Source organism: Diabrotica undecimpunctata, chromosome 6 (assembly GCF_040954645.1).
Source record: "Diabrotica undecimpunctata isolate CICGRU chromosome 6, icDiaUnde3, whole genome shotgun sequence".
Lineage (NCBI taxonomy): Eukaryota > Metazoa > Arthropoda > Insecta > Coleoptera > Chrysomelidae > Diabrotica > Diabrotica undecimpunctata.
Window position 1 is genome coordinate 43,476,429 of NC_092808.1, and position 72,089 is coordinate 43,548,517.

A 72,089-nucleotide genomic window follows, 5' to 3' on the forward strand; every position below is an offset into this window, starting at 1 on the left:
AAATTAAGATAAATAAAATACTTTTTCAGTGACCACATTTTTTTTTCTCAGCGTAGTCAATTTTACGATGGTTAGTGTAAATAAAGGTGAAAATAAGGTTAGTATTGTAGGGTTAAATATTCTATAATGTACTCGTTTTTTAGTATTTTTTCATTACTTTATTTTTTTGTGCTTCCTCAAGCTGTCTTATTTTTTATCACACTTTAATATTTCAATGCATTGATCTGTAGACCACTTCTATATCATCTTCTTAAACTTTCTTCTTCTTTCTCTTTGTAGTTCTTAGTATTTAAATTTGTTTCTCCTATTTCTCTAAACAATACTATTAATAATGTACAAATGTAGATTTATTGTACGTGCGATAGATTATTTCTCTAGTAGGAATGACTCTTCTATATTTCATAACACAACATTGTAAAACGGTTATAATAAACAATGGTAAAATAATTTTATATTGTTTCTACTAGTGACATTTTAATTTTGTTTTTAATAAAACATGAAACACATACACACAACTCTATTAACTACTAATTTGTAAAACATTCGCAATCAAATATTTTTATTACGTATTGTGCTGATGAAATATCAAAGAGCGAAATATGGAAAAACCTGATAATATTCAAATATCTGGTATAGTATTTCATTTACTGGTTATTATTTCCTGTTTCATTTACCAGAACTTACTTTGTATTATCGTTTATCAGTCGCGGTATCAGAATAGTTAATACAGCAAAATTTAAAGCTTTGCAAAATTTCGTCATAATTATCATATTTTAATATTTTACTAAAAAATTGTAATATTATAGTGAGGAGCTGTTTTAATTAAATTTAATGATAATTGTTTTTATTATATTTGTATAGAAACATATTGTTGATAATAGTATCAAAAATTTTTATAAAGTTTTGTTAAAAAGTATCGTACCTGTTACATTATCTAATTTATTTTGATTGTTTTTATTATGAAAATTATGACAATTTCAATGTTTACAGTAAAAATACTAGATAGCGCATATGAAATAGGTATTCTGGTAATTTCTGAATTGTTGCGACTAAAAATATGTCAGTTGGTTAAGAAACTAACTAATAATAAAACATATGCTTTATAAAAATACATTATATTCAGAATTTGCATATGCCAAGACCCGGAATTATTTTTTTCGTTTGTTTTTTAACTGCGGCAGACATTGCCAAGGACGATGCGGGAACAAGAAATTATCAGTTCTAGTAAATTTTGAATTCGATCATTGGCGGTGCGTAACAAAATATGTTTACTTACTAGTCAATTTACATTGTAACAATAAAATAATAAATATAAGGTTGAATGCTCGAATAAATGAACTTTGATCAGATAAAAGGCATATATCGAGCACAGTTTAATTAAATCTTGCCCAAGTACTTTCGATCCCTAGATCATCTTCAGGGGCATCTGGGGCACTGAGCACATCCATAGTAATTTTATAGTTATACCATTGACTGTGGGTTCAACTGAACTACTTGGATTACACCCCATTTATATATTTTGCTTTCCATTTTGATTTTCAATTATTAGTATTTTAATTACATAGTCAGATCTCTTCCTTTCTATATTACAGATAGTGCTTGGTAGACCATTTTATTGTAGTCAACCACCCACTGTTTAACATATTGTTTAGTCCGCTTCTTGCATTCTTACTTTTCGTCTATTTCAGTTGCTCTCAAACTAACACCTTAATTATTACAGACATGTTTGAGTGTGAGATCTGGATTATTCAATCTACTTAAAAATATTCTATATAATTTTATATTTCATCAGTGACCTCCTATAGTAGTGTCAGTTGGACTTTTGGTCAATACTTAGTTTCATAGAATTGTAAAAGGTGCAGATCACATATCTATGATTGTGACTGCTCATCCAAGTTGTCATTTGTCACATGTCACCCCAACATTTCCGTTAGATCAGGAGCCATTCTGTCTCCGGCTTCTTCAAGCAATGTAGCCTTCCTTAAATTATTTTAAAGTGTTTGTTTGTCTATTTGTAGTGTAGTGTAATGTACAATTATATGTTTATGACATCTTGTTCTTGCCGGATAGGCCACAATTGACGAAGTAAGTCTATAAACGTTAATCATATAAAAAACCTTTTTTCAACCATAAAACTTCGAGTTTTTATCGAAGTTAATCAATTTCTTTGGTTATAAAAAAACGTTTCTTGGCTTATTTCAGATGCCCCTGAAGATGATCTAGGGATCGAAAGTACTTGGGCAAGATTTAATTAAACTGTGCTCGATATATGCCTTTTATCTGATCAAAGTTTAATAAAATAATATATTTTTGCTTATAATAATAACAATATTATATTATATCCAGTTTATAAAATAAATTTTCATTCACATTAATAATGTGTCGACTGAGCGGATGAGCGAAAGTCAACTATATATATACCTAAAGATGTAAAATCCTCAAATTATTACATTCTTTTTATTTCAGGATATTTAATTATTTGGTCTGTCAATAGAAAGACTACAAGCAACCGCAGATGCATGTTTGGTCTATGTGTACATAATGTCTTCTAAAACATGCCAAAGCCTGTGTATTTGGAAGAATTTATGCATCCAGACATGTATTACATGAATCATATTTTTACTAAGACAATATTTCCCGCAAATTATTCTCTTAGTGGCAAAGTAGGTAATTCTCTTAAGTGGCAAATAACCGAGAAATGTACTTAATATTGGAGAGAATGACCTGATAGTATGTCAAAATGTAGTTACAAATAAAGATAACAGATCAATTAACAGCTGAATCAGCAGATTCCTGCAACTACACAACCAAGCAAATATTTTCATTTTATAAGCTTCAATAAAACACTAAAAATTCCGTCAAAGTAAAAACTGAAATACAAAGTGAACATTTTACTTGCATGGTATGAAACAAGTATAACAGCCCAACAAAATGAAAAAAAAAAATAGTTATAGAATAGTTTTTATTTTAATCGATTGTATAATTTTAACTTTGCTCGAAAAGATATACAGAGGTCACCTGGAAATCACCAGACCGATTTATAGGAAATATGATAGATCATGCTATTGTAGACTCAAAACACCAATCGAGTATAATAAACGTCCGCACCAGAAGAAGAGCATATGCGGACACTGATCACTACTGGTTTGAAAGTAGGGTAAGGGTCACTCAGAAAAGGATTCAAAACTACAAACAAAAATAAATAAAATTAACAAAATATAAACATCAAACTAGAAAATAGGCTAAAATATAAAAACATAAATAAAAGGTGTAAAGGATGCAGAAACATCATGAAAGAAGCAGCTGAATAATTACTAGGCATGGAACGTAAACAAAAAAGAACAAGAATCAATGACTTTTTTTACAAAGAATGTTAGATGATAGCATTTATATTATTTTTTTTTATTTATAATAACAATTATATATAAAGAAACAGCAGAGTATATTAACTAATGAAACAGGGACACAGAACCCTACAAGCAGAGGAGGAATACAGATAACTACGTAAAGAAGAAAAGAAAATGCACCTCAAAAAGAACAGAGAAAATATAAACAAAGAACTTCAAGAATTACAAAAAAGAAGTTAAACAAAGGAAGTGAAGAAATAATGAGTGTAACATATTGACAGAACTGCAAGAAAAACTAAGAAGACGAAATTCCTGAATGAGACCGAAAATGTTTTAGATTATATTGATATATTCAATGTTTGCTTGTAATACTCCATTTAACGTTTTTTATAAAAAAATATAACTTTCAATTATGTGTCCTTAATATCCATATAATATCCATGGAAGAGCTGGAAGAGCTGGAACAGTAATGGGAGACCAAGGACCGGGGGAACGTAACGATAGAGGCGATCGTCTAATACAATTCTGCCAAGAACAAAGTCTAATAATCACAAACACGTTCTTTAAATTACCAATGAGACGGTTATATACATGGCGCTCACCAGCAGATAAACCGGAAAAAGTTGTAAGAAACCAAATCGACTATAATGATTAAAGAGATATATCGTAACACCATTAAATCAGTTAAAACATATCCAGGAGCAGATGTCGCATCAGACCATAACCCACTAATCGCTAATGTCACGCTTAAGCTTAAACGTATTGGAAAACCACAAAGAACTCCAAAATTAGATGTTAGAAAACTGAAAGAAGTTGATATAAAAATCAAACTTCAACAGTAAGTATACGAAAAATGATAAATTAGATACTAACACTTACGATATAAACGAACAATGGGAAACATGAAAAAACTGCCTCCTTGCTCCATGCAAAGAGATATTAAAAGAACCGATACGAAAGAAAGACAATTGGATGACCGACGAGATACTCGGCATGATGGAACAACGAAGACAAGCCAAGAACAAAGACAGTCACAATTACAAAATCATTAACAACGAAATCAGAAAAAAGATAAGAGAGACAAAACAAACTTACTATGAGAAAAAATGTAAAGAGATAGAGGATCTTCAGAACAAATACGACCTATTCAACATACATAAAAAGGTTAAAGAAATGGCAGGACTGCAAAACAGAAACCACAACACAACTCTCTTAGATAAAAATGGAAATACTATGATAACGACTGACGAAAAACTAAAACGATGGGAAGAGTATATGGAAGAGCTCTTTGACGACGAAAGAGGAAACACACAAGACTTGTCTTTTGAGGACAGAAAAACAAGTGTAGAAATAACAAAGGAAGAAATACTGTATGCACTAAAGAACACCAGAAACGGAAAAAGCCCGGGGCCAGATCAACTGCCTATTGATATTCTAAAATAATAGAAAATGAGTGCATCGATGTCTTTTTAAAGCTTTTTAATAAAATTTATCAATCGGGTGACATACCCAACGAATGGTTGACCTCAACATTCATTTGTCTCCCAAAAAAGAAAAATGCTAGAGAATGCACCGACCACCGTACCATAAGCCTGATGTCTCACACACTTAAATTGTTTTTAAAGATCATTCATAAACGCATTTACAAAACACTTGATATGGATATTGAAGAAACCCAATTTGGATTCCGTAATGGCGTGGCTACCCGTGAAGCTCTATTTGCATTCAACTTACTAATCCAAAGATGCTTAGATGTGAACCAAGATATGCACGTCTGTTTCATAGACTACAACAAAGCTTTCGACAAAGTCCGCCACAAAGAGCTAATGGACATCCTCAAAGCAAAACAACTACAACACAATGACCTTCGAATTATAACAAATCTATATTATAAACAGCAGGCACACGTACGTATTAATGGACACATATCAGAAGAGTTCGAAGTTAAACGAGGAGTGCGACAGGGGTGTGTATTGTCACCACTACTATTCAATGCATACTCTGAAGAAATTATGAAAAGAGCTCTTGAGGGAGAAACAGCAGGAATCAAGGTCAATGGAACACCAATTAACAACATTAGATATGCGGACGATACTATCATAATAACAGACAACCTTCAAGACCTCCAAAAGCTAATGAACAAGATAGTTGAGTATGGAGAAGAATATGGATTATCAATAAACACCAAGAAAACCCAATTTATGAGGATACCAAAAACCCAAAATAATGGTGAAAGCCTGACAATTAACGGTAGTGCTTTAGAACAAGTTAAAAATTACCACTATCTTGGCACAATAATTAATCACACAAACGATTACTCCAAAGAAATAAAAGTTCGAATAGAGAAAGCACGTACAAACTTCAATAAAATGAGAAAAGTACTTTGTGCAAGAGAACTAAAATTGGACTTGAGAGTTAGGCTGGCAAGGTGTTATATTTTCTCGACTCTGCTTTATGGGATAGAAGCATGGACACTTAACGCGTCGACTGCTAAAAAGTTGGAAGCATTTGAAATGTGGGTGTATAGAAGAATCCTGAAGATATCATGGACCGAGCATGTAACAAACAACGAAGTCATGAGAAGAATCAACAAAAGAATGGAAGTATTGGAAACAATCAAGACACGAAAGCTGCAATACCTGGGGCATGTTATGCGTAATGAGAGATACAACCTACTTCAATTGATTATACAAGGGAAAATCCAGTGCAAGAGAAGTGTAGAAAGAAGAAGAATCTCACGGTTTCGTAACTTGAGGAAATGGTACGGATGCACATCAACTGAACTATTCAGAGCAGCAGCATCTAAGATCAAAATAGCCATGATGATCACCGATGTCAGTTGACGGAAGCTTCAACCAAACTACGATAGGTCAAAGCGTCTTAAAGTAATTTTACCTCTAGAAAATAGATCAATTAAGACCTAAACGCTGACAAGGAAAATTTAGTTGTACCTGCTGATAAAGAGAATTTATTTAACTTACTCAAAACCAATAGCTTAAGACCCCACTATTACTTCAATGTTCATTTTAAGGGATAGATTAGGGAAATCTTTATTTCAAAAACCAATGAACATGTGAGTACACGTTTAGGATCGTTGGATCCTCTTCAGGCTGGAGTTGAATGTGTTTTTGTGATGGACGAAAAAAAAAATAGACCGAAAAACACAACTGGGGTAGCGGTATTCTTCTAGTGGAAGATCTTGGAGGCTGTTGAGGTGGAGTCACTATTCGAATCAGAGGCGAGAGTCTTTTCTGGATGTGATGTTTTTTCCAGAAAGAAGTGTGTGTATTTTTGAGCTAGGTGCGATAGAGTCGTGTCTCTAGTTACTATTGTTTCTGTAGCCGTTTTAACGTCTAGAGTACACCCAACTTCAAAACTAGTGTATTGTACTAAAGTTTTGTTATTAGGTGTTTTCATTAACGGCCAGGCCTAGTCAGCTTTTAAGAGGCGACTTGTCGCAGGTAGTCCAGTGTAAATGTGTGTGTTAGCCTGACAGTGATGGACGCTACCATTTCGGTGTTCCTTTGGCTCCATCAGTCACTTAGACTACCCCGTCCGACCCCAGATCCCGTGTCAAGTAACGGGGCTCTATTGTCGGCCGAGGATCGCAGCGACGAGGATGCTTCGGTAGCAGAATGAGGACCTCTTTCACTGTCATGCTAGTGTGAGTATTGTGTGTGTGTGACTGTGTTTGAGTGTTAATGTTTGCGAGTCTGAATCGGCAAAGGCGAAAACCGTGTTCTCTAGTGACCCTTGTTCCTGCAAACCGTTTGTACGTCTGCGACCCACTTCAGAATTAGTGTATTGCACTAAAATTCGCGATGTTGATCGCTTGAGTTAACGGCCAGGCGTCGTCGGCGTTCGATAGACCGTTTCAGCAATCGCCAATTCAGGTGAGAAAATATTTTCTCAGGTATTATTGAGTAATGAGATTGGGAAACCGCAAAAAATCAATCTCTCCCTGTCCGGGGAAAGGAAAAAGGATTGGGTGATAGAAAGGTTTAGTAAGCTAGAGGTGTAGCTGCGAGGATGTCAGCGTATTCACCCGGAAGTCCGTCAATGCAAGCCTGCATTAGAACAGACGGAATGTGAAGTTTTTTTATTTTGGGCTTCCGGTTTTTTAAGAGTTTTGATTCTCTCGATGATTGTGATAACCTATGCGGTATTTTGGATTTCACGGGATGGGAAGTACCAGCGTTTTCTGCATACACTACGCAGAATTCTGCGCTCCGCAGCGGGCAGTTTTTTCTTTTGATGATTTCTAAGAAGGCAATATAAGTTGGACTTATACTCCAAAACGGGCCAAATGAATGTTTTGTAAGTGTGTACGAGAGTACTTGAATGTGTTTTTCAAGAAAACAGGTCTTTCCCTGTAAGTGGTATGAGAAGTCGAGCTCGGTTTTTGACCCTATCTATGTTGCCCTTAGTTGAGTGAGTGTCCTAGTGAATAGAATGTCCAAATAGGATGCTGTTGGGCTGATAACGAGCCTTTGTCCTATCAGATTCATAGGGAATTGGTCATTGCCGTAGCGATTGATTTTCATAGATGGTGCAGGGCTGCGGAACACAATTCTTTGTGTTTTTGCAGCGTTTACTGTGACTCTCCACTTATTACACCATTCATCGATACCGTTTAAAAGAGTTTGTGCTCTTCTAAAAGCTCTCCGGAAAATAACCGTTTGCTGTTGTGAGGAGGGTTTTGATGGGCAAATGTAGCAATATTTTCGAACTGCTAACCGATCTTTTTGAATAGAAGGAGGTTCAACCACGCACAGTATTCGCTTTATGTTTTCTCCTATTTCTGTCGGGATTCTGCTGTTATACATTCGTTGTTTCATGTGTGATTCAATTATTTCCTGTCTAAGGGTTTGGATTCTCTATAACACTAAGACATAACAAAAGCGTTAACTGTACTCATATCTAGTATTTTGTAAAATATAGCCATTGGACAACGTTGCGTTCTTCTGGACGAACTGTAAACCGTACATTTTTCATCCAAAGCATTAACGCCGCCTTTTGTCATATTATACAGACTAATTGTTTTTGGTTTTTGTGTTTTTTCAACTACGGCTATACTATGATGCATGGAGGATACTAGTATGACGGCTTTGTTTTTTTTTAGGAACATACGAAAGAATGGTAATGTCTTTTGTAAAACCGTATCTAACTAAACCAATCTCTCTATGCCTTTGAGAAAGAAACTCAGGAGGAATATGTCTTTTAACCTTTTTCATAGGTCCCACATATGTAAGGCCATTAGATTTCAACAACTGAACTAGTTCTATAGACGTGAACCAATTGTCAGCTGTCACATTACGATTACTGCCAAATAATGGCTTAGACAGCCGTAACACAGACTGAGTAGGTTTAGCAGGCTTTTTCTCAGTTACTGAAAGGCCCATTCCGTCGGAATCTTGGTCTGTATATACATACGCATTGTACACATAGTTGTTTCTTGCATTTGTTAATATCATAATTTTAAGTCTATATTTTCGTGGTTTGTTTGGAATATACATTCTAAAACGTGATCTACCCCGTAAACCAACTAACCTTTCATCAATGCATACATATTCATAAACAGAAAACTCCGTTTGACAGTTTTGAATAAAAGATTCAAATAGTTCTTGAATTGGTGCTAGTGGATTTACCGCTTTTCGTTGTTCTCTTGTGGAAGGGTCAGCAAAACGTAAACAAGTCAATAAAACTGCAAATCTCTTGGCACTCATTACGGACCGAAAAATTTCTCTGCCCATTCCATCTGTAGCAAATAGACATTCTATGTCTTCATGATTGGACTTAAATACTGAGGTGTAAATCAGTAAACCTAAAAATTCTTCCATTTCGACCTGGTCGACATTTTTTAATTCCTGTCTATTTTCACTTTTGTATTTGACCCTAACACTTGCTAATTTTACATTTGACCATTCGACTACAACATTTAACATTTGATTTGTAAATAAACAGTTCCAACTTTCCTTTGGAGGTGCCGAAAGACCAAGAGACCGAGTCCCGATAAATGTACAATAATATTATGCTTTTGAGTACGAATATTTTTTGGTGCACTAGCTGACCATTTAAATCTGTTTTTACCATAAAAGTAGTTGCTGCCAATCTTGACGCCAATATTATATCATCACTGGACGAGTCTAGGTTTAAGGTTTCTAGAATATTGTCTTCTGGATCAGATTCACTATCAGACTGCCCAGATGCCGACTCATGACTGCTTTATATTTCCGCATCACTGTCAATATCATCAATATCACTATGTTCAGAGTCCAAATCATTGAACCAATGTAACACTTTCTCTTCAAATTTCGGATCTGTAACAATAACCGATCGTGAGGTACTTGGTCGATGATCCATTATAGTTTATACGAAGAAATATAAAACGCTCGATAAAAAGTAACTAACGGTGACGTTAAATCTCGCTGACTTCAATAACGTCTGTTCTCGCAAACGGCTAAACGTAAACTAATCAAACAAAAACGCTTGGTTTATGAACTAATTTTAGAAAGGTACTTAGCTGCAGGCCATCCAGAGTCGTCCGCTTCAATATTTTAAACCGGTTTTTAATTTCGCAAGAGTCGCTCAGACTCCACGTCACCGGTTACGGTTTAAGTGTAACTACTGTTTTTGTGGTATCCTGTAGCATAACTCTTCTTTTTTCCACTAATTCTAAGGTTTCATCTGATATCCAATGTTTGCTTTATATTCCATTTCACGTTTTATTTATCTTATGATATTTGTGGTTTTTCTTTGTTTATCAGCTTCATCTGTAATCCTTCTATATTATTTGCCATTAGCTGTTTTTAGCAATTTATGATCTGATCCTCAGTATGTTCCAGGCAAAGATTTTACATTTAATACTAAGTTTTTCATCTTTTCCGCACAAGTGTGTAGTCGATTTGATTCTTATGTTCCTTATTTGGACTTATCTATGTTAAGAGCCTTTTTAGGTGGCTCTTACAAAGTGAATTTGTTACCACTAGATTGTTTTCAATGACAAACTGCAGGAGATGTTCTCCTCTATTATTTCTACACACTCCAACACACAAATTTAATAAACTTATATCTGTATTTTGGAAATAAATTACCTTTCTTAATAGGGCAAATTATTCCTATATACTCTTATTTTTACTAATTAAATAAGTCATTTCAAATTAATTAATTTCATAAATTTCAAAATCGACTTAAGTATTAGGTTTATTATTTTGTACATAGAAATCACCTTTATAGAAGTACGGCCCTGTTTTTTGTTTGTGTACGGGACAAAAGGCATCTATTTATGAGCATGTGTTCTATAGAGCTTTAAAAGGTCTTAAAATTGATCGCAGTAGGCCTTAGAGTAATTCAGTTCCTGCTCTTGTTCTACTCCCACGGAAACAAGTGAAGGCGCTAAGAAAGATCAGGGCCTACTACGTTGATTTACAGCTGCACTGTATCATCCCTACGACAGCCTAGAAATATATTTCTCCCGTTTCCTTTTAAGTTAGTTGAATATGAGGAATTAAAACTGGAGATATTTATGTCCTGCGAATTCACAGAGAACTTGCAAATAAACATTTAAAAGAATTTTTATCTGGTCAGTGGTATTTTCTTTAATACATTTATTGGTAGTCAGTACATAATATAGGGAGGCTATTGAGAAAAATGTTATTTAAGAAGACCATAAAAACGATTATTTTAACGTAGTAGTATATTTACCATGCTTAATGACGTTTTGGTTTGACATGCCAATGTAAAGTTTTGTTCAGCTTTAATTAAAACAAGCATTTTTGGAAAAATTCAGTAAAACTAATAATTTATAAATTATTAGGATACTGCGATGTTGCTACTTGGAAGTAAGTTTTGTATTTATGTCACTATATTTTGAATCTAACACTGAAATTGTGTTTTCACACGTTGTATTCATATAAAATTTTAAAGATAAAAAAATATGTGCCCGTTTAACGATGACTACTCTAATAGATTTATTTCCAGTTTTCTGTTGTCAGTATATAAACTTTCATTACTAGCGTATGTTTTCACTTAATTCTATAAAGGACATGACTTACCACCAGAGTGGACTAAAGGATACATTAGCAACAGTTACAAAAAACCAGACAAAAAGAATTGTTCAAATTACAAGGGACAAATGTCATAAATATATGGAAAAAAGTTAAAAAAAAATGCAAAAAAGTGATACTTAGATGTAGAAGAACAAAATGGCTTTCATGCAGGCAGATCCTGTATGGTTAGCATATTTTCCCTAAAGCAGGTGATTGAGAGAAGACTAGCCGACAATCTTTAAACACTTCGTTTATATATATATATATATATATATATATATATATATATATATATATATATATATATATATATATCGAGAAAAGGAGTACACAGAAAGTTCGAAAAATACTTGAAAACCTGAAGAACAGAAAAGCAGCAGGTAAAGACGGGATACCAAATAAGTTACTGAAATATTGTGAAGCAGCAGTGACAGAACAATTAACAACATTAATTAATAAAATTATAAAACACAATAAAATACTGGAAGAATGGAGAACGAGCGAACTAATTCTACTATTCAAAAAAGGAAATAAAAACAGCCAGAAAACTACAGAGGTATAAACTTGTTAAATATTACGCTAAAACTTACAACTAAAATTGTGCTAAAAAAGTGCTAATAAATCAGAGGATAAGTTTAGCAAATGAACAACAAGGTTTTCGTAGGGAAAGATCGTGTACAGCTTTCTGTGTCTGATTGACCTAAAGAAAGCGGTTGACAGAGTAAGACTTAAAGATGTAATCCATCCTCTGTATAATAGAGAAGTTCCCCTAAATATTATAAAAACTATCGATAACATCTACCAAAACAACAAAATGGAAGTCAGAATAGATGGACAACTTACAGAACCTATAGAAATAGGCAGCGGAATAAGACAGGGGGATTCATTGAGCCCCATTCTCTTTAATTTGATCATGGATGAAATCATCAAAACCGTTAACAAAAGAAGAGGATACAGAATGGGAAATAAAGAAATCAAAATGCTCTGTTACGCAGACGACGCAATATTGATAGCAAGATGAAGATAGTCTGCAAAAACTGGTCCACAGATGTAACATAAGAGCAAATGAATTTAATATGACAATCTAATCTCAGAAAACTAAAACAATAGTAGTCAGCTAAGAACCAACCAGATCTAAAATACAAATTTATGACATCAGTATTGAACAAGTAATGGAAATAAAATACCTGGGAATTTCACTGTCTAGCTATGTAGACCTGGACAAAGAAGTGAGAGATCAAGTACGAAAAGCAAATAGACTGGCATGATGAATTAATAACACTATATTGCGAAACAGACATATTGACACTAAGATAAAGTCAAGAATTTCTTAAAACAGTGTAAGACCAATAATGACATATGCCTCAGAAACAAGACCTGACACAGCCACAACGCAAAGGCTACTGGAAATGGCAGAGATGAGAGTACTGAGAATTACAGGAAATACGCTGAGAGATCGAAAGAGAAGTGAAGACATTAGAAGAAAATTTAACGAACAATGTATAAATAAGTGGACACAAAATAGAAAAAAAGAATATAATAACCACATAAGCAGAATGGAGAAGACCCGTGTCGTCAAAATAGCAAGAGATAAATCACCAATCGGCAGCAGAAGTGTCGGACGACCGCGCAAAAGATGAAGCGACAACCTTCCATAGAGGTGTTAATACGCTAATGAACAAGCAGAATTGCTTATAAAGAGAAAGAAGAAGAAGAAGAATTATTTTTAATTTCTATATCTCTTATGCCTAATGCCACTAATGACTTCCTTCATCTGCCACTACTACATACTCTGTACTCTCTTCATCCGCAAAATGAAAACTGTACTACTACATACTCTGTTTTTGATGGATTACTTAATAAAACACACAGTATATTTTATATGTATTTTTTACATGTAGTAGATATCATCTACATGTTCTGTAAGAATTACTTCTTTATCCGCAAAATAAAAGCTGTATAGTTTATGATATCCAATTTTAAAATTCATAGGTTTACATTTTCTTTTCCAAATATTCAAAATCTTTTTAAATAAATCTTAAAGAGCTTATAGTCAACGCAGCAGCCTTGGCAAAGTCCTTTGGTAATTTTTATCTTTTTTGTCACTTTTTGTCCAATTTTTATTAAACTCGTCATATCGTCGCACAACTTCCTCACAGCAATAATGCAAATTGGTGTAATTTTCTTATCTTCTAGCACCTGCCAAAGCTTAGCTAATGAAACGCTATCATATGCCTTTTAAAAATTAATAACTACCATGTGTGTCTCCATATTGTGTCCCAAGCGTGCTTTTATTGTTTGTTTTAGACAAAACGCATTTTCGATACAAGAATGACCATGACGCAAGCCGTCTTTACAACATCTTCAATTCGGCTTTTAATTATCTTGCCGTACATTCTACTGCTGTAGGTAATTTCGGTCTGGGTAATAAAAATGAGCGGGGAGACTTATTAATTGAATTTTGCGAAGAACATGATTTTGTCATATCCAATATATGGTATCAGCTCCCACCAAGAAGATTGTATACATGGCGAGCACCTGGAGACAGGCCAGGTCATATTATACGAAATCAAATTGATTACATCTTGATAAACAAAAGATTCTGCAACTATATAAATAGAGTGGCTGCTTACCCTGGTGCAGACATTTCATCTGACCACAACCCCCTAATCGCAAATGTAAGGCTTCGACTGACGAAGGTTAAAAAACCATCAAATAAAAAATATATAAACATGAGAGAACTAATGAGAGATGAAGAGCTTAGAACTACATACGGCAACCACATCAACGAGAACCTCAGAAATATACAAGTAAATTGCATAGAGGAAACCTGCGAGAAAATAAAAATGGCTGTAGCCAATGCGGATGAATCAATCGCAAGTAAAATAAAAAGAAATCACAAAAACGAGTGGATGACGGAAGAGATACTTGAGCTAATGGAGCAGCGCCGACAGTACAAAATACATCAGAACCAACGTAAATACAATGAAACTCAACGTACGATAATAGCAAAAATTCAAACCGCAAAGGAAATCTGGATGAAAGAGCGTTGTGAAGAATTAGAATCACTACAAGAAAAGGGGGACAGCTTTGGACTACACAAAAAGGTTAAAGAAATTTCGAATATATACAAGAAACACCACGAGACAAACCTGAAAAATGATCAAGGCGACTACGTACATACCCAGGAAGAACTAGCTAAAATCTGGACAGATTATGCTTCGTCCCTCTTTGCAGACAACAGACCGAATCTGCCAACTACTAACCTATCTACAGAAACTTTGTCCGGTCCTCCGATTATTCGCGCCGAGGTGGAGTACGGTATAAAAATAGCAAAACTAGGCAAGGTCCCTGGACCGGATGGCATTACTACGGAAGCCCTAAAACTGTTGGATGATGACAACATCGACACTCTGGTAACAATCTTCAATGCCATATATGACACCGGCCACATTCCAACGGATTGGCTTTGTTCAACCTTCATAATGATCCCTAAATTACAAAGAACGACAAGGTGCAAGGACCACAGACTGATTAGCTTGATAAGTCATTTACTTAAAATATTTCTTCGCATACTCCACACAAGAATGTTCAGAAAACTAGAAGAGCTGAGCGGCGAGACACAATTTGATTTCAAGAAGGGACTTGGGACGCGCGAAGCATCATTCTGCTTAAATACCCTGGTACAAAACTGTATGGACCAACGAAAAGATATAGTCATCACATTCCTCGACTACGAAAAAACTTTTGACACCGTAAAACACGATAAAATAATAAAAATGCTACACAATGCTGATATTGATGAGAAAGATATAAGAGTTATCCAGAATCTCTATTGGAATCAAAAGGCACGTGTGAGGCTGAACAAATCAACAAACACAGGGGTGTATTTTGTCTCCTATGCTGTTCAACCTCTATGTGGAGAATGTTTTTGCAGAGGCACTTGAAGGCACTGATTGTGGTATAAAGGTCAACGGGTACCCGATAAATAACATTCGTTACGCTGACGACACCGCAATAATCACAGATAACGAACATGATATGCAGTTGATACTAAATAAAATAAACACCACAGGAAAAACATATGGCCTGAAGATAAATGCTGGAAAAACAAAATGCATGACAATAAGAAAGGGCGCATTTTTCAGAGTACAACTGCACGTAGATAATGCTCCAATCGAGCAAGTGAAAACATGCAAATACTTGGGAATGATGGTGAATGACCAATGTGATCCTCAACAAGAAATAAAATGCCGTACCGAACAAGCAAGACAAGCTTTTCTTAAATTTAAACCGCTACTTTGTAACCGCAATCTTTCCTTCAATCTCCGTTACAGAATGGTTAAGTGCTATGTATGGTCCATATTGTTATACGGCATGGAGACATGGACGTTGAAAATATCTTCCATTAACAAGTTGAAAGCCTTCGAAATGTGGACCTTGCGAAGAATGTTCCGCATATCATGGACAGATAGGGTGAGAAACGAGGAAGTCCTAAGAAGAGCAAATACTGAGAGAGAATTGCTCAGCTTGATCAAGGCACGAAAGATTGGATACCTGGGCCACATCCTGAGAGGGGAAAAATACGCAATCCCTCAACTAATTATCCAAGGAAAGATTGAGGGCAAGAGAGGAGTAGGTCGCAAACAAATGTCGTGGCTGCGAAATATAAAGAACTGGACAGGCGTAACTAACACTGGCGAACTTTTGCATGCCGCAAAAGACAGACGTCTGACCTTAAGATAATTCGCCAACGCACTATATGTACACGGCACCATAAGAAGAAGACATTCTACTAAGTTGATTACATTAACCTTTATGTCGCCTTTACTTTTGTCTAAATTGCCGATATATGCAGTTTTTTATTCTTGACCCCTCAAGAATAAATTAAAGGTATTAGTCAAGAGCAAAAATAGTTTGTCACTGCTATATAATCAGTTCAACGGGAGGACCTAACTCCTCGGTTCTGAAGCCTTATTATTTTTCATAACGTTGGCGTATTTTTTAATTTCTTCTGGTGTTATTTCAGTTTCGTCGCGGTAGAAATTATCATATTTTTCGTAGCTAATATCACGGAATTTGGCTCGATCTTATGTCAGCATTATTTGTTCATAATATTCGACCCAAGCTCTTAATTTATATGCTAAAAATAAATCAGATGGTAGGGATTAACACTTATTCAAGAACACGATATAATAATTTTAATGCAATTATTATATTCCTGACGTCTCCATAATGTACTTGATACATCATATAATGTAAAGGTAAAACCGTAAGATGTCATAAGGAATTTTATGAATGATACACAATGTGGTCACCGCACGGTGCATTAATTTCTATAATCATCGAAGTCTGCCATGAGCAGTTGAGGTTTATTCTTAGGAAATGCTGCGGTTTTTCCCTTATCAAAAAACGTCGTCTTGTATCTCTGTCGTGACGTATATTTTATAATATTACTTAGAGAATTTGCATTGAATTGTTAGTTAGTTTTATACAAGGAGTAAACAATGAAGGCTTTTGTATCAGTTATCTGTTTTTATGCGGTTCTAGGATTAATCGTAAGTAGTCGTTTATATTTTGTGTGTATATTTAAATTAAAAACTTTTGTAAATATACTTTAACCATTTTATGTAAAAAAGATATAATAACACATTATTTTTTTATGAAATAATTAATATTATATATTTATAATATATTACGTATTCTCTTAAAACATTTCTCCTTAAGATTCTACCTTGGGTTATACCAAGATCAATCTCCTTCAGAAGGTATATCTACAGAAATATTTAAAAATCACTAAAAACATCGTTTTTTCTCTACTTTCCTTTCTTATAACTATAAAACGTTTGGCTTTGAAGCAAAATCGTAGTGAAATAAAGTGGAAATAATTCAATCTTCTATAAGACATAACTGAATAAAAATATTTTAATTTATTACCCTTGCTGAAAAATGGCAATGAATACAAAAACGGAGGTGAAACAAGCATTTGGCACTAATAGACATTATAGGACCTTCATAATTCGCCAGTAAATCTATCTAATATAGTAAAACAGCCTAGCATATTTCATGAAAATCGATTTAGTTGATTTTGCATAATAATTTTGCGATCTAAAAATTTAAATTCTTTAAAATTTAACACAACAAAAAGTAAACCATATAGAAATTTGCCAATTTTTTCACTTACAAAAACGCACTGAAGATATCTAAAATGTACTTTACGCAATTAAAATCGGATTATGTGGGCGGCTTCAGGAATTAAATAATCTTATTAACAATTTTTTGGCTTATAAACAAATAGAATGCCTCGGTAACTATTAGTTTAAACTAAATTAAAAACGATGTTGGTGAATACTTGGCAAGATGCTTCTTTTAAAAGAAAAGTTGAATTTCTAGCAATGGTTTTTGAGAGTACAAACGGTCAAAGTTGACAGGCATTTGCGGAAAAGTTATAAACAATACCATGATAATCTTTAAACCATTAGCTTTTTCTTTCAGAGCTTTTTCTAAATAAAAATTTTCATGTTTTAAAGATATTTATAACATATATTATAATAATAATAACTAACTGTATTGCGCGTGAAAAATACCAAAAGACTAGGTTGAAGAAAATTGATTTTCAAAGTTCAAAATTGGTATACATAAAAAACATGTATTTTATCGACTTTCAATGGAGTAAATTTATTCTTTTTTTTTTAATTCGATGTATCTAGAATAGAAAGACTTTTTTAAGACGCGTTACTAAATCCCAAAAAAGCTTTAGTTTTGTTATAAATATGCAAAAAAGTTTACTCCTCTCACCTCCCGGCTTCTCCCTAAAGCTCTCCCTCGTAGGGGGGAAAACGGAAAAATTCGATTTACCAAGAATCTGTCGGCCGTAGAAAAAAATATTTATAAAAAAATGTAGCTGAGACAATAATTTTAAACAAAAGTGTTTATTACTGGTTATTAATGTTTATAATCTTTTTTTATTATTTATCTAAGCTGTAACCACCAGGGTTATTAGCGACCTAAAAAATATAATACAGGTAAAGTTAGAAAACATTACAATAATTGATACAGTCCTGAGTCTTTAAGATAACTTATTGTGTTTTTAATGTTAATGTTTTTTCCTAGGGCTTCCTTTATATTATTTGGGATAGTGTGCTTCTTTCTTGCTGCTTCATATGTTTTGCACTGAGTTAGTATCTGCTTCACGGAGAGTGTTACTTTTCACACATTGGCGGCACAGTTCGCGTAGAGAGGTGTTTATATATGTAAAGTTACTGTGTCCTAGTCGCAAACGTGTTATTCTCACTTGGTCGTGTCTATTCGCTGTGGGTTGGAGCCACGGTTTCACTAATTGTTTGATTTCCTGGACTTTATTTTGTAATGCAGTACACTTATTTTGCCACGCACTTAACACTTTATATTTTATTTCTGACTTAACGTCATCTGAAGAAACCTCATTAATAAGAATGAAGTCCTGGCTGAAGGATGCTAGGCGTGCTAGTTCATCTGCTTCTTCATTTCCTTGCCATTTCCATCACCTGTATACCTGAATGTGATGGAACAAACATGAAGTCAACAGTAATCTTATTATTATTTAGAATCTCTATTTCTGATTTGATATGTGAGGCAATTGGATTATTGGTATATAAACGTTTAATAGTGTGAAGTAAGCTTAGTGAATCGGTTATTATGAGAGATGGGGACTGTTTCGACTCTTTTATGTATATAAGTGCTTGTAATATTGCAAACAACTCCGCAGTGTATGACGAAGTAATGGGATTGAATTTAAATTTTAAGGATGTATTGGGTGTAAATATGGTTGCACCAACACCGTCTGAAGATTTGGATGCGTCAGTGTATATCTTATAGTGATTTTTATAAGTTTCCACTTCTGTTAAGAATGATTGTTTGATCAGGTCTGTTATAGTCTCACGTTTTTTATATATACTAAAGTTAGTATTAATCTTGGGAATTGGTATTAGCTGTGTTTTGAACAGTTTCTAATATTTTCAATATTGATACTTTGCTTGATGAATAAACTATCGCACCATAGTCGAGTTTGGATCTAACTAAACATTTATATACATATAATAGTGTATTTTGATCTACTCCCCAAATTTTGCTGGAAATAGTTTTCATAAAATTTAGTCCTACTTGGCATGATTTTTTAAGTTCTTCTGTATTTTTTTTCCAGAAAAGCCTTTGGTCGAAAACCATACCTCAAAATCTGATATTATTTGTGAAACTGAGGGTTTGATTAAAAATTGTAATCCAATAGTCCTAGACCATGATTCTTACTGACTGATTGTTTGTTGTAAATGTTTTTGAATAGATGTAGAGTTTTTTCCTTTGGCAAATAAAACTAAGTCACCAGCGTATAATCTTCCTTTAACAATCGGTGAGCATTGTTGCAGTATGTCGTTTATGGCTCATAGAAAAAGGGTTGAGCTTATAACTGATCCTTGTGGTACTTCGTTCTCTTGAACTTTTTTATCTGAGTTAACGTTGTCTGATCGAACTATGAAGCTGCGAGATTGAAGAAAATTGGAAATAAATTTTAACATATTGCCTCTGATATTCCAATTATGCAATTTTGATATGACATTGTATCGCCAGACAGTATCATAGGCTTTATTAATATCAAAAAAACTGCGATACAATCTTGCTTATTTGCAAATGCTTCATGTATTCCTGACTCTAAGTCTATTAGGTTATCTATAGTGGATCTATTTCGCCTAAATCCGCTTTGTTGGGGAATAAGGAGTTTTTGTTGTTCTAAATACCATCTCAGCCTTTTATTTACCATTTTCTCTAACACTTTACATATAATATTGGTTAAAGAGAGATCGAAATGAAAGAAATATCCGAACATACAAAAATAATTGAGATAACAACAGGAGAGTTAAGCGATGACCTCAAAAGATCGAAAAACGGTAAAGCAGCACGATCTGGAGACATCCTATTTGAGTCGGTAAAGTATGGACCAAAAATATCACATTAGATGTTGGTTCAACTATTTAACAAATGTTTAAAAGAACAAAATATCCCTGATGATTGGAAGGATGGATACATCAGCTTAATATTTAATATAATAAAGGGGATAAACTCAAATGCTCCAATTATATAAAAAAAGAATAGAATCAGAATACGAAGACATAAAAGAACAAAATGGATTTCGTACAGAAAGATCGTGCATTGATGGCATATTCATTTTGCAGCAGGTAGTCGAACAGCGAAAGGTAAGGAATCTGTCTTTGAAACCTATGAAACTAAACTTTGTACCTTTGAAAAAACTGTTTCAAACATTGACGAAAGTAGGTCTCAGTAGAGAGTATGTGGATGCTATCGCAAATGTATACAAAAATGTAAAAAGTGTCGTTAAAGAAGGAAACTTTATATCTGAATCATTTCCAATGACATAGGGCCTTAAACAAGAATGTTGTCTATTTCCGACCTTATTTAAAATATATATTCAATTATTGCTAGAGCAGTGAAGGAAACAAATATCCGGAATTGGAATAGACGTAAGCGGTGGTAAATGTCTAACATCTTTATTTTTCGCAGATGATCAGGTAGTCGTAGCGAATGATGAGGAAGACATGGACTACATGTTTAGAAAACTAAAGAAATAATATGAAAAATGGGGCCTGAATATGAATATGTCAAAGACCGAGTATCTTAACATAGGAGATGATGAAGAAGATGGAGTTAGAAATTAGAAACACAAAAACATGCAATGAATATAAATATCTCGAATCTATAATATCCAAAGAAGGCACTACCAAAAGAGATATCGAACACAGAACGCAGCAGGGAAAAAAGAGGTAAGCATTCTAGACTCTCTACTATGGTCTAAAGATATTAGACAAGAAACGAAATTGACAATCTATCGAATCTTGGTAAAGCCTGTTATGACTTATGAGGCAGAAGTTTGGCAGATCACAACAAAAGATAGAAAAATAATAGAAGTAGTAGAAATGGATTTTCTGAGGAAAGCGTGTGGTGTATTCAAAAAACTTTATAGCAGGAATGAAGATATTACAAGGAGGACAAATACTGTATATTCCAGTGTAGACAGAATTGAAACGAGACAACTAGTGTGGTATGGTCACGTGAAGCTAATGACTGAAGATAGATGGCCAAAGAAAGCTTTAAATTACATACCACAACAAAGAAGAAAAAGATAAGGGCCTTCAGTTCCCTGAGAAGAAAATGTACGGCACACAAGAAGAGATAGAGCCATCAAAGGAGACGAATGGATGGACAGAAAACGATGGCGGTCAAAATGCGAGAAGCGGCAGAGGCTGTAAGAAGAATAGAATAGAAAATATAATTCAATTTGTGGGTAAGAAATAATCAATATATTTTGAAAGTTAAAATTCAGACGTTCATCAAGTTTATACTATCCCGAAACATATTGGTATACCAATTTGTTTAAATACCTTTTAAACTAACTTTTGCAATATAAAATTAAAGTATAATTAAGGCTTTTAAAACAATTAATCTCAGATTTTTTGTTTTGGCTTTTTTTGGCATTTTCAATTGTATATTTGCATTTTATGCTTGAAGAAATTATCGTACGAAAAAATTACAATAACTTTTAGTTTATAATGATCTAAATTAACAAAAAAGTATATTGAAAAAAAAAAAAAAACTATTTTTTAAAAATTGTTTAAAATTTTTTCTAAATAAATATTTTTCTGCGGAAAATTCTTGATAAACTTTTAAACGTTGCATTGGCATCGTAATCTATCGATTAAAACAAGTTTCAAATTTTGGGCATAAAATGGACCTTTTTCGTTAAAGCCGAAAGACCTTCCGAGATATGTTATTTATAAACTCATTTTAGAAAAAAAGCTACTAATGACAATTTTAGCTCAAAATGATCCAGTTAATCTTAAAAAGCTTATACCGGATAAAACAAATTAAATTTTACAATTTGTTTAAAAAAATACTTTAAATCATTTTTGATCATTTTCTTTTTGCAACATTCACTTGTTGTTATAAGGGGACTATTTGAAGTAAAATTGTACAAAAATAGGGAATGAGAATATTTTCTCTAGTGCGCCCATAGTACCCGGACTAATATGTCAATAGTCATAGTCATAGTCATACTTTATTGATCCTTCATTCAGAATTCATTCAAAAGACATTCAAAATAAATGTATAGGATACATCACTACAGAATTTAGTACAAAAAACATTAATGTGTATAATACAATATTAACGGTGTAAAAAAAATTGACAAAACATAAAATATATAAAATAACATTTTTACAAGTAAAATATGAAGCGCAGTTTGTCCTCAAGATATTCATTTATAGAGTAAATATGCTTTTCTTAAGAGTAAATCTTTAACATTTTTTTTTTAATTTAGAGATAAGTGGTATTTCTTTCACAGTTTTTGGCAAATGATTGTATAAGGTCAGTCCCATATATCTGAAGCAATTTTGAAATTTGGATGTTCTGTGTTTAGGAACTTGTAAAGACTCAGCACTTCTTGTATTTTAATAGTGATTGTCTGTATTTACTGCAAATGTATTGATTTCCTCTTTGACATAAAGTAAACATTTATAGATATATAGGCAGTATAAAGTTAAAATTTGATGTTTAATAAAAACTGGTTTACAAGACTGTTGATAATCCAAATAAAAAATTTTACGGATAATTTTTTTTTGGTTAATGAATACTTTGTTACTATCTACTGAGTTTCCCCACAAAATTACATTATAGCACATGTAGCTGTAAGCAAGGCTATAATAAACGTTCAATAATGCCGAGATGGGTAGTGTGTTTTTAATTCTAGATATAGCATAAAAAGCTTTATTCAATTTCCTGTTCACTGAATTCACCTGCTTTGACCATTTGAGATTACAATCAATGAATACACCCAAAAACTTTGTAGAGTGAGTGGAAGATAGCATATTGTTTCTCATAGCATCTCATCAGCATAGCATCTTAACCATCATGGATGGTTAAGATATAGTCATATTTAGATGAGTTGTATGAATGAAAATAAATAATTTGCGTCTTATCAATGTTTAATATTAGTCTGTTGGTATTACACCAGCGAATAAAGCAGTCAACAACAGTCTTCATTGTCATTTTTAATTCCTCGAGTGTACGTGTAGAGACTATTAACGAGGTATCATCAGCAAACATTGATATTATAAGTGCCCTTATGTGATCTGGTAGGTCATTAATAAGAATTAGGAATAATAATGGTCCCAGCACGGATCCCTGTGGTACTCCTTTATGTGTCGTGTATGGTTCTGAGCTTGATTCCTTCATCTTAACAACATTCTTCCTGTCACTTAAGAAATTTATTATCCATTCTAGAAATATCCCTCTAAAACCAACGTTATATAATTTATTGTGAACAAATGTTATGTCTAAGCAGTCAAAAGCTCGTGATAGATCAAAAAATAGTCCTGACACGTAGTTTCTACTATCTAATTCATCATAAATACGCTCAAACAAGCTGCATGCAGCCGTGAGTGTTTCCTTTTTTGATCTAAAGCCGTGTTGGGTTGGAGTTAATAAATTGTATTCTTCTATAAAATTTAATATTCTGTTATATACAACCTTCTCTATTACTTTTGAAATTATGCTAAGGACAGATACTGTCTTACTACTAATAACAATATTATGTTGGTGTAGAGAGCAATAAATTGTTTAAATCTTGAATATGTTGTCTGTGTGAGTCCATCTTAAATAGGTAAAATAAATAAGAATAAGACTTAGATGATAAGTCTTATTCTTATTTCTTTTACCTATTTAATAAATTGTTTGTATATTTTGTTTTCTAAGGAAATAAATAAATCTAAACTACATTGTTTATAACCATTTTCAACTGTATACAAAGTTTGTACAGCAATTATTATATTAGGTAAATGATAAGTATCTCAAGTCGCAAAACTAACGATATCTTATGAATAAATGTATGAGCTGAAATGACTCACAATTTAAATAAATTAAATTAAAATTGCAGCAGTGTTTTCTGGACTGTTGTTTTGTTTACCTGATGTGTAAAATATTAACTATTTATGGGAAAACCTAAATCATAGTATTCCGAATAATACGGCTATGTTAATATGCAGCAACAAACATTATTCTCGGTAGAAAAATTGGAAAAACTGTTTTAAAATTTTATTGAGATTTCCTGTAATTATGACAACTATTCTCATTTCATTGCAATTTTAGAATTAAACAATCAAATATATTCTATTTTACTTAACCCTCTAATGCATACAACGGCCTTGAAGCGGACTTTGATGAAAGTCATATTAAATAAACGGGCGAAATTCTGGTTGCATACCTTCTTAAAACTGTTTCGTGGATTGCTTGTTTTATATGATAGCGATGTCCGTAGTTTCATATCTGTCTATATTTCATTCATTTCATTCATCATGACTGATGCAGAAATGTGGGAGATGTTGGATTATATACCTGCTGCTGACGCTGACGCAACAGATGTTGAGAGTGACTATGATTCTGATGGTAACGATAGTTTAGCTGATCCTGTTGCTGATTTAAGAGCCGATGAAATGGAATCGGATAGTGCAGCTTCAACAGTTGCCCAGATAATTCAAGACCAATCCAATACAGATCAACTAGGGGTATCAGAGGTGTCGCAAGCACCAAGTGTATCTGAGGAAATTCCAGTGCAGGAAGCCTCACAACCTTTTCGGCGACAGAAACGTCCTCGAACGCCAGAATTAACGGAAGAAGATGGTGGTCCAGCAGTAGCAGTTCTGGTGTAACAGGTGATGTTGTTGTCATGAAAAATGATTCTAGCGAATTTAATTCTATTGCTTGGGAAAGTAAATATCTTTAACTTCATGTAAATGAGGTAGTATTTTAAGGTCAAAAGCACTTTCCAGAAAAAATTAAGAAATTAGCCACTCCATACAATTGTTTTCTTTATTTTCTTGACGACACAATGGTTGATCATCTAGTGGAGCAAACAAACTTGTACGCTCGGCAAAATGATATACAAATAAAATTCAGCATCCAGTCAGACGATATTCGAAAATTTGTTGGCAATCGTCTATATATGTCTGTTTATCGCTATCTGAATGTCCGATCATATTGGAGGAAACACTTTCATGAGCCAATTTGTCAGACTATGCCTTTGCTTTGGTTTGAATCCATACGCCGGTACCTACACCATAATGACAACTCAGTAGCTGTGGAAAGGGGCAACCCTGGATACGATCCTCTGCATAAAGTTCGTCCGCTAGTGAAACATTTCAATGATATGTTTCTAATAGTCCCTATGCCTTCTAGGTTGTGCGTAGATGAACAAATGTCCGCTACAAAGATCACTCGAAGTAACCTCCGACAATATATGCCCAACAAGCCACATAAGTGGGGCTTAAAATTTTTTTGCCTCTGTGGCACTTCTGGATTTTCCTATTCATTCGAAACTTTCCTTGGTGCAGGAGACAACATAATCTTGGACGACACTCCAGATCTTGGGGCTGTCTCGAATGTTTTGGTTCGCTTATCAAAGCACATTCCAAATTTCGTAAATCACATTTGATACTTTGACAATTTCTATACATCTTTGGGCGTGCTTACCTATCTCCGAAGTAGAGGAATATACAGCTTGGGAACAGTAAGAAAAAACAGAGTACCCAATTGCAAATTATCGACCGACCCATATTTTCAACAGAAAAAGTTGTCCGTGGCTATTCAGAAGAATTTGTTGGTAACGCATATGGTATAGATATTACCTCTGTATTGTGGAACGATAAAAAATATGTGCAATTTTTGTCGACTTATGTTGGCGTGAAACCATTTTCATCCAAAAATGATAGCGTACAATCTCAAAAAATTAGACGGTGGGACATAAAAAAAGAGTTCACGATGAAATCGATTGCCCACAGATCATCAAAGATGATCATATAAAGATGATTCATATGAAGACCAGAAAATGGAATAATCGTATTTTTTACCAGCTCGTAGATGCGGCGATGATCAACGCTTACCTATTGTATCACAGGATTCATCCCCAAAAAGAAAAAATTGAGTTGCCAGTGTTTAGAACACAAGTAGCTGAATCGCTCTGCTTGTGTGGCCAGTCAAACGACCTGTTGGTCGACCTTCCAGTTGTTCCCCTAAAACCACTGCAAGAGCACCAAAGAGAGCATATTTTTCGACGGAGGACATCCGTTACGATCAAATAGGTCACTGGTGTGTATTTCGGGATCGTACTGGTAAAAAACAGTGCAAATTTCCAAAATGCACATCCGAAACCCAAGCGTATTGTATAAAATGCAATTTATCTTTATGTAATTCAACCACAAATACATGTTTTTACGATTTTCATACTAAACAATAATTTTAATATGTTTTTATTTGCTTAGTTTGATAATTAAAAAAAAAATTAAATGCTGTTACCTTAATGCATGGTTACTGCACAAGTCCGCCTCAAGATGGATGTCTGTTTTTTTCCTTTTAGAGGTAAACCTGGCAGTAATATCAATTTTTGCCTCAGTACCTTTGTGTTCGTAAGTACAAAATCTAACTTTCCTGAATTTTTCAGCTCGAACAAAAATTGATGCATTAGAGGGTTAAATCAAGATTTTACAAACATTATTTAATTTAATTAACAATTTAATTTAAAATCACGGTGAAAAACTTGTCAATATGAAATCTAAAACAGGAACAAGTTAGTATAAAGAATTCGAATAATTCTAAAACTATAGCAAAAATTATTAAGATATACCGGATTTCGCGACCGGTGTTTTTATCGGGCATTTTTACGTCGTGGTTTGGAATTATTTTTTCTTGACGTTTGATTTGCAAATTCGGCAGATATTATCAAAAGCAATATGGTAAAGGATACTGTCGTCATCTGCTGACTGACGACGTTTTTCTGTTGAAGTTGTTATCAGATTAACACTCTGATGGAAGTTAATCTCTATCGTGCGGCGGCTCCTGTTAAATGCGGTCGTCGACCTTCCATCTCCCCTAGCGTGCATCAATTCTTGAGGAACTTGTGGTGGGAATGGGCGTGTACGGAGCGCTGACGGAGCCGAGGTGATTCATATCGTTACAAGCGTCTTTAGGGCGTAAATGCTAGTTCTGGAATAATTGCACTATATATAGGCTTCGAATGCTTCCAAGCTCTGTTATAGAAAGAAAAATTAAATTAGCAATAAAAATAAAATTCATCATAAGACTTATCAACAACATCATATTACTCATATGCACCTCTCGCATGGGGCACCTATACAACACAAATAAAAAGAAGATACAAGCAGTTCACAACAAATAATTAAGAGACGCCGCAAAGGTGCCAAATACGTTGGTGAACGCTACCTATTCAGAGAGTTAAAGCAAGTACTGGAAACGATAAAAGACAAAATATAGATTAAAATTCGTTAAGCTAAAAGATCACCCCAATCAGATTCTGCAAGAGATATTAGGGTACGATGTGATCCATTACAGAAGTCTAGGGATGGTGGTGGTTGGTAAAACATACTTTTCCGAACTTCAGACAGCTAAAAATAACTAAACTCTTCAGTAAAGTTTATTCCGAAATATAATATCATTAAATAAAGATAGATGTCCAGCTATAATAATCAGATGTTCAAGTTTGGAGGAAGGTAAATACCGAAAAGAGTATATGAGGTCATACAGAGAATATGGAGACAAAAGAAAATTGCAAAATGGAAAAAGAGTATCATGTGCCCAATCCACAAAAAGAGCAATAAACTCCTGTGTCAAAACTAGAGAGGAATCTCCTTGTTATGTTGTGAATATAAAATGTTCTTGTAGGGAAGATAATCAGAGAATATCGGGCAGGATTTAGACAAGGAAGATCAACCATCTACCAACTATTCATGGTTACGCAGATTTTAAGCAAAGTCTGGGAACATGACATAAATCTCTTTAATTAAAACTAACAGAAGTAGCTATGACTGTAAAAATTATAATATGACTATATCAACAGAGCACACTTATAAGAAAGTGCTAAGCGGCGAGTTAATTTGGGTTCAAGAGCGGACTGGGTAAACCTGAAATAGCTTTATTTTTAAAAACTCTAGTACAAAACTGCATGGATCAACGAAAGGATATATTCATCATATTCCTCGATTATGAAAAAGCGTTTAACACTGTAAAATACGATGCAATGATAAAAATGTTACTCAACGCTAACACTGACGAAAAAGATATAGGAGTAATCCAGAATCTTTATTGGAATTAACCAGTGAGGCTGAACAAATCAATGAACAAGGTGAAATTTGAAATTTTAAGAGAGGTGCGACAGAGGTATATTTTGTCTTTTGTGCTGTTCAACCTTTATGTGAATAACGTTTTTGTAGAGGCACTTAAAGGCTCTGAGTGTGATACAAAGGTGAACGGGTACACGATTAATAACATTCTTTACGCCACAGACAACGAACATAATATGCAGTTGACGCTAAATAAAATAAATACCGTTGGAAAAATGTATGGCTTGAAAATAAATGCTGGAAAAACTAAATGCATGGCAATTAGAAAAAAAATGCACTTTTAAAAGTACAGCTGCAAGTAGATAATGCCACCCTCAAGCAAGTGACAACATTTAAATATTTGGGAATGATAGTAAAGGACCAATAGCATCCTCAACAAGAAATAAAATGCCGTACCGAGTGAGCAAGACAAGCTTTTATTAAATTTAAACCTTTATTATGTTATCGCAATCTTTCCTTCAATTTTCACTAGGTATTCTTCTTCTTTAAGTTCCATCTTCTATCGAAGGTTGAAAGTCATCATCGCTATGCTGACACTGTTGACTGCCGCTCTAAATAGTTCTGCACCACTGCATTTAAACCATTCCCTCAAGTTCTTAACCCACAATATTCTTCGTTTTTCCACATTTTGCTTTCGTCGAATTTTGCCTTGCATAATAATCTGTAATAATGAGTATCTTTGCCCTCTCATAACATGGCCTAAGTACTTAAATTTTCTTCTTTTGATACTCAATATTATTTCAGCTTCATTTCCTATTCTTCTAGTAACTTTTGCGGTTGTCATTCTTTAAGTCCATATTCGAAGGATTCTTCTGTAACACCAAAATTCAAAGGCGGTCAACTTATTAAGATGCACTTGTTTTAATGTTAATGCTTCAAAGCCATAAAGGAAAGTAGTAAATACGTAACACCAAAGTATTCTTAGGCGTATTCCTAACCTTATATTGCAACAACAAAAAAATTTTTTGATTTTAACGAATGATGCACGTACTATTTGGAAACGTGTCGTAATTTCTTTGATTTGGTCTACATTTGATTTTATCCATATTTCTATGTATTTGTAGGTATTCACATTCTCAATTACAGTATCCTCAATAGTCAATTGAATATTTGCATTTGCTGATTTAGTCATGATCATGCGTTTGGTTTTTTTTAAAATTTATTTACTTAGTCCGTATTTATGATAGCATTCATTAAGTCATTGCATTACGTTCTGTAAATCATTGTTATTATTCGTCATTATTAGTGTATTGTCTGCAAAACGCAAGTTATTCGAAACTTCTCCATTGATAGATATACCTTCTATTGAATCTGAAAGCTCTTTTTTAAATACCGCTTCACTGTAGATATTAAAGAGTGGTGGTGACAGCACTCATCCCTGGCGGACTTTTTTCTGTATTTTGATATCTCGGGTGTTCTGGTTGTTAACTCTTACCTTGGAAGTTTGATTCTAATATACATTAGATATAGTTTTCATATCACAACTTTCAATATTTTTGCTTTTTGCTTTTTGCTTTTTAATATTTCTACCAGCTTTTTATGTTTAACCTTATCAAATGCCCTTTTAAAATCTACAAAACCTTCTGTTGTGATTCATATCCATACAACTCTGAGCCAGAACATTCAAGCCGAACAAAGCATCTCTTGTGCTCATACCATTTTTAAAGCCAAATTTTGTGTCACTAATTTCATATTCAAGAGTTTTAACAATTCTGCTGTGTATTATTTTTAAAAATGTTTTAAGGATGTGATTTCATAAAGCTATTGTTCTGTGATCTAAGCTAGATATTGAATTTGACTTTTTGGATATTGCCGCAAAGGTCGATTGCAGCCATTTTCTGGGGATTGTGGAAGTCTGATATATTATATTAAAGAGTTCAACCATTACATAAATAATTACATCAATCTTCACTATAGCATAATTAAACGCTATGTATGATCCATATTATTATACGGCATGGAGACATAGACCTTAATGGACAGATAGGGTGAGAAACGAGGAAGTCTTAAGAAGAGCAAGTAGTAAGAGATAATTACTTAACTTCATAAAGGTACGAATGATTATATATCTGTGCCATATGCTTAAAGAAAAAAATACTCAATCCTTTAACTAATTATACAGGAAAGATTGAGGAAAGAGAGAAGTAAGTTGCAAAAAATGTCGTTGCTACGGAATATAAAGAACTAGACAGGCATAAATAACACTAGCGAGCTTTTGCAAGGCGCAAAAGACAGACGTCTGGCCTTAAGATAATTTACCAACCCACTATAGGTGCTCAGCACTATAAGAAGAGGATTATCAATGTAAAGTTAATTTCATGCAATTGAATGAACATCCAATAAAGTCGTCCCAGAAACAAATTTTAAAAATATTGACAGGATAATTTTAAATTTATCCTTAAAAATGTATTCTATATGTCTGAATTGTCAATATAAATGAAACAGATAAAATTAAATTATTAGAAGAATTCTTTGTATTGCCCAATAACAAAACAAAGTAAATTGATACATTTAGATCAATTTCCAAGATGAAACGTCAAAATAAAAAATGTATTTTTATTTGAAATTGTGTTTAATTCCTATTTAAAACAGTAACTATAATAATAAAATATTTTGAGACTCACCAGTAAAATGTCAGTTTTGGACACCAGGTAAATTTTGGGTACTTGGGCAAGGAAAGTGGAATATAATCATCTGGTTGTTACCCAGAATTCATAAGCGTAGAACTATTAGAATTTATTTAACATTCCAACAGCTTTCAAAGTATGGATGGGAAAAACCTGCCGAGTTTAACCGAAAACCGGTTTTTTTACTTCGCAATAACCGGTTTTATCGGTTGTTTTTTTGTCCCGGTTATAACCGGTTTTTTATTTTTAAAGTCAAAACCGGTTATTAGGTTTTTACAGTGATTAGGATTAGGTTAGGTATTATTTTGGATCCAAATCATAATTATTATTCTCAAGTAATTATTCCAAACAAAACTACAATTCAAAGTTTATTTTATTTTATAAATACAGAAGCAAACTGAAAGTGTAAACTTGTAATCTATTGGATTAAAAAACCGAAAACCGGTTTTTGCAAAAACCGGTTTTTTGGCCGGTTATAACCGCCAGGTTAACCGTAAGCAAAAAAAACCGCTATAACCGAAAACCGGTGTTTTGTCAAAAATCGCCATCCCTATTTCAAAGTTCGCGTGTTATTATATCATCAATTTTATATGAGTTTTGTTCTTATTATTTGTACTCTTGTACACAACTGCTAGGCTTATAACACATATTCTCATAGTACATCCACTGTTTGGATTTATTATTACTATCATTATATTACACTAAATTAGATCAATGTGTTGTTTTACAACTTTATTTATCTTATATTAATTATATTTCAGCTAGCCGACGAGGGATGTGAAAAAAGAATAGGTACAATTTGTTATGAAGACAGTACCTATCCAACGGACGAAATTCCCATAGCTTATCAGAAGCTGGGTACAAAGTTAATTTCGGCATTCGGTCGTCATATACCCCAAGCTCGAGTAGTTGAAAAGGAAGTTTTCCAATCTTGCCAACTGTGTCAAACGGACAAAAATTTTAAGATTGTACCTCTCAGTATTATATCTAACAATAACGAAAGATTGTATGTTTGGTCTGCATCCAATTATCCAAAGCCAGTAATTGAAATAAGCACTTGCAGGTAACTAATTATAATTATGTTATTTAAATAGTTCCAGAAATAAATTCAAATTTTAAATTGCTGCTTTTACTTTTACGACTTATGATTAATTAAATATATAAAAAAATAATTATACAAAATAGTATTCTGATTATTATCTAGAAATTTAGCTCATCGGTCTCCCTCTTAACAATTCTGGATTCGCTGCTAAGGTGGGATAAAATTACTCTTGTTATTGTTATTATATTGACAATAACCGCGAATATTGAGTGATTCACACAGATTGAATGAATGGAGTCGTGTGTAAATCTTTTCTTTGCTGAATTTAGTATAATTATTATTGTTTATTGATTTCCTTATGCGTTACTACAATAAATGTATAAATTTAATTATTGCAACGAAAAAATTGTATAGAGTCCAAAAGTTGTTTATTCTTTTCATTGAAAATAAAACAATGACATAAAGCAAAAATGCATATTTATATATATATACATCGTTTTCGAACGTCTTTCGACGTTGTCCGATACCTAAACACCATCTCTTCCTATCTTCGCAGTCGTTTGTTGTCAAATTTCTTTCGCTCATGGACTTGTTTACGCCGTGTTGCCATTCTAATCTGGGTCTTCCTCTTTTCCGTCGACCTATCGGTTGCCATTCTACTACTTTTTTGGGGAGTCTTATGCCCATACCACCTTAATTGTTTCTTCTCTATATCTTGAGTTATATTTCCTTCTATTCCCACACGTTGTTTTATTACATCATTTCTGATTCGGTCTCGTCTGGAAATACCTAAATATCTTCTCATTGTATCCATCTCTACCGCTTCTATTCGCTTTTTGTTCTTTTCACTAATTCTCCATGTTTTAGCGCCATAAAGAAGAGTAGTTTTAATCATGGTCTCATATATATTAAATTTTCTTCCTTTCGTTATCTCTTTACTCCACAGTATACCATTGAGACATACATATTTTATACTTTAAAATAAAATCTTGAGTGATTCCGTACTCTAGTAAAGAAAATTTGTTACTATAAAACACAGGTTTGCTAGATAAAAGAAATAATAATAATTTAAATTGATCGTCCATTTAGTAAATTACTAAAACTTGTACTTTATTGGAATCGCTACGTGTAATAAAGACATTGTCATAGCGTAATAGAGTCGTTTTAGTCCACCGCATTGCAATAATACAATGGTTCAAAGAAGACAAGCATTATAAAAGAGCTTCTTTTATATATTTTATATACTAAAATAGTATCCGACAGGGCAGAATGGAAGAACATTGTTAAGCAGGCCAAGACTCACAAAGGGTTGTAGCGCCATTAGAAGAAGAAGAAGAAGAGATATACTAAAATAGTATATAAAATATACTATTTTATAGTATATATATACATGTATATATATATATATATATATATATATATATATATAATATATAATATATACTATATTATAACAGCATCTTCAATAAATGTTTATTTTTTACCTACATAACCCTGCAGGTGCCTCCTTAACCCTAAATATGAAAAACACCCTGATATGCAGGTCCTACAGTAAACTACTGAATTATTAAAATCACCTCCGCATTTTCACACAAAAAGAAATACAGAACTGCATATATATTTAATATGAATCCTCTTTTTCCCACAGTAGGCTTTGTGTATTGTACAGAGACAATATAAATAAGAGCAGATGCGTAAATAGAGAGAATATCCAATTTTAAAAAGAAGATCAGAAGAATGAGAGAAAAAATCGACATTAATAAACTAAAACATCCCGACATTGCAAATGTATACAGACAGCAAACAGAATATCAAATAAGGACAAACAACTTAAAAGAAGAAGAAGAAGACATTAACCAACTATGGGCAAATAAACAAGATTATGTGTTACAGAGATCAGTTGAACTATTGGGCAAAACCAAGTCATAAAAAAGGAATCATTGATTTGATCATGAGTGCAAAATGGCCACAAATAGAAAGAACGCAGCATATCAAAAAACCATCGATACAGATTGTACAGAAAAAAAGAAGAATATAGAGGTCTTAAAAGAGCAAAAAGCGTATCCTTCGACGTAGGAAGAGGAAATACGAACAGAACAATCTCAATGAGATACAAAGTTTATTCGATAAAAATGAAACAAGGAAATACTACAATTCCTTAAGTAATAGCCGTCGAGAATTTAAACTACACAGTGAAGATCCAACAAGAGAAGAAGTGTCAAATGCCATCCTAAAACTCAAAGACAATAAAGCCCCAGGAATCGATGAAATCTGTTCGGAAATAATACCACTAGATACTTTGGAAATAGTACCAGAAGAGTGGCTAAAGGGAATAATATGTCCGTTGCATAAAAAGGGTGATCAACTGAAATGTAAGAACTATAGAGATATTACCCTATTAGCATCTGCGTATAAAATCTTCGGCAATGTATTGTTTGAAAGACAAACATTTTACAAGGGCTATTGTTGGTTAATATCAATGCGGATTTACTGCTGGAAAGTCAACTACACATCAAATTCAAGCACATAAGCAAATTATAGAAAAGTCACTAGAATATAACATAGATACACACCATATCTTCTTCGACTTCAAAGCAGCCTGTGACAGTGTTTAAAGAACTGCATTATATTATAATGCAATGATATACTTTGGAATCCCACCTAAGTTGGTTAAGTTGTCCAACTAACGATGCAAAACGTAAGCTCATGCGTTAGAATTGAAGGAGAAAACTCTACGTTCTTTAACATTAATAATGGTCTAAGACAGGGGGATGCGCTTGCGTGTCTTCTCTTTAATATTGCCTTGGAAAAGCAATTAGACAATTAAATATTAGAATAAATGGAACTATTTTTAATAGATCGGCGCGAATTCTCGGATGTGCTGACGATATAGTTATAGTGGGCAGAACTATGAGAGACATGGTGCAGTGTTTTATAAGGCTTGCGGACACGGCAAGTGAATTAGGACTTGTGGTAAACAAGGAAAAAATCCCCCCAAATAAAATAAATAAAATAAAAAGTTTTATAAAAACCCCCTAAAATATCCAACAGAGAATTCAAATTAACAACCATACCTTTGAGTAAGTCAAAGAATTTACATATCTTGGATCGCTAGTAAACGCAATAAACACGACAAGCGACGATATAAAAAGACGCATAGCAATAGCAAACAGAGGAGTTCACGTTCTCCAGAAACATTTGAAAAATAAAAATATAAAACATGCAGTATAGCTCAATATATACAAGACCTTAATAAGATCGGTTTGGATATATGAGGCTGAAACGTGGACGGACCTTATCTCAAAATGATAAAAGACTTCTTGGTATTTTTGTGAGAAAAATTCTTATAAAGATTTTTGGGGCCGTAAATGAAAATGGGCTATGGCATTAAAGATACAACTCCAAACTATATCAGTTATACACCGATCCAGATGTTGTAAAATTCGTTAAAGTGCAGAGACTTAGATGAGCTGGACACATGCTAGGATGTCAGATCACGAATACACGAAGAGATTATTATATATTTTTAAAACCATAGGGCACAAAAAGCAGAGGACGACCACGAAGGAGATGGATTGATGATCTGGAAGAAGACCTACAGATTCTAAGGGTCAGAAGATGGAGGGAAGCTGCCAGAAATCGACAGGAATGGCGACTTCTTTGTGAGAAGGCCAAGATACACAACGGAATGTCGAGCCACTTATGAGATGCGTAAATAATCATCAAATCTACGAATACAGTGGGACAATGACGAGACTAATCTCATCGTACTTGAGCGGCCGGATTTCCGAGTTCGGATAGGACAAGTCCTGTCCGACCTTAGAACCTCGGAAGCTTGAATGCCACAGGAAGCGGTCCTGTCTCCACTACTGTACACAATATATACCGCCGATATTCCGAGAACACCTGGAACCCTACTTAGCTTTTATGCAGACGATACAGCAATAGCGGCCAAACATAGAAACATAGATATTTCAGTAAACAACCTGCAAACAGCGTTGGAAACATTGAAGAATGGAGTTTACAATGGAAAATCGCCATAAACTAAAATGACTAAACACGACAAAAGCGTCAATAAGAGAACACATATGTAGAAAAAACTAAGGACAAGAACAAAAATGAAACTAATAAATAGTATCATACTACCGACACTTACGTACGAATCTCTCGCATAGGGACACGTATGTAAGATGACAAAGGAAAAGATACAAGCACCCCATAACAGCAGTTTATAAGAAGCAGTTAACGTTTTAAGATACATTGCAGAACGATTCCTTTTCAGATTGTGACGAGAGAGGTCCTACGAGAGGTCATATAATATGACGCATTCCATCGATGAAAACACAAACGTCCAATACAACAAATAGTAAAATCCCCATTGAGAAAACAAACCCTAGAGAGAGAACTAAATAAAAATACCCGGAGAGAATACAAACCCTAGATAGAATAACTCCTTAGAAAGAAAGTAGAGTAAAGAAAAAGGAGAGTGCGTAGCTTTACCAATACAGACTAGCACAAAACACTGTGTAGGCCCCAGTAATTAAGATCTTACTATCATGACATTCTACCAAAAAAATCTATAAAAAACATAAAAAAAGGGCTGGGCTACCAAAAAAATTAATAAAAACACTAATAAAAAAACCAGCGCAAGCCATAAAAGCCACAAAAAAAATTAATAAAAACCAAAAAATCCGGACACGTAGGGAAAAAACTCTTGAGCATCAAGTCTTCGAATGGACGTCAGCTTAGAGCAGGGTCTTGAGGCCTAAGTAAACAATTTCAGTTTCGCGAATAAGTCACATGAGGATAACAGGAATAAAGCTTGTCACGCTGTCCTGAATTTAAAATCGATTAGGGAACCATGTTGGAGTTCTATTACCCAGAACTCCCTCATGAAGAGCATTTGGCTAATAGTTGTGTCCCTATCGCACATTAGAGTGGTATAGTATTATAGGGAAAAGGGATGGTCTGCAGCTTTAGAGCAAGGTGGAGTGATCCCTGTTTTACTCGAGTTAAGACACCTCGCTCCAATGAATTGTTACACCCGAACGTAATTCTAAGGGGTGAGCATGTCTCACAGGCTAGGTTTAATTAAATTGCTTATTTGCATATTGTCAAAACAAGTCCAGTCCTGAGATAATAGACTACTCCTCTTTGTTTACATTGACTATCGCTTCTTGATGAAAATATTGTAGAACTGTTAATGTTATTTCGATTTTGTCAATTTGATACTACATTATTTCGTAGTTTTATTAAGGAGTCTCTAAACAATTAGGGACCAAACTATATATAAATTGTATTAGATTTATTACGGTCACAATAGTTGTAGTTTGACAAATAAGTTAATAACATATTGAATATTTTTTTAGTCCACAAGCCAAATGTCAGATCGAGGATCTTCAGGACGATTTTGGAACAATTTGCTCACAGAAAACTACAAAAATAAACTTGCTGGTATATAATTCAACATCAAAAGAATTTCAAGGACAAATTGTACCTTATCCTAGCTCCTGCGAGTGTGAAGTTGTAAATACGAGCAGAGACTCTGAAGTTTCACTATAGATAAACCAGTAATTTTCGAACTATTTGTAAATTTTTGCTTAATACATGTATATCTTTTGTTAATTTATATTTATTTTTAATAAGAACTTTACTTTTTAATAATTTATTTAACGTGTTGTCTATACTACTCTTGGGCGGATCGAATAGTTTATGAGTCAGACAGCCAGGACAATACCCAGATAAAAGGGCAATATCCGATATAAGACCGAACCCACAAAAAAGCAAAACGCTTAGAAAATCGATCACAGATTAGAAGTATCTTCCCAAACTAGACCCAAATAATGTATTCTCGATATGTTATTGACTTACTATTATATACCTATAGTCAGAGTTTAATATTAATCCTAAAACCACAACATGGGGTCTTCCGTGACTCAGTCGTTTTGTTTTTCTTGAATAAGCTTTTGCGCGGTCTAGACCTTGGGCTACAAACTTCTTTTACGATAAGAATGAAATGACACGGTGATCAGTTGCGTCATTGTCAAAATATTTTTCAATTTCCGATATTCTCCTTAAAGACACATAACCTAACTTTTCGTTTTCTTCTTTTAAAAACAATTTGGTCGCTTTTGATTTACAACTTTAAATAGTAACTGTTGTTACCATTTAAAGTTACAACAAACTAACACCTTCTTCTTTAGGTACCGTCTCCTCTAAGGAGGTTGGTAATCATCACAGCTATTTTCACTCTTGAGATTGCAGCTCTGAACAAGTCGACGGAACTGCAATTATACCACTTTCTCAGATGTTTGATCCAGGAGATGCGTCTTCTTTCAATACTTGGTTTTTCTATATTTTTCCCTGCATTATGGTTTGTAGCATCACATATTTATCCCCTCTCATAACGTGGCCGAGATATTGTAACTTTCTTATCGTATTCATGATTTCCATTTCCTTTGTCATCTTTCTAAGTACCTCAACATTTGTTATTCGGTCTACCCAACTTATTTTTAATAACTCGGTAGGTCCACATCTCAAATGCTTCAAGTCGATCGCTCACCTCTTTCTTTAAGGTCCAGGCCTCCACCCTATACAGCAGCACCGAAAACACATATGAACGTAATATTCTTATTTTGAGTTTCAAACTAAGGTCTCTACTGCAACATACTTTTCTCATCTTATTAAATGTTGCTCTAGCTTGTCCAATTCTTATTAACTGCTCTTAAGTTTAAAATGTCTTGTTGTTGTGTTTTGGAAATCGTCATAAATTTTGTTTTATTAGCATTAAGCATTAATCCGCTAAGTAGAGATGAGTTATTACTCTTAAGTTTTTTTCAATGTGTTTATCTTTAAGTAACTGTAGGACGGTTGTGTCGGACCTTATCGAACGCCTTATAGTAATAAATAAAACAAACAGAGAGTGGTTGGTTTACATCCAAACATCTTTGCATGAGGACGTTAAATCCAAATGATGCCTCTCGTGTACCCATGGCATTACTAAATCCAAATTGGGTTTCAGTGATGTCTTGTTCTACTTTTCTGAAAATTATGAAGTGGATAATTTTTAAGAATATTATTAGTGTGTGACTTATTAGACTAATTATACGGTAGTCATTACATTCTTTTGCATTAGGTTTTTTTGGTAATGTAATAAATGTTGATTTGAGCAAATCTCTCGGAATAATACCCGTATTATATGTAGTATTATAAGTCTACTAATACATTGATCTAATCTTCTGATATTAGTTTAATTATTTCAATTGGAATTGTGTCAGGCCTCGAAGTTTTATTAGATTTTGCCAGCTTTATTCGATGTATTATTTCACCCTTAGTTATATTTGGACCTATATCATGTTTATCGCAATCGATCATGCTATATTCTTGTGTCCTGTCATCCTCAATCCATCTCTTTAGTTTGCCTTTGATATCAGATATTATTTTACCATTCGTATCAACCAGGGTGTTACTATTGTTGGACCGTCATATACCTGCTAATTCTTTAATTTTTTTGTGCAATTCAAAACTGTCATGATTTCTCTGGTGTTCCTCTATGTCTAAATATTTGTCGTTGTACCACTTCTCTTTAGCTGCCCGTATTTTTATTCTGATCTCCTTGTGTGTGGCTTTATATTCGTTTACATTTTTATTTTTGTATAATCTTCTTTTGTCCATTAGTTGCCGGATCTCATCTGTCATCCATGGAGTCTTAGCTTTATCGATTTTGTGACTACTCAGCGTATCTTTAATTGACATTATTAATGTGTTCTTAAATGTTTCCCATTTTTCGTTGGAATCTTCATTATCATTGATTATTGTTTTGCTTAACTCTTCGTTAATTTTCAACGTTAGTTCTCCTTTTAGATTTCGAATTTTACGATTACTGGATTGTGGTCTGATGACACATCTGTTCCTGGATATGTCTTTGCCGATTTGATTGAGTTACGGTATCTCTTATTGATAAGGATCTAATTTATCTGGTTTCTGATAATTTTTTCTTTGCTATCCATAGGTGATTTCCATGTATATAATCTACGTGGTGGTAACTAAAAGAATGTATTTGTCGCTATCATTTCAAATTCCTGACATAATTCCGTCAGTCTTTCCCCCTTTTTCGTTCCTAATTCCCAGTCCGAATTCACCAATAATGTCTTGGAATTTACCTTTTCCCAATTTGGCATTAAAATCCCCCATTGTTATTGTTATATCTCTATTATTGGTGCTGTCTAGTGCTTTTTTATGTCATTGTAAAACTCTTCTATTTCATTTTCATCTTTATCTGCAGTGGGGGCGTACACCTGTAAGATATTAAGAGTTCTATGCGCTGTTTGGGCTGTGATCATTAACACTCTATCCGATATAGGAACAAAACAAGTTACAGCCTGGCAAAAACTGCAATCAACCACTGTCGCGACGCCATTATAGTGGTGAATATCTTCATTTCCTGAGTAGTATATATTAGCACCGTCGACTTTGATTTCGCCAGATCTAGGCCATCTGGTCTCGCTTAGTCCCATTATATTGACTTTAAGTCGCCTTATCTTATGTATTACATTGTGGATCTTTCCAGCTTCATATATAGACTTCACATTCCAGGTACCTATCTGCAGTTCGTTTATATTTCTGTACCTGACGCGGGGTTTTCGCTTTTTCGCGACCTGGGAGGCCCCGCCTAACTGAGAATTGCCTCCCCTGCCGGATCTTTGTATCCGATGTCCATGATCAGTAGTTGTGAAATTTTCATTTATAATAGCCATGATAATTGACAAGAGATATCTATTTAAAGATTTTTAATGTAGTGGTTTCTCGTTGCCTTCTACATCCTTCTGCCGTTGACCACTTCTTTGGTTCATCCGCCTTTGGAGTCGATTTTTTAACTCCAGGACAAAAGAGTGCCCTGTCACTTACCAACTCATCCGCCCGTAGCCGTTGGTCAGTAAGTGAGAGATTGCTTATACCGGCAATCACTCGGTCCCTATCTGCATTGACCATCTATAGATAGATGTTGCCCATCTTCTACCACGTGGAGGTTGCAGATTTGGATTTTTCTTTCATTGGGATTAGGACCTTTCGGCATTTCCTAATCCCTTCAGAGATTTAGAAGATAATCGATAAACTAACACTATTATAGAGTAAAATTATTAAAACAAAGACCAGTTATATTTTTCTGCAGTAATTGTGATCTCTTTAAAAAAATTCTATTTATTAAAAACCTTTGTTTTGTTAAAGTAAAAAGTGATTTACAGCATCTTAAAAAATAAGAATTTCAATCAAGAAAAATGACTTTAGTCGTGGAGTAAACAATGTACAACAAACAGCAGTTTATAATCAGATTTGTCGCTGTATGGAGTCTACTTTTCATGTTAAATATTCATGTAATACAATAGTACTGCATCGTTCCATAATTAATTATAAATTATTTGTAGATGAAGAAATATATGTTTGGATTCTAGAATAGCATATGAAGTTAGTCTTATTAATTTACTTCTTAAAAAACCACAGTACTATGTACATTACATCAAAGTATAATGTATAATGTAGTACACTTAATTAGTTAATATAGAAGTTTCATTGTCCAACAATCCTTAACAATGAAAGAATTCTGTTAATTATAGTTGTTCTGTACCAACATGTAAAATTATTTAGATTTTCTAACTCACCTGATTATCTAAGTTGAATACAAATATCTTTTAAATAAATATATATTACAGAAATGTATTTTTATTAGAACAATATTGCAATACTTATATAATTGTTTTCTCAATACAATTAAAAGTCTTCGTCAACCATATAAATGCAAAAATCGTCATAATCATCACCATCATCATCATCATCATCATCATCATCATCATCATCATCATCATCATCATCATCATCATCATCATCATCATCATCATCATCATCATCATCATCATCATCATCATCATCATCATCATCATCATCATCATCATCATCATCATCATCATCATCATCATCATCATCATCATCATCATCATCATCATCATCATCATCATCATCATCATCATCATCATCATCATCATCATCATCATCATCATCATCATCATCATCATCATCATCATCATCATCATCATCATCATCATCATCATCATCATCATCATCATCATCATCATCATCATCATCATCATCATCATCATCATCATCATCATCATCATCATCATCATCATCATCATCATCATCATCATCATCATCATCATCATCATCATCATCATCATCATCATCATCATCATCATCATCATCATCATCATCATCATCATCATCATCATCATCATCATCATCATCATCATCATCATCATCATCATCATCATCATCATCATCATCATCATCATCATCATCATCATCATCATCATCATCATCATCATCATCATCATCATCATCATCATCATCATCATCATCATCATCATCATCATCATCATCATCATCATCATCATCATCATCATCATCATCATCATCATCATCATCATCATCATCATCATCATCATCATCATCATCATCATCATCATCATCATCATCATCATCATCATCATCATCATCATCATCATCATCATCATCATCATCATCATCATCATCATCATCATCATCATCATCATCATCATCATCATCATCATCATCATCATCATCATCATCATCATCATCATCATCATCATCATCATCATCATCATCATCATCATCATCATCATCATCATCATCATCATCATCATCATCTTCTGATAAATCAATAACTACAGGGCTAATGTCTTCACGATCAAAAACAGTTTCTCTATCCCACCAGCGCTGTATCTCAGATTCCTATTCTTCATTGTTTTTGACCATAATTCTACTGTAGTTTGGACCAGGGACTCTTTTCACACTGCCAAAGACTTTGCAGTAGAACTGCCATTTGTTCCAACATAATCAGAGTAATACCGTTTACTTATTCCTGCATGAATAACGATGTATATAAAAAATAATTTATATTACCAGATTTAATATAAATATTATGCAAATAGTTGTGTTGGCTATTATTAAAGGTAATGGTACATACTTTAAACACTGTTCTTGTGTAGTGCGCAGACTAATATTGATGAGTTTGATTTTTTGTACATTTCTTATAATCAAAAGAAATGATGATGAAACAAAGCATAACTTCCCAAAACCATTTCAGTTTTATTTTAAATCAAACTGTTAAATGTGTTTATTTGTTTTAAATTTAACCATTGCAACACAAGATAGTTGAGTTACAAAAATGTATTTTTTAAACGTATATTTACTTTGCACCACCGACTTTAGGTTTCTTAATACTTTTGTCACTTAAATATTGCCAAGAACGACTAATACTACCATCTTGAAAAATCCATATACTGTCCAAGAAAACAAATAAGTATAGACCTTCATTTTTTAGTATCATATACTGCTGCAGAAACATATGTCTTTTAAAAACAATATTGGGTAGCTCCATTAAACCACGTCGTGGATCATCTTTTTTAAAACGAAAACCACTATTGCGTAAAATTTTTCATAGAGAACTAAGACTACCACTAAAAATATCATTTTCTGCTAACTTCGCTTGTAGTGTTTGTTATTTATTTTTTACCTCTAAAATGATTATTTGTTTTAACCATTATTGATATGAAAATTTGGCCAAAAACTTATTTTTTTGTAAACATTTCGAATGGGTATTTGGCTGAATTTGTCAATATCATTAACTGGCTTTGCCCGTTGTCTTTTTTGCTTTGGGCTTCTTAATGGTTTACTACTATTATAGATAGTTACATAGACAGTTTATTTGACTGTAAGTTACAGTAAGGTTTACAGCAAGTCAAAACTAAAATTATAAATATTAAACATCACAAAAAAATGGAAACAATACGTTAAAAATATTTAAAACATTAAAATACACAAAAATGTACAATATAGACATATAATTAAATTAATATTAAATTTGGTTATGTTACTGCTTGCGCATTCACAGATACACTCTCGTAATATTCATCTAATGTATAAGGACACATGGTCACTAAGTACTCTTGGACTTGGTTTTTAAAAGCTGTAGTTAAATTAATGTTTTTATATTTTTGAGGAAGTTGATTATACAGTAGTAAACCAAAGACAGTAGCTGACTTCTTACTTATTTCTAAATGTCGATAGGGTACTACAAACTGTCTCTTATTTCTTGTGTTGTGTGAGAGTAAATCACTGTTACATAAAAAAGATCTTTTATTTTTATGAATTAGTATCAACAATTCCAAAATCTAATTCCATACACTGTAAATATATTTAAATCTCTAAATAGGTTTTTACAAGACCAACCATACGGAACACCTGCAATACTGACAATACGCTTTTGGTCCTTGAAAACGTCCTTTATACTAGAAGAGCCACCCCAGACAGGCAGTTATACCGTAACTCATTGTTGAATGTACCTCAGCAAAATAAAAAAGACGAAGGTGTTGCAGACTAAATATTCTACCCAAATTTCTCAATTGATAACATTTAGAATAGAATTTTTTACATAAATTCCAACAATGAGTCTTAAAAGATAAATGAGAGTCATAAGTCACTCCTTAAAACTTCACATCACTACAACTCAAAATACCCTCACCATTGATGGAAATACTTAAATCAGGTTTAGTAGAATTTGAACGGGATGTAAATGATAAAAATTTAGTTTTGTGAACATTAAACAGGAGCGACTGATTACTGGACCAATCAGAGAAGGTCTACAGTGAGTTTGTTATTTTATCTTGTAAAAAATTTATGTCTTTATCCCGATATAGCATTGTTGAGTCATCCGCATAAACTGATACAAATACATCCGACATTACATATGGTAGTTCATTAATATACAAAATAAATAATAACAAAATTGATGCAAAAAATGAAATAAAGTATCTGGGGTTCCATCTACAGTGTAACTTGAATATGACAATTCAAATAAATGATATGATAGCTAAAGCAAACAAAGGAATTAATGTTATGAGAGCAATTTGTGGTACAAAATGGGCAGCTGACCCAAACATTCTTTTAAGCTTATACAAAGGGATAGTAAGATCTCATTTAGATTATGCAGCCAATCTTTTAAATCCTTGCAGTAAAAGTCTGATGATGAAGTTGGAACAAGTACAAAATGTGGCCTTAAGGATTATAACAGGTTGTCTACGTTCTACACCAATTTTAATATTACAAGCGGAATATTTAGTATCCACACTAAAAGTTAGAAGGGAAATATTGGCTCATAAGTATATATTGAAACAAATGTCTGAAAAAAATAACATAGTAATAAGAAGTTTAAATAAGTTAAATGAAGCTATAAATGCAAATAACCAATTTTGGAAGAATAAAGCTATACCAGACTACTCATTAGCATATACGGACATACTCAAAAAATCAAAAAATATAATCCGATACAAAGTTAATCCTATATATGAAGTAGAAAGAAAAATTCTTTTGTATCCTATTACAATTAATAGCCTAGAATATGAAAAATATGAAATTGAATCTAATGAAATGTTTTTAGCAAAATATGGTGGAATATATAGTAATCACACCTATGTATATACAGATGGATCTATCGACCCACAAACAAACCAATCTGGATTTGGAATTTATATACCACAGATTAATTACAAATTTTCATCAAGGCTCCATAATTACACACAAATCTGTACAACTGAAATGATAGCTATATATAAAGCTATCTCTGTGTGCATTGAGAAGGGGATCATGAAAGCAGTTATCTTTGCGGATTCAAAAAGTGCTTTATCCAAAATTTCCAGTCTCAAATGGGATCAAATGGATTACGTAACCATAATGACCAAAAAACTATTGGTAGAAGCTAATAATATAGGATTCTCGATAGGAATAGAATGGGTACCTGGACATCAGGGGATTAAAGGTAATGAGGTAGCTGATAGGCTGGCGAATATTGGGAGAGAATTAAGAGTACCATATAATATAAAAAATGTTAGTACAGATATCTTTTGCGTTACATAAAAAGACATTTTAACACAATTCTACAATGAATGGCATTCCCAAATTAAACATAAAGATCCAAACTATTGCAGATTGCAGTGTGATTTTCCCATACAACCATGGTATGCCAAATGTGGGTATATGGGCAGAAATACCATAACAAATATTAATCGTTTACGTAGTGGACATTGCAAAACTCCTTGCTATCTCTACAAAATAGGTAAAACGGAAACACCGATATGTGAATGCGGAACCATTGGAACAGTGATCCATATCTTCTTTGAATGTCCCATCAACAATCACAAAAATATGGATCTGTATTTAGAACTAATAAAAGCAGGAATAGAGAGTCCAATATCTTTGCATAGTATTCTATATAAACCCTCTGAGAAAGGTATAAAAATAATTATTAAATTCATCAAATTTTTTCAAATCGATCTATAAATTTTTTTTTTTATACTCGTCAAAATAACAAAATAAATCTAGAAAATATGGAAATATCTTAACATACAAAAATGTACGTCCTTAAAATCCTTAATCCTAACCGAAGGTAGCATTACCCATATACCTAATGTGACAATGTTTGGAAGCTACCCCCAAACGAGAAAAGTCTAATCTAATCTTAAATGAAGAAGATAAACAAATGGAAAAGCTAATCTTTCAGTATCACCCAGTTGTCAATTAGCAGTAAAGTAAACAGAAGTAGAAATTTATCCCTGGTTGTGCATTGCCTAAAGCAAGAAGAGCATAACCTTACATGTACTGGGTAAATGATTATATAATCGAAACCCAAAAACAAACGAAGAAGAAGAAGATGCATATGAAGATTGCTGTGTGGATGAACATTAAAATTTACTAGAATGACATCATTTAATTTTCATTGATACAATAAAAGAAGATAATATGACATTGCGCAAGTGGGTGACTTCACTGGGGTACGTGACTTCATTCTGTGAGTAGATCAGCATTGTGGTCAGTATTGTTGTATAGTAAACGGTATTTATTTTTCTATTCGAAGTTAATTATATTTCATATTTGTTAAACTTTCATCAAAAATGAAGGTGCGCAGTTTTTAGTTGTCATTTCGATATTCAATCACAAGATTTCAATATGAATATTTTTTAAGTCTTTTAGTTACCCAAAAAACAAAAATTGCGATGTATGTAGAAACAACACTTATGTAAACATGCTGAAAATGTTTAATTAAATCACGCTCGTATCTGTTCAACACATTTTAACAGCGACGATACCTTAAAAAAGAAACAATTCCATCCCAAAACTTTAGCTAAAGCGGGAAAAGACAAACTGGATTCTGGTAGAGAACAACTCTGTGCAAAAATACAAAGTAATAAAGTTGTGCAATAAGTCTAAATTTTTAAATAAAAGTTTTGCTTTTTTGTGAGTTAAATCTATTTCATTTTTATGTACTTTTAGATACATTTTGTGGTGTTGATAGTTTTTTGGTGGAGGTTCAAGTAGTGGTAGTAGGCTTAATTGTAATGTTGCTATGTTAAATTTACCTTCAACTGCTCGAAACACAGACAAAATATAATTGGAAAGCTGTTTAGTAATACACAGTAAAAAAATAGGGTTTGAAGCAAGACCAAGATGGTCAGTTGAAAATATATCTAAGTCGATAGTGATAAATTCAGCTGGTCCAAGAGCACACAGATTGCTTTAAAAAAAAAAAAAGGATATTTATTCCCTCCTGTGTCAACAGCCAGATCATGGCTGACAAAAATTAAGATTTCACCTGGAATATTAAAAACGGTTTGCAATATTATGAAATTTGCTGAAATGAGTTCTCTCGATGAAGTATGTGTTATCTCATATGACGAGATGAAAATTCGACAGAATTATTTATAAATGAAACTTTGAAGCCTTACAGTTATGTTTAAGTTTAGTGGTGATGCTAAGGGGATTATTTAGAAGTTGCAAACAACCCATACTAGTTATATGAAATGTTTCATGTTGTCTATTTCTTTAAACTACACCACTATTTTTACATTTCTGATAAAATTTATAATGGAATTAAGTACCGATTTATCTGAGCTGTAATATTGTGCGGCAATGTAATTCTTGATACAGAATTAAAGAGAACAGAGAGTTTAGCGAACATTCCAGGAATATACGATTTAGATCACCAATAGATACGTTGTTACAAATACCTACATACGTACAGATAGGGGGGTTATTTATTTCAATGCAATAAAAGTTACTTGTATTCGTTTCATTTGAAATAAAGAATGTATTGTCGTCTATAACCATATCAGATTGCACTATTTTGCCACCAGAAAATCTTTCATAGTCCCTATTTGTGTACTAAAATTGATACAATTTTTTTTTCGTCTTTATAGAGGGCGGGTCTAGAATCTTCAAAAGACATCTCAGTCCAGGAAGTCGCCTGACTGACTTTAGTGCAGGATTCGTTCTTTGTACTCCCGGCGATAGTTTTCGAGGTAATTTAAAATGCCCTCTCGTCGCCGAGTCTACGTCGAATGTCTACCTGCTAAACCAGACCCTCCTCTGTTATCCAGAAATCCAGATGGCCGCTGTAAGGCCGGCATCACTTCCAAAGCATTACCTACATTAATTCATTCTCCATTTATCCAGACGTATACTCCATTTATCATCAAAGAGGCTTCCTGTCTCGTTTCAGGTAGTAGGAGACCCCCATCGCTTCTAGTACGGCATCACTCCCAGACGCGCATTTCTTTCTTCCCCACAGTCTGACTCACGCATTTTAACGCATACAGTCTAGCTCACTTTTCTAGCTTTAACTTTCACCATCTTATCCTTTTACCTTTGCCGTTAGTAGCCATCTTTCTTCGTCTTCTTTTTTCTTGATCACTGCACGGATATAGTTGTGTACGCTAGTCCAATCTACTTTATTTTTAATTATTCTTCGAATCATTTCCCTCACTGTAACAAAATTTACACATGTCTTTCTTTCCATTCTGTCCCTTTCTACTATCCATCTATAGCAATCTAATATCGTATGTGTCACAGTTTTCGAGTGTCCACAGTATAGGCATTCATCTGTGTCAGCCTTTCTAAACCAAGAGATGTAGGCCTTACAACACCTGTGTCCTGAGTCGCCTTTGGCCACAGTTAACTTAATTTCTTTGTTTTGGATCAGAATTTTCATCTACTGTGCCACATCCCCCATGTTATTCCATTCTTCTTACCATCTTTCAATTTACCTTTCCCTTTCCTCTCTTCTTTCGGCCATAGTAAGGTTTGGGCTTATTCTCTCGTAGAGCTCTTTTCTTTCCACTGCCAAAACATGCAATGGACCACATCCAGTGATGGTCCATAAGTGATACACCTAAAAAATACCTTTTGCTGTTACGACCAATTTCAAGTATTATATCAAAAGTGGGGTTTTATTGTATTTACATGATAAATGGCCAGTTTTACCAGTTTTAAAGATATGGAACTCATATTTTGTACTATTAAATTTCACCAATCAGTGGATACAACAAAATCTAACAAGAAACGTCATTAGAGAATTTTTTTTATCGAAATAACTGAACACTAACTCACTCAATAACTGTCAAATCAAACATAACATTAGTTTATTATACTGGAAAAAGTCACTAAGTGCCACAATCAATTTTAACGCATATCTCTTCAATTTATTCGTATGTAAAAAGTTAAAAAGTCACTTAAATAGCCATTTAGTAACACATTCAGTAAGTAGTGACTTTTATAGTAAAAATATATAATAAATTTTATTTTATTGGCGCTTTTTTTTTCACAAAATATCAGTTACTGACTTTTTGCTGGGATATGACGATATAATATACGTAAACACACACACAGATAATCAATAACGTATAAATGTACTATTTAACTCAGAAATACCACACGAAAACAATGTCAGAACATTTTTAATGTCCTATATAAATATTTAAAAATCAGAGGCCATACTTTTTTATTTATATCAACAACTGGCCTAATAGCCGAAAGCTATTTTCGCAAAAAATTACTATGGTTTAAATAAAATATTACTGTTTCAGCTACGAATAATATTCTGTCAACAATATATTTCTAAATATTTGCATACATATGGAAATAGCCCGTCCGGCATATATTTGGAAAGCTGAAAGATCAAAGAAATAAAAAATAAATTCGTTGACAGGAAAACTAATTTTAATTTAGAGCTACTGTATTTCATCTTGAACTAAAAACGTATAAATGGTAAAAAAAAGACTATTATCCGCAGTACAACAAGGGAACTTACCACACTGGAAATATTGACTGAATTATTTAATTTTAATTATGTCATTGCAGTTTTTAGAAAAATACACACCGGTAAATTTAAAGAAACAACCCATAATGTGATGAATTTTGATGAACTATTTTGAATTTGAAACAAAATACGGTTTTTTAAACACAAAACTATATCGTATACTTTGAACATCTACAGTCATTCATATTCTCATAATTCTATCGATCAGTTGTTGAGGCAGTCTGTTCCATTCCTCAATTAAAGCAATTATTACTACCTCTCTGTTTTGGATAGCGAGAATCTGTTCCCTAAGTTTTCTGCCTAGCATGCCCTACATTATGCTTTATCGGGTTTAGGTCTGGGAAAAACGTTTGCCAATTAATTGTTGTTATAGTGTTATACCCACTTGTAATAAGAAGACTATTATATGAGATGCATAGCGCAAGAGTGGCCTAACTGGTAAAAACTGATTTTGAGAAAAAGACGATCTAAGTTTTATTTAATTTGACCGCTCTCTGTTTCTCCAAGAACTGTTAAACTTAGTTTTGAATTTCAACCCCTTAAAGTAAGTTAGTAGATTTTATTTTACATTAATATCACAAAAAGTAAAAGTTTCAAAATCTTTTTGAAAAAAAATTGTACGCCACTCTTGCACTAACATTATATAAATAAAAAAAATGAAGTGCATTTTTGCATAAAATATATTTTTACAATACTCGTATACAAAAAATTAACAAAAGTCAAAACAATGCCCTTAACTAATTTTTTTTTATAAACATTTATTCCACCATTTGTTCGGAATTTTCTGTAGCGTAAAACACATTATCTTCATTATCATAATTTTGTATACGTTGATCAAAACTTTTAACGTTCAGATTGTTATAAAAGTTATGGAAATGTGATGGTACATACACTAAAAAATCTTATAAATTGCTAAATTTAGCTTGTTCAATGTCTCTGCCTTTTGGGTATAAAGGTGGAAGTTTTCCAATAAACGTAGATGTATTACGCTTCGTAATGTCTATATGTTTAAAAATAACCTCCGGATTGTTGGATTCTTTACAATACAATTGTAGTGGTTAAATTAAAGAGTATCGCAACCATTGGATTTTTAATTAGTTGACCTATTCACTCTCGACAGTCTTTTTGGGCTGTCCTAATAACTATGGTCCAATGTCCGGGTACATAAATACACTCATGGACAAAAATATCAAATATTTTTGAATTTTCCAATTTTTTTTGTAGTCACCATTATTTCAAAATAATTTTAAATTACTGATAATACTCATATAGTAGGCTGATGTGCTCAACTGGTTTAAAATATTTTGATGTTTATTTTGACGTTTATTCAGTGGTTAGTGTCATTCGTACAATTTATCATAAAAATCCTTCTTCGCGTAAAGGAAACATCATACTAATTCGTTTATTTTTAGTTTAATTTATTAAATTTAATTAAATGTTGTTTTGATTTAACTAAGTTTAAAACAAATATCCCACCAATTCGGAACTGCGATGAAGTCCAAGTAGCACGTATTGTAATTTTGTACGAGGAAGGATATGCACAAAAAAGTATCACACGATGTCTCAGCAGAACTAAATCTATAGTTTCAAAAAATCTAAAATGGTACCGCGGAACAGGAAATTTTATACGAAGGCCTGGTCAAGAACGCCCAAGGTGCACAACCGCAATTGATGACCGTTTTTTTGTTTCTAATTCTACACGAAATCGTTTATTGACATCGATGCACCTCAAAAATGAGCTATTAAATGTTAGACAAGTTAATGTGAGTTCACAAACAGTTAGACGAAGATCAAAAAAAGCAAACTTAAAGCCTAGACGCCCCGCCAAAGTTCCACGTCTTTGGAATTTGCAAGAACACATATTTAGTAGAATATCGACAACTGGAAAAATGTTCTTTTTACTGATGAGACCAGAATCCTATTAAGGAAGCCAGATGGTCAAAACTACGTCTACAGAAGAGTTAGAGAACGATTTACTAGCTGCAGTATCGTCCAGACCGTTAGTTTTGGTGTTGATGGCATAATTCTTTAGAAAGGTATTAGTTGGGAGGTACGTACCGCACTTGTGGAAGTAATTGGACGGATGACTGGTGATTCTTACGTTTAAAACATCCTGCAAGATCATGTTTTGTCATATGTTGGTTACATTGGATATGAAAGATTCACGTCAATGCACGATAATGCTCGACCACATGCCGCTGCCATAGTGAGTAAATGTCTTGATAAGGTCCAAATTCGAAGATTGGATTGGCCACCATCTAGCCCAGATTTAAATCCAATAGAGCACATGTGATCCCACATGTGATCACCTAAAACGCAGCATACGACCAAGAAATCCTGTTCCAAATACGACAAAACAGCTTCGGCTTGCTGCACAGGATGAATGGAATGCAATTTCCCAAGAATATGTCCAACATTTACTTGCAAGCATGCCGAGAAAGATGCAAGCAGTAATAAGAGCTAGAGGGGGGAATACTCGTTACTGATCATGCACCTCTTTCAGTTTAAACCAGTTGTTTAAGCAATTTAAATTATCATTTAAGTTTAGAGTAAAATAACCTTATTTACCCAATATTAAACATTTTTTTTTCAAAAATTTCTCCGCATAAAAACTTAAAATTGTTCATTAAACATTGTTAAAATAAACTCTATTTTACAATAAACGACTTGCTTGACCAGAATTTATTTTGAAAAAACAAAAATTTAAAAATTCCAAAATATTTGATATTTTTGTCCATCAGTGTATCATTAAAAGTTTTCTTGTTCTTCTCTATGAGTCCAAAGTCACGCTCACAGGCTAAATATGAATACCCCGACACTAAAAATTTATGATCAATTTGCTGCACTTTTAATATCTTGTTTTGTATAATGTAACTACAAAATAGAGACATTTTAATGTTCCTATTCTGCCCCCCGCATTGTCACTATACATAATTAATTTTGACGTATTAACATAGTTTTTGACATAATGCTGTACACAGGATCCAATCTCTTGAGGTCCTCTAGATGCTATGGCTTCATGCCAAACGTACATGTGGGAATGATTACTTGACAAGTTGTGGATACCTAAGCAGTATGTCCACAACTGTCTTTTGTAGTAACATACCCCAGTTGAAAGATGAGGTGTAGGTAATGTAGACAGGAGATCAAACGCTATTACAGTGACATCGTTTTCAGCTATTTTATCCAATTCCGAATGCAATGCCATCCCAGCACGTGCGCTTTCTGCTCTTTGAAGATGCAATTCTAACTTTAAACTTACCAAAGTAACTTCAGAAGTTTCTTTTTTTATTTTTTGTTTAAATTCATCACATTTTCTACAACTGTCAGATACAGGCACACGAAAGGTTGAATTAAATGTGATTTGAGCACATAAGTAAGATGTCCGTAAATTATAATTGGCAAGTTCATTAAAATCTTTAAAAATAGTTTCAAGCTGTTGAAGAGCAATGAGTTTATGGCATTCTTTAAAACAACGACAGTCGGATGCATCAAACTGTTTGGCAGCAACTTTTTACTCTTAATGTTTGTATACTCACGCCTACTATTTCGTATTTTTTTCTTATATTACGTTGCCATTGACTTTATCTGCAAATTTTCGGCGAGCACCACGTTTCTACTTCTTAAAATTTCTCTAGGATTTGCAATATCGTTAGCCTGAAAATTGCTTTGTAAATTCTCATCAGTCACCAATACATTTTCATTTTCACCTAAAACAAAGTATATTAGTTTCTCGCAAACGATTATAATAATAATAAAATATCTGTACTTTTTTCACTTGATGATTCTTCCATATCAGAAGGATTGTAACTGGATCTGCATATGGCTCATCAATACTAGAGACGTCACTGTCATCAAAGGTATTATAGCTTTTGCCTGAAAGTGAAAAGTTACAATAATTCAGGTATGTATTAATATATACTTTTTAACACCTTATTCCAAAATATCTACTTTTAATAATTACTTAAGGAAATGATATATTTACCTTATGTGGATGGAACATCCGTAATACAACTCCCAAATAACTAAAAACAAACAATTAAAGCGGAGAATCGATCGAGCAATCGAAGTGTAAACACGCTATCAGTTATAGCAATTAGTGATAATTGAATTTTTAATTTTACCAAGTTTAAAATAATTGTTCATAATTTTTATCTACTTATAGTTAATTTTCCTAATCAAATAAGTATGTAGTGATAAGTAGTAGTGAGTGCAGTCTCTTTGCATCTTTAAAACTAAAGTAAGATGCACAATTATTATTTTATTTTGAAGTAAATAAACAATCTACTAAAGTAAGAAATAAAAACAAAGACAGGTTTCTTATTAATTAGTTTTCGTGCCTCTTATCAGTCTGATTTGCTTCAAGGCAGGTCCGGCCTGAGGGGGTACAAATAGTTATTTGGAAATAATGGAACTTCAAAATAATGCTGCAATTATTACTGTCAACAATACTAACAATCAACAACAAAGTTACTCAAGAGCTCTTACCCAACCGAAATTCCCTTTAAAAAATCAAGCTATAGTTTTCAACTCCCTTAATGGAATAAAACTAGAAGAATATCTTATATCCATCGGAACGAAAATTAGTCCGAAAAATATACTTTTCTCGTCTAGGATATCTAACAATAGAATATGTGTTTATCTATCCAGTGTGGCAAAGGTCGATGAATTCATGAACACTGACAATGGAATAATTACAGTAAATTCAGAACAAATTCAAACTCGCAGATTCATTACTCCAAGCCAACGCTTATTATTATCTAATGTGTGTCTATCTATCCCACATGATTGTATAGAACAAGAACTCCGAGAACAAGGCTATAACTTAGTATCTCCTTTAAATTTTCTCAGAATTGGGACAACCAACCCTGAGTATAAACACATTCTTAGTTTTCGTCGTTACATCTATATATCACCTCCCAACAATACGGTCCCAGACTCGATTTTATTATCTCATGATAACATATCATATCGTATTTTTTTGTCTCATGAAAGCCAGCTGTGTTCAAAGTGTAATCAAACAGGTCATTTCTCAAACAATTGCTTAACTGCAGTAAGTCAAGAGCCTAGAAACAATACCAACATCCCTACCTCACCAAATGAAATCCCTATCACGACAACTGTACAAGTAAATGAAAAATCTTCACCTTCCCAACCTCTAACCCATAACATAGCACCAAATACACAAAATAATAATAACGATATAGATAAACAACCAACCACAGACATATCTACGCCTTCCCCAAAAATAAAGGAATCAGAAAATGTACAACAAACAGGTTCCAAACGCAGTATTACAGACGTAATAACACCTCCTCCGTCCTCACAAACTGAAGTTACATTTTTAGTACCAACTACGCAGAGAAAGAAGAAATCCAAAACTGATACTGAAGAAGAATCATGCTTGCCCAAAACACATGAACCAAAATCTAATGAAATACTGCCGTTACTGGAACCAACTAGGAAAATATTCGAAGAAGAATCGCTTAAACTCAGTTTTGATGAAATCGTCGATTTCTTTGTAAATGTGAAAGGAAACACAGATCCGTTAAGCTTAGTTAAAACATATACCGAGAATGTTCATGATTTTTTGAACCTATTAGCTAAAATTCATCCTTATTACAAAGACCGAAGAATGAAAAACAGAAGCACGAGAATAAGACGTAAGATTATGAAGCAACTAAAAATGGACCCGATAGCAATGAAGATATATCTAGAAGAAGAATCCGACACCTCTGTCGATTCAGCGTAAAGTACATAGTAAATAGAAGCAATGGCGTCCATAATACAATGGAACGTAAACGGTTTCTTCAGCCGTTACGAAATGCTAAAGCATATTATCTCTGAAATCAACCCAATGATACTTTGTTTACAAGAAACCAACTTTAAGGATTCCAGCCATGCATTCAAGTTTCAAAAATACTCAAACTTTTTCAAACACAGACAAAACGCTGATATAGCCAGTGGAGGGGTTGCTATTTACGTCGATAAACAATATGAAGCCCAGCAATTACAAATCAACACACATAGCTTTGAAGCAGTAGCGATTACAGTAAACATGGAACAAACAATCAATATTTGCAACATATATTTACCTCCTGATCAAACTATAGTCCAAGAAGATTTTGATAATCTACTGCAACAAATCCCCAGCCCCCGCATTATTTTAGGCGATTTTAATTCACACAATCCTATGTGGGGTTCAACAAAAACAAACGCTAGAGACAAGATTGTGGAATTTTGTATGACCTCACAAAATCTTAATTTGTTAAACGATGGTAGACCCACCAGATTTAGCATTCAAACGGGTAGTCAGTCGGCCATCGACATATCTTTATGTGATCCAATGTTATCCCCAACACTAGAATGGGACGTTATCCCGTACCTATACGGAAGTGACCACTATCCCATTAAAATTACGTTTCCACAACAAAAAAATAACAATATTACCACAACCCCATCGAAATGGAATACAAAAAATGCAGACTGGGAGAACTTTACAAAATACATACAAAATGAAATAAACAACATAAAAGATATTACTCTTAATGACATAGATAAAGACCTAGATACCTTCATATCAATAATTAAAAAAGCAGCAGAAAATCATATTGGAAAAACAAAAACACTAAAATATCATAAACCTTTACCATGGTGGACCACAGAATGCAAAGAAGCAGTAAAAACGTATAAAAGAGCCTTCAATAGGTATAATCATCACAAAACTAGTGAAAATATGGTAGAATACAAAAAACGTCGAGCAGAAGCTAGATATATTCTCAAAAAATGCAGGAAAACATCATGGCAAAAATTCGTTGCAAGTATAAATAGTTCTACCCCAGCAAGTAAAGTGTGGCAAAATATAAGGAAAATATCTGGAAAAAAATGTTCAAATAAAATACCTTTCCTGGCAAAAGATAACAAAATTATAAGCGACCGAAAAGAAATTGCGGAGCTATTCGCCGGTGAATTTGAGTCAAATTCAAGTAACGATAACTATTCACCGGAATTTAAGCTCAAGAAACAAAGCATAGAAAAAACGAAGTTGGAATACTACTCTCAAGATGATAATATACTAAATGTGCCAATTACAATGCAAGAACTAAGGGATGCCCTAATGTCAACTAAAAACTCCGCTCCAGGTCCAGACGGCATACCATTAATTTTTTTGTTAAACCTACCAGAAAGTGGAATGTCTTGGCTACTAAAATTATACAATTTTATATGGACAAATCAGGTCTTTCCATCTGTATGGTCGGACAGCATTATAATTCCTCTGCTCAAGCCCAACAAAGACAGAACAAAGGTAGACTCGTACCGTCCTATATCACTCACTAATGTATCCTGCAAAGTTATAGAAAAAATTATAAACAAAAGACTATTGTGGTACTTAGAACAAGAAAAACATTTAATTCCACAGCAAAGTGGCTTCCGTCAAAATAGATCATGCGTAGATAATCTATTAGATTTAGAATCAGAGATACACGAGGGTTTTGCAACTAATCAAGAAACCATCGCAGTGTTTTTCGATATTACGAAGGCGTACGATACAGTTTGGAGGTTTAACATTATATCAAAATTACACAAATGGGGAATCAGGGGTAATATGCTAAGATTCATAGAAAACTTTCTTCAGTCAAGAGCTTTCTCTGTGCGCGCCGATAATTCCACTTCAACAAAAAGAATTCAGGAAAACGGAACACCTCAGGGATCAGTTATGAGCCCAACTCTCTTTCTTTTCGCTATCAACGATATACTGGATCATTGCTCCCCGCTAGTTAAGGGAAGACTATATGCCGATGATCTGGTTCTATTTGCAAAGGGCAAGAATATAAAAATGGTTTAAAAACACTTACAAGAATCCATTTACAAACTAGAGATATGGTCTACATCAGTAGGTGTACAATTCTCCACACTAAAAACAAGATGCATGCTTTTCTCAAGAAGGCACCGGATGCAAAGAACTACACTAAAGCTGTGTGGCAAGCCGCTGGCATTCTCAGACAAAATTAATTTTCTCGGAATGGTATTCGACCAAAAACTAACATGGAAACATCATATTTCAGAAATAAAAAAGTCTTGCCAAAGTGGATTAAACGTAATGAAAACATTATCAAATAAAAAATGGGGAACCGACGAAACCACATTATTAAATATTTATAAGTCACTTGTTAGATCAAAAATAGATTATGGGGCTATTGTATATGACTCGGCTAAAAAACACGTTACCAATCAACTTGAAATCATTCAAAACACAGCACTTCGGATCGCCACAGGTGCATTTAGAACCACACCCGTTAAGAATCTCCAATGTCTTACAGGAGAACCACCTCTTACCCTACGAAGGAAGTATCTAAGCCTTTCGTATGCATCTTCAGTTGCCAGTAACAAATTCCACCCAGTGTTTCGAAATACATTTACGGACCGGTATCTAGAAGCTTATAAAAAAAGTAAGTTCGATCCACCTTTCTATGAAAGAGTCCGAAGAAATTTAAAAGATCTGCAACTGCAAATTCCTGACCTCTATCCTTCAAATCTAAAAACTCCCCCTCCCTGGTTAATCATGATTCCCGAGAGACTTGCGGGGAAAGTTTTTGCATTTATACAGATGCCTCCAAATCTGCAAACGACGTAGGAGCAGCATTTGTCACTCCATATGCATCCTTCCAATTTAAATTAAGGTCGGCCACCTCTATATACTCAGCAGAGTTATATGCAATATTACAAGCCCTCATTCATATCAAAAGTACAAAACAGTCTTCCTCCGTCATTATCTCAGATTCTCTAAACTCGTTAACAACAATTGATCAACTATTCACTAAGAACCCTATAGCCTTACTTATCAAGAAAGAACTTGCAGCCTTACAAGAAACTGGTTCCGAAGTCAAATTTATATGGGTTCCATCTCACATGGGAATACAAGGTAATGAAAAAGCAGACCTCCAAGCAAGGGAAGCTTACAAAAACGATCATGCTACAATAGTGTCAAAGACTATTTCCAGTGATATAAAACAGTTCGTCAAAGAAAAAGTGATCAGTGCGTGGCAAAATGAGTGGAATTTATCGGAATCTAAACTAAAAGAAATTAAATCGACAGTGAGTCCGTGGCGCCTAGTGAACTTAAAAAGAGCTGATCAAGTCAAAATCTCTCGACTTCGATTAGGTCATACCAATATTACACATTAGTACCTAATGAATAAGGAAGACATTCCAGTGTGTGAATACTGTCAAATCAACATTACTGTTAAACACCTCCTAACAGAATGTGGAAAATATACAGTCAACAGACAAAATAACAATATTTCCAACAATTTAAAAACAGTATTAGGTGAACATTTAAACATCAAAGACTTAATTAATTTTCTTAAAGATACATCTTTATATAATTTAATCTAATGTAAAAACTAATGTCGCTAATGACCCAAGTGGTTGAAGCGACTATTTTCTTTGTAAATAAAAAAAAAAAAAAACAATTAAAGCGTATACGAGCTGTTAAAAATCAAATAAAATTTTTACAGCATAAATAATAAACCAAGTATAAAATTTATACTCAGAATAAATCAGGTATACGCAAAATCACTACCAATAAACATGGAATAACTTAGGTTATTCCATAGGCTCCATTATAAGAATTTATTCCAGGATTATACCGACCCACGCCCTTGGTTAAGTCTAGTATAACCTATTTTATGAATGTCATCGTCATCAGTGACAAGAATATATTATTTTTTGTATTGCGTTGTGAGTAGCTATATAATAAAAAAATGTGTTTAGAGGTGTTGCGGCTGTCGAAGAAGTTGATAATTTAATTAACATGATGGAAAATACACGAAAAAGAAAAACTTTAAAGAAAGAATAAATCCTTTTTCAAAATACACTAATAGAGAGTTTGGAATAAGATATCGCTTTTCTAAAGATGGTGTAAGGTTTTTTGCAATTTTAAAATACTCAAACTCAACATATAAGATAACAAATAAAGATATATTTGGTGTCAGTTGTCATTTTCAGTTTCAAAGAAAAATCAAAATTGACATATTTTCATCGAGTTAGAATCTATGGAGAAGCTATGAGCATATTAACGTATGTACTAAAAACGGCGTAGGTAGGCGTGGCTAACTGTGATATCAATATGGCGGTGGGATCATGGCCGGACTCAATAATATTAAAACTACTATAAAAATATGACTAGTTATTCAGAAGATTTAATCATAATCTAAAAAAGTGCAATACATTTTTAATAAACTATGATTTATTTATCCCGCGGTAAACACTAAAAACACGATATATTATACATAAAGATAAATTAATACAGTCAAATACTATTAATTTATTCTCTGAAGTACGGGCCATTACTTTGTTTACATACTTGTATACTAACCTGTAGAACGTTATTCCTGAAGATTTTTTATTAACATTGCTTCTGCCACTGCAACAACGTTGAAAATAAGAAACCATTATTATGCACTATCACAATATATTATTACAGTTTCTATAAAAGTATTATAAAACTAAAAATATTCGAAAAACAACAAACGTAAATAAAGATATACGATCTGTCAAAAGTGTCAAAACAATATGGCCGAAGGGAGGTCGTTTTTAGTCACGTGATGCCCTCTCCATAAATTCTAACTCGATGCATATTTCACTCAATATGTCGTTATTCTATGTATTTGTGCAAAAGAATGCGACATTGCCAAACTATTTTTTCGGAATAAATTGGGAATACTTATAACTAACATATACCGAGTTTATTTGTAACAAATTATTTTAGTATTATATTAACCTTATACTTAGGATAACTATTCTAGGTATAAATACGGAATAACCTTAGAATACGAGTGTTTTATTAGTAAGGTAGTTAAGGTTAAAAGGTAGGCCACTAGTGCACACGAGAAACTAAAACACATTGACATGCATGAACGTTGGGCTATTACTGCACGAACGTTTGTTAACAAATTATAATACGCCAAAGTGACCTTGATCATTCATCTACCGGCATTCTAATCAAATCGATGTGGGTCACTATTGCACACGATAGATAAATTCAAATACATACTAACGCTTGGTGTTATTAACTCAAATCATTTTTTTTTAGTTAGGCCACTTTTGCACTATGCGCCTCATATAGGGTGCGACGTGTGGTCTCGCATTATCGTGCATTAAAATAAAATTTTCTCCAATGTATGATATAAAAGGTACCACATAGTCTTAAAGAATATCTCTGATATACCTATCCTATCTGCTGTTAATGCTTCACCATCAATCACCACTAATTCTGTTCGTGACCATAAAAATATACTGCCCCACACCATAATTGAACCTCCGCCAACAGGTACAGTCGCAGTAAAATTAAAAGGTGCATCTTGTTCTCCTTGGTGTCGATAAAATCTTTCTCTATCTCAGATGTAATTAAGACAGAAAGCTCTCGCTTATAAAGAGAATTTGACTCCACTGGTTATTATTCCAATTTTAATGTTCTCGACCAAATTGTAGTCACACTACGCGATGGTTTTATTGCAAAGATGGGTAAGGAGAGGGAATACATGCCAACCATTGGAATTCACAGCTTACATGAAGAGTCAAACAACAACGGAACTCGACTAATACACTTAGCCTCCTTAATGAACATGGTGATTGCCAGCACATGCTTCAGGCACAAATATATACATAAGGCAACATGAAGAAGTCCAGATAGGAATACAGTAAACCAAATCGACCATGTGGTGGTTGACGCAAGACACTTCAGCGACGTGATAGACGTACGTGCAAGACGTGGGGCGAACATAGACATATACCATTACCTAGTACAAGCTAAACTACGGGCTAGAATCTCCAATGCAAAGAACGAAAAACGAGTTAAAGAGAAAAGGTTTAAAGTAGAAGCGTTAAAGAACCCTGAGATAGCTAAGAGATTCGAGGAGAGTCTCGAAAGCAAGCTGGAATGCTGCACGGATGTTATAGTTGAAGATATTAACAACTATTGGAGGCAGTGTAAAGCCATATTGGAAAAAGTGGCAACTGGAGTTATCGGAAAGCAAAAACGTAGACAATTAAGGTCAGACAGGTACGATGAGGAATTCGCGCAAGCAACGCAAAGAAAAAATCAGGCATATAGAAGACTCCAAGGGCGAAGAACGAGACAAACAAAGGAAGAGTATAGGCAGCTGAGACGAGAAGAAAAACGAATACTTAAAAAAAAGAAGAAAGAGCATATAGAGAGTCAGCTAAAAGAACTAGAGAACTATAAGACATAAGCAGAAACGCAAAAGTTCTACAAGAGGATTAACCAGAACATGAAAGAATTCAAACCTAGATTATTAATCGTTAGAAATAGAACAGGTAAGATCATTGGTGATCAGGACCAGATACTAGAAAGAGGGGCAGACAACTTTAAGGAAAGGCTACATATAAGGGGTGAGACAGGACTTCATGAATCAGAAATCCAACTCGAGGACATTGACGACGAAAGAGAGAAAGATAACATCCCAACAGAGGTAGAAGTCATCATGGAATACCGTCAGAACTTTTAAAACATGGCAAAAAAAACCTGACATACTTCATGTCAGGTTTACGACATACTGAAGACATACTGAAGACTGGAAAGTAGGTATAATTGTACCTATCCACAAGAAAGGAGATCAAACAATATGTGACAACTACAGAGGAATAACCTTCCTAAACGTAACATACAAAATATTAGCATATATTCTTTACGACTGACTATCAGGATATAGATTTCGTAAAGAAAGGTCAACGACCGATTAAATATTCCTTCTAAGGCAAGCTCTGGAAAAAACATATGAGTATGGCATTGATACTCATCACCTGTTTGTTGTTTTTAGATGTGCCTATGATAGTGTTGAAACAAACGCACTGTACAAGGCCATGATAGAATTCAGCATACCAGTACACTTAGTAAAATTGGTGAAAGCGACCCTCTTAAGAGTCCAGTGTAAAGTTAGAGTGCAGAAAGGAGTTTTCAGAACGTTCCAGTCTCAGATAGAACTTAGACAAGGAGACAGCCTATCATGCCTTCTATTTAATATTGTACTAGAGGAAGCCATAAGAGAATCTGGAATAACAACCAGAGGAACTATTATTAATCGCAGCGTACAATTACTAGCGTACGCCGATGACATCGGCATTATTGCAAGAAGAAAGGCGTACGTGGTCAAATCATTCAAGGTGCTTGATGCAGTAACAAAAAGAATGGGACTACAGGTTAACACTAGTAAGACAAAGTATATGAAAGTATCAAATTATACAGGGTGAGTCATGAGGAACTTTACATACTTCTACCATATAAAGAGTCCCTCATGTGGCTACTAAAAAATGTCAACTCCTCTTCTTTATTAATTAACAGGGTGATTTGTGTAATTGACCATTTATTTCATTTTACTGTAGTGTTTATACGGCTCATTTGATTTTTTTAATTTTTGCATGATACAGTACATCACTATTAAGTATTCGACGTATTAGCTAAACTAAAAAATTCCAGGACTGGCTTTGGAAAAATTAATTTAAGGATTCGTATTAAATATTACACCCTGTATATATATTTTTTAAAATGCAATAAGTCATTTTCAAACTACATAAATAGCCAATAAAAACGACATATGCGACAATGTTGTCGCACTTTTATTAAATTTTTAGTGAACGATCAAATCTTACCAAAAATAGAACAATCATAATGAAGTATCAAATTATAAGGTATTAATTTAAACAAATGTTATAAATTTCAAACATTTTAATTGAAATGATAAACTGAGTCACTGCACAACAAAAAACAGTAACTACTAACAATAACGAAGAACAATTTAAAAAAAAACTAAAAATATGTACATAGTTATGATAAACCCATAAATTAGAACTGGAAAAGATACAATAATGGTAACAAAATAAAAATAATTCAAAATAGATTTTCGAAATGGAACTCTGCAGCCTGTACACATTTTTGTTGCCGAATTGTTAATTGAGGTATTGAATTACGGATACTCTGGGGATCGTTTCTAATAGTATTACAACAATGTATAATTCTATCAATTAATTGTTGTCGGTTATTAATATTCACTGCGTAAACTAGTTGCTTCAATCGTCCCCAAATATGGTAATCAACGGGACTAAAATCAGGGGATCTTGAAGGCCACGAAATAGGACCTGCACGTCCTATCCACCTGTTGCCATAAACATTATTGAGATGTTGTCTCACTGCCAGTAAAAAGTGTGCTGAAAATACATCCCTCGGATAGCAACGTTCGCGTTGGGAAGCAAATTCGGCAAAATATTTTGTAGAAAGTTCAAATAGACCTGCCCTGTTAAAGGACCATCAAAAAAGTGAGGACCTACTAATTGGTTATTTATGACACCAATCCACACGTTAACCGAAAACCTTAACTGAGAACGACGTTCTCGAATAGCATGGGGATTTTCTTCTGCCCACACATGTGAATTTCGTGAATTATTTATCCCGTCTCTGGTAAATTGGGCTTCATCTGTAAATAGTGTCCTGTATAGCGTTGGTCGATTATTGTTAATCCATCTACAAAATTCCAACCTATCGATCTCATCTCCAGCATGTAGTCGCTGAACCATTTGAATGTGATATGGGTATAGATTATTTTTTTGTAAGACTCTACTTACTTTTGATTGAGTAACATTGAGTTCTCGACATACTTGTCTAGTGCTTATTGTAGGGTTCATAGTAACGGCGTCCATAATGTCATCTTCCTGGGCTTCATCTACATGTCGCTCTCTTGTTCCACTAGGAAAAGTGCCATTTTCTCGCAAATAATTAAAAACTTACCCAAATGTTGGATGTCTGGGAGTTCGACGATTAGGAAATCTGCGATATTCTCTACTAGCAGCCCTACCATTCCCATTACAGAATCCATAAACAAATATTATGTCTGCATATTCTGTGGTCGAAAACTGATGTGGCATTTTGAACGAAAGTAACAAAAGCTCTACAATGTACTTAACGTAGATCTGACAGAAGAAATATGTATTCTTGTACACATAAATAACAATTGATAATGACAATAATGACAATGGGTATAAAATATCAAGAAACGTCAAACGGTCAACGCCAACCTTCATTTTAAACTTTTTTAGATTTATTTTTATTTAGTACAGTTGATGCAATGTATTATTATTTGACATACAATTTTAATCATTTACAATCAACAAAAACTAACACATACAAGAGGTTTGACTTTTTAATCAATTTAATTTATTATTTATCGAAAATAATGCCCCAATACGATCTATGAGTAAAAATTTAAAATTGAAAAACAATTGATTCTATTGTAGAGATAATACAAAATGACAGTAAAGATGTTAATTTTCTACGTATTAGATTATTTGGAAGGAACTCATTTTAATTAAAATGTTTGAAATTTATAACATTTGTTTAAATTAATACCTTATAATTTGATACTTCTTTATGGTTGTTCTATTTTTGGTAAGATTTGATCGTTCACTAAAAATTTAATAAAAGTGCGACAACATTGTCGCATATGTCGTTTTCATTGGCTATTTATGTAGTTTGAAAATCACTTATTGCATTTAAAAAAAAATTTATACAGGGTGTAATATTTAATACGAATCCCTAAATTAATTTTTCCAAAGCCAGTCCTCGAATTTTTTAGTTTAGCTAATACCAGTCGAATGCTTGATAGTAGTGTACTGTATCATGCAAAAATTAAAAAAAATCAAATGAGCCGTATAAACACTACAATAAAATGAAATAAATGGTCAATTACACAAATCACCCTGTTAATTAATAAAGAAGAGGAGTTGACATTTTTTAGTGGCCACATGATATGCTCCCTGAGGGACTCTACATATGGTAGAAGTATGTAAAGTTCCTCATGACTCACTCTGTATACAAGCAGCACAACCTGAAGATCTAATGATCGGAACATATACTTTCGAATGTGTAAGAGAGTTTATATACCTAGGCTCACAAATTAATCAGAATAATGCAGTAAGTGCAGAAATTAACAGACGGATATATCTGGCAAATAGAGCCTATTATGAATTAAAAATTTTTTTAACAACAAGCCTAGTTACAAAAAGAACGAAACTAGTGATATACAGATCTTATCAAGCCCATCCTCACCTACGCGTCGAAAACATGGACGATGACAAAGAGCGATGAAGAACGTTTAAGATGCTTTGAACCTAAAATCCTCCGGCATATATATGGAGGAGTACAGGAAGTCGGAATATGCTATAATTTAGAACTTTACCGCCTGTATGACAGACCTAATATTAGTAGGTCCATCAAAATAAACCGGCTGCGGTGGTTAGGTCACATAGAGAGAATGAATGATATAGAGCCGCCAAAACATATTTATTACCAAAGAATAGATGAAGTGAGAAGGAGAGACAGACCCAGAGCACGATTTTAGGATCAGGTGAAGAAAGACTTGAGAATGTTGGGAGTATGAAACTGGAAAGCCAAGGCGAAGAATAGGAGAAAATGAAGACTTATCCTTGAGCAAGCCAAGGACCACCGTGGGTTGTGGAGTCAATGATGATGACTACGCGATGGGATGCCTGGAGACTCGAAGATTTTATTGGCACACATAGACTTGAGACCGACTTGTTTAAGTCTCCTTGCCGTGCTCACTTATGTAGTTCCACAAACATTTTGCAGTAGGTTTTTGGTTTGAACTGCCGTTTGACGTCTATTTCGTAATTATTGCGTTATAAATCAATTATCTACAGCCGTGATTAAACGTTTTATCCCGTTCCTCCTTCTTCTTTCATACACCCTGTTTTGTCAGTAACGACTTAGACAATGGTGGATGGCTGATGTTGGTTTGCCAACTATTGCAGCAGCTTCCCCGCACGTTCGATCATTTTCGACCATTGTCACGACCCTAGTAATATCAGTCGGTATTACTTCACCCCTTTTAACTTGCTCTTTGCAATAAAAATACCAGTGTTAAAACCAATAAAAAAAATCATTTTTACAAACTCAAACAAATTAACTTATCAATTAAATATAAGCTTATACTTGTTATTAACAGATAATACAACTTTAAAATGTAAAACACAACACAAATAAACAAATTAATTTGACGTTTTGACATTCAAACAAACAAATTCAACTCAAACAAATTAACTTATCAATTAAATATAAGCTTATACTTGTTATTAACAGATAATACAACTTTAAAATGTAAAACACAACACAAATAAACAAATTAATTTGACGTTTTGACATTTAAAACTTGATTGTGGCGAGGAGCATTCAAAGATATTTAGACATAGTCTATAAAATGGAAATAGTTAAAGAAATGCATTGCATTATTAACTTCTAAGTTCCTTTAAATTTTCCAGTTTGTGTATTATGATAATGTGAATGAAACCAATTGAGGGGTCTAGTACAGAAATCAGTCAAGTCAAATTGTTAGAAAAAACTTAGTTGATAGCTATTTGTTTACAGCTTAAAATTCATATTCTTTCAGTACATATACAAACATTCTTAATCTTAATTTTAAAAATATAATATAACAACTAGAAGTTATCCACGGTTTCCTATATACAAATACAATGGTTTGACTTAATTATACGCGGTCCAGCTAGTCAAAATCTTGTGATGTAGAGGTCTTGTTGTAAATATTGTTGTAAATATGTTGTAAATATAATGACATCTGCTAGCAAGCTAGAGAAGTGAAGTTAGTGAACATGATCCCTTTGAAGGCACGCATAAGATAGAGATAAAGATTATAAGCAGCAAAATTTAAAAATCTAACTTTAAATGGAACATGGAAAATGGTTTAGCATGGATGATGATTATTATTTTGATTCTCGAGAATATAGAACTACCTGAAGTATATCAGAAGCTGATCGGTCTCCTGAAACTTCTGCTCAAATGCCGCAATGGGGAGGATATCGAGTCCTTCGACAAGTTTTATGAAAAAAGAAACAAAAAACAAATTCACAGAGTTAAGGGAAAATTTATTTAAATATTACTGGTGTACGTACATCAGAAAAACATATTGGAGGTTACTAAAGAACGTATCGGACAACCGCGCCAAAAGAGGGAGTGACAAACTTCCATAGAGGTATTAATCTGAATAAGCAGATTTCTTATAAAGGGGAAGAAGAAGAAGAAGAATATATACAGTTTTTCCAGATAAAACTATTTACCTTAAAAAACTTTTGAACTACCAATTTTTAGGAAAAACCCCAAAACATCAATTAATATTTGAAGGGGGACAGAATGAATGGCATCATTCTCTCTCCTGATGCCAACCAATATGTAGCTTCGCCGTTTTTTTAAATTTTAAACTGTTTGTCCTTGTGACGTGTAGTGTTAGTGTTAATGTGTAATTTTATGTTTATGACATTCTCAATAGATTGTCGGATAGGTTAAAATTTGACGAAATGCCCCCGATTATGCTCTAGGAGCGAAAGTACTTGAGCAAGATTTAATTAATAAACTCTGCTCGATATCTCCCTTTCATTTGATTAAAGTTAGTTTGTCTTTTAACAAGATAGTATCTCTCTTAACTTAATTGACTGTAACAAAATAGGTTGTAGCATAATTTATACTTTTTAAATATTTAACTGTACTATTTGAAGTACATTTAAAAATCAAGAAACTAAAAACTTTTATTAAAGTTTTATCAAAGGTTTTCGATACTATTTGGACATTTATTTTAATCGGTTAATAGCCAATGACAATTTGTTATATCTTGTAACCGCCTATTTTATTACGTGTGAAATTTAATCGCTGAAATGGTTTACACTTTGCAAGAAAGGATCGAAATTGTAGGTTTATACTACAAAAATAATAATTGTGCAAGAGCTGCTGCTAGAATTTTTAATGAAACACACCACAATAGACATGCAACTCATAAGTATGTGATTAAACTGATGCAGAAATTTAGAGTAACAGTTTTTTAAAATAAAAAACATAACCGACAGAGACATGTAAATAACGAAGCAATCCAAGTAACTGTTTTAGGGCAACTTAGAGGCTGAGCAATCACATTCACTGTCAACAATAAGCAGGATAATGGGTCTTACATCTTCTACAGCCTTCCTAATCCTTAATAATTTTAAAATTTATCCATATAACATTAAATTAGTATAATATTAAATGAAGAAGATTTTGATCGTCGTCTCGAATTTTGCGAATTAATGACACAATGCCTCATTAACAATCCACAATTCTTAAACAATATTTGCTTCTCGGATGAATGCTCATTCTCATTAAATGGTTTGGTAAACAGACATAATTGCCGATACTGGACTGAGAGTGATCCACATATTATACGTGAATTTCACACACAGCATCCTCAAAGATTAAATGTAAGTGTGGTATCCTAGGTGATCACATTATCGGACCGTTCTTTATCACTGGAAACTTAAATGGTGCATCGTATCTTGAATTACTTGGGCAAGTGGTTGATCGTATTATAACAATAGTAGAAAATGATGATAACCTTTCTGAAGGTTTGGTTGTATTTCAACATGATGGAGCTCCTCCACACTTTGCTTTACCTGTGCGACAATTTTTAAACGAAACGCTTTCCGGTCGTTGGATAGGTAGAATAGGACAGATGATGGATTGGCCACCTAGTTCACCGAATTTAACACCCCTGGACTTCTTCTTACGGGAGTAATTAAAAACAAAAATTTATGCTACTCAACCAGAATCTCTAGATGATTTACGACAAAGAATAAAGGATGCATGTCGACAATTAAATGCAGACGTATTAAGCAATGTCAGAGAAGAATTTCAAAACAGATTGTAGTATTGTATGGAAGTGAATGGCAGACATTTTGAACAATTATTGTAAATATTTTTGGTAGTGAAATGTTCATTCTAAATGTTTGTAATAAAATTGTTAAAAAAAATAATTTTTTTTTAGGAGAAAATATTAAATAAAAAAAGGAAGTAATTAAAAAAATAAAGGAATGATACGGGGGATGAGAAGGTGCATATTTTAATTGGGTTTTCCCTAAAAATCAGAAGTTTAAAAGTTATTTAAGGTGTAGTATAAAAGTATTAAAAGTGATTATTTCGATCAAAAAAAAATTATAAATACGTAGGAATTATCAGGTAAAGTGGTCTCTAATAAAAATCTTTGTTTTTTCTAAGAAACTCAATATTTCGCTATTTATTTGATAGCTTCATCAGGAGTACACAAATAAAAACTGACATTGAAGTATGTAAAATATTAAATGGCAAGATTAAATTGTCTTAAGCACGTTCATTACAGCAATACGATAAAAAAAATTAAAATCACTTCAAATGTAAAAATAAAAATAACAATAAAAGAAACGTTAGAAGAATATTTCTTTGTTGAATTATTAAGGTAAATGTTAGTTATTTCGAATATTTATAAATTTTGCTTAACTGTCCATTGCCCGTTTTATGTGTTAAAAGTCTGTGCCAAAATGTGAGCTTTGTTATAGTCTAGCATATGACTGGTGTTTTCATAGTGGTCAACTACTTCGCAAGTACTTTTTTTCCAAGCGGCAATCACTTTTATGTTGTGCGATGCGTTGTTTTAGCCATTGTGATGTTAGGAGAATGCAGTTACCAAACGATTATGTTTTAATTTCTTTGGATGTGGTGTCGTTATTTACAAACATTCCACTAAATATGGTCACGGACATTATAGAATCAAATTGGAACCTTATAAAAGACTACACGACATTATGAAAAGACAATTTTCTGCAAATTCTTAGGTTCATTTTTAACAACATTTACTTTAGTTTCAATGGTAAATTTTATTCTCAAATTTTTGGATTACCGATGGGTTACCCGATTAGTCAAATCCTTACAACAATTGTAACTGATCATCTCTTAGATAATGTGATTACGCAATTACCTTTTGAATTACCGTTAATATATAAATATGTCGATGACATAATATGTGCAGTTCCATCGTGTCACATCATTACCTCACCAAACATTTTTAATTCATTTACTAAACATCTTCAGTTTACGATTGAAACTGAGACAGATTTTAGTATACCATTTTTAGACACAAGGGTAATAAGAACAAATGACAATATTTTGACATTGGATTAGTACCAAAAGCCGACAGCATCAGGCAGGTATATAAATTACTATTCAAATCATACCACACATTCAAAAATATAATACCCTACTAGGTATAAAAAACAGGATAATGTCCATCGTTGATGACACCTTTTTACAAAAAAATCTGGTTATATTATACAAAATTTTTCGTAACGACGGATATCCTAAAGAATTTAAGAAAAAAAATGAATAACAGCATTAATTTCTATAATGGTCCCATCCATGATTCTAACAACAAATCAATCAAATATACAAACTCCCCTTTATTAATGGTCTAACTCATTCTGTCATATCCATATTCAAAAATGTTTTTAATATTAGTATAGCAAAATATAATACCATGAACAGCAAACAACAATTTTCAAAATTAAAGACCCAATACCAACCTCATACAAAAGTAATGTTGTTTATGAAATACCGTGTCTAGGATTTCAAAATAGCTACATTGGCCAAACATCACAATGGCTAAAACAACGCATCATACAACACAAAATT

The 72,089-nt window shown here is 33.4% G+C and overlaps 2 protein-coding genes across 2 annotated transcripts; one reads left to right on the top strand and one right to left on the bottom strand.

The window, feature by feature from the left end:
* Nucleotides 1-8,422: 8,422 nt before the first annotated feature.
* Nucleotides 8,423-9,292, bottom strand: LOC140444318 (uncharacterized). Its single transcript, XM_072536068.1, has one exon. It carries the CDS (start codon nucleotides 9,290-9,292, stop codon nucleotides 8,423-8,425), a length of 870 nt encoding a protein of 289 aa, XP_072392169.1.
* A 7,503-nt stretch (nucleotides 9,293-16,795) lies between these two features.
* LOC140443398 (uncharacterized) lies at nucleotides 16,796-37,923 on the top strand. Its single transcript, XM_072534639.1, has 3 exons — nucleotides 16,796-16,953; nucleotides 32,018-32,319; nucleotides 37,668-37,923. Exons 1-3 carry the CDS (start codon nucleotides 16,903-16,905, stop codon nucleotides 37,858-37,860), a joined length of 546 nt encoding a protein of 181 aa, XP_072390740.1. The 5' UTR covers nucleotides 16,796-16,902; the 3' UTR covers nucleotides 37,861-37,923.
* The last annotated feature ends 34,166 nt before the right edge of the window (nucleotides 37,924-72,089 follow it).

What these genes read in the sequence shown, in the direction of transcription:
- LOC140444318 (XM_072536068.1), bottom strand. Translation starts at nt 9,292, where the DNA reads ATGTTAAATGTTGTAGTCGAATGGTCAAATGTAAAATTAGCAAGTGTT.
- LOC140443398 (XM_072534639.1), top strand. Translation starts at nt 16,903, where the DNA reads ATGAAGGCTTTTGTATCAGTTATCTGTTTTTATGCGGTTCTAGGATTA. An exon ending in ATGCGGTTCTAGGATTAATC is followed by an intron (nt 16,954 to 32,017) that starts GTAAGTAGTCGT and finishes ATTATATTTCAG; the next exon opens with CTAGCCGACGAGGGATGTGA. An exon ending in ATTGAAATAAGCACTTGCAG is followed by an intron (nt 32,320 to 37,667) that starts GTAACTAATTAT and finishes ATATTTTTTTAG; the next exon opens with TCCACAAGCCAAATGTCAGA.